Source organism: Perca fluviatilis, chromosome 2 (genome assembly GCF_010015445.1).
Source record: "Perca fluviatilis chromosome 2, GENO_Pfluv_1.0, whole genome shotgun sequence".
NCBI lineage: Eukaryota > Metazoa > Chordata > Actinopteri > Perciformes > Percidae > Perca > Perca fluviatilis.
In genome coordinates this window covers 16690726-16752872 of record NC_053113.1, presented here as the reverse complement: position 1 = coordinate 16752872, position 62147 = coordinate 16690726, and the positions used below count along the sequence as shown (strand labels likewise).

The 62147-nt window shown below is 40.5% G+C and overlaps 1 protein-coding gene and 1 pseudogene across 1 annotated transcript; both read right to left on the bottom strand.

The window, feature by feature from the left end:
- Window positions 1-13561: 13561 nt before the first annotated feature.
- On the bottom strand, window positions 13562-21956 carry LOC120551316 (annotated as a pseudogene).
- A 6119-nt stretch (window positions 21957-28075) lies between these two features.
- LOC120573259 (alpha-2-macroglobulin-like) lies at window positions 28076-56798 on the bottom strand. The gene is given in 37 exon segments (XM_039822876.1): window positions 28076-28263; window positions 29150-29191; window positions 29368-29473; window positions 29557-29625; window positions 29706-29796; window positions 30019-30137; window positions 31064-31276; window positions 31899-32086; window positions 32184-32358; window positions 36593-36667; window positions 39840-39996; window positions 40183-40258; window positions 40669-40845; window positions 41123-41206; window positions 41575-41626; window positions 41720-41841; window positions 41978-42104; window positions 43265-43490; window positions 44029-44203; window positions 44325-44421; window positions 44525-44671; window positions 45066-45215; window positions 45978-46123; window positions 46229-46292; window positions 51089-51316; window positions 51574-51741; window positions 51840-51949; window positions 52078-52195; window positions 52459-52609; window positions 52716-52800; window positions 52882-52926; window positions 52929-53043; window positions 54681-54701; window positions 55200-55252; window positions 55902-56058; window positions 56339-56519; window positions 56664-56798. Coding segments are annotated over 37 exon segments (4401 nt in total). The 5' UTR covers window positions 56750-56798; the 3' UTR covers window positions 28076-28258.
- Window positions 56799-62147: the final 5349 nt, after the last annotated feature.

Here is a 62147-nt window from a genome sequence, read left to right as displayed (position 1 = left end):
ATGAAAAGATACTTTTTTTACTGAATCAGTCTGTTTATATAATTTTAGAATATGCAAATAAAAAAAAAGGTGAAATGTGTAGTTCCTTGCCACATGCTCCAAAAAAAAAAAAAAATCGGGGCAGCATAAAAAGAAGAAATCGGGGCAGTATTTGACCTTGTGCAAAAACTGCATGATTTACTTTTTACTAGTTTGGCACACAACAAACCATGCAACGTCCTCAAAAATGTAACTGAGATTCTGCGTTCCAGTCCCAGGAGAATCTAGCTCCATCCTGGCGAGATTACTCGCTCAGTGGAGCGCGTGGAGACAACAGCCTGGCCAGAGTTTCACCAACTCAAATTTAAGACGTCTTAAGACCTCTAAGACGCTATTTAATACCTTTATCACAACATCAACTATGCCCTGAATTCTGTTTTAGTATCGTTAAACTTGAACTTCCCCATAGTTGAAGAATAAAATCAGTTTTATGTCTGTGATTGACTCGCACCAATAACACGAAAGCTGATTGGCTGCAATACAAGTTGCATGTTGGTAGTACATTTGTAGTCGTAATACAACAAAATATTTGGACTAGTGAAAGAAAAAACGCCACGGAATAAAAAAAGAGAGCATTATAAGTAACATTGCATGGATGTAGTAAAATAAAGACCTGTTTAAAATGATTTAAGACCTAGAACACGATACTTCAGCGAATGTAAGACTTTTAAGTCACAGGCAGCAATGCGAGGGAAGCAGATGTGAGGCAAGCAAGCTGGGATCCAGGCTAGGCTAACGGTACGTGTCCACTGGCCACTTCCACACTGGCCACTTCCACACTTCCCATTCATTGTCTATGTAAGCAGCCAGGCAAAGCATTCTGGTAGCGTCGCAGCGACTTCGAGATGCAGGGCGTCGAGCTAACCGCTCCTCATTTGCATAGTTGTGGTCCAGGCTACTTTATGCAAATCAGGGCAACTCAACGCCTCTCGAAAACTCACAGAAATCTTTTAAACTGACCATTGTCGATCTAAAAATAAGGACAGATTCAGCAACTGCAAAGCCTGTTTGTTTGTTTTTTTGCGTAAAACACATCAGTCAAAAAAATGCCACAGTGGACTCTTAACATAAGAAGTGCCCCACATGCAACTGCTGTACCCAGCGTCTCTCGCCAACGGCCACTCTTGTCAACCAGCTGGATGACATGAGACTGTGGATTACCAACCATCGCACAGATAATTGTGGTGATAAGACCTGGCTGCATGAAAACATCCCCCCGACTTTTAATTTTTTATGATAGAAAAAAAATATGCCATATCTTGCACATTGCACCTTGATGCATTTCGTTCCTTCCATAGGGACGATGCCAGGATGTTATTGCTGTAGCTAACTATTTTAAATCAATTGAACGTGTCAGTGTTACAGTAAGTTAAGTTTTGCAACATTGCCCTTTACCCAGCGTGGTATGTTTGCTTTTGTCATGCAAACAGCTCTTAACGATTACTAGGGTCAAAGTAGACACAATTTTCCAGTAAATAAACATTTGTGAACTGATAAAGTCACATACTGGTCATGAGTTACAACACAGTAGAGAAGATGTGCTGACCGTTGAAAATAGGTCAACAATAAAACTAAACTAAAATATAATCATTCAAACATGCCAAGGCATGACATGATAGTCAATGAGATATTGAAGACATCTTAACAACTTGAGTGCCTCAGATTCCTTCAACCTTTTAAACGATAGGTGTTATGGTCCGGGTAACACTCTGGGTAACATTCAACACACAAACTGGTTGCTATGGGCTCGTCACTAGGCTTCCTCCACTTTGCCGTTCAAACAAAGTGGAATAAATGTATAAAACTCCAAATCTACACAAAACCCACAATCAATTAGTAAGCTGACATCAAATGTGGCATTTAGGAAACCTTTATTGCAACCTTGGCACGGTAAGATGTCCAGCTAGTGCAACAGTCATTTTCGTTTTTTGCGTCCTGCTGCTCGCATCGTCAGCCAGGAAATACTTTTTTTTTACTAAAGCAGTATATGAAATCAGATGAATTACCTACCACAATTTAGTTATTTTGTGTTATTTAAGATATTTATAAAATATCTGATCACACACACACACACACACACAACAACAACACACACACACACACACACACACACACACACACACACACACACAGCCGCTCTGCTGCTGCGCTGGCTGCACGCTTCTCTGTTCACAACACTGCCTGTCGGGACATTCTGCTTAACGTGGTTCAATGTACTTCAACAACGATCAATGATCACCAAATGTATCATGGCCATATCTTGTAATGAACACTTAAGCCTGTCAAAATAACTAAACCGAAATCGAACAATTATAAATTATCTCCCATTAGCGTTTTCTTCTTCATTGTCAAAAAATCTAACCAGAAATGTGGTGATGATTGATCATTGTTTAGGTACATTAAACCACGTTGAGCTTTTTCACGTTAGGACTTATTAAAGCCTATGAGCACCGTTGGGAGTCAACCCACAGTCAAATTTAGACTTTTGGTTTGATTTTTTTGACAGTTTTCAGTGGTTATGAGGAGCAATATGAGAGAGAAATTTTGTAATCATTGATCATTTTTTACGTACATTAAACCACATTTTTATTCATTAGTAAGCTACAGGACAGCATCTTTCAAACAAGACCTGCGCGAAAGAGAAAAAAAAATGAATGAGTCATTGCACCCAGCACTTCTGGAAATGTACTTCCAAATACGTCTCTGTCCCCAGCACATTTCAAACCAAACTGAGCCCATGATTCCACTCATTTTTTAAACAACGCAATTATCAGTTTCAGCCACCAGGGGGGCAGCTCCCCCTGCCTGCCCCACAGCAACTCATGGATCAGACCCATCTGGCAGCGGGGGCCGAGACTAAGAGCTACATGGAAAAATACGCACCAAACAAGCCACTTTGAAATTTTGCTGTTTCGTGAATACAAAATGTTGGATGACCCTCCCCTCAATAAAGAATAAAAAGACATGACCCTCCCCTATTTTCCTCCGGTGGTCCATTCCATAAATACCAAACGGTCCCTAAGGGAATCCAAAAAAAAAGTAAGCAGGAAGAAACAGTAAGCACAGAAACTGACGGGAGCTGATGCAGACACATACAAACTAACCAGACACAAACGGACACAAAACGATCTGACAAGAGACAAAGGGAACACAGAGGTTAAATACATGAGGTAATGAGCAAATGAGGGACAGGTGATACAGCAGGTGAAACACATCAGGGCGGGGAAGGCCAATCAGACAAGGCAGGACAACACAGGAAGCAAAACTAGACACGACAAGACAGAAAATAGACTCACAATAAAACAGGAAACAGAAATATACACAGAGAACAGAAATATGCATACGAAATATACACAGTCCAGAATATACAAAAGAGGATACATTTACACAACGGAACAGAAATATACAGAATAAATATACAAGACAGGAAACGGCAACAAAAATATACAAACTGGCAACACTAGGTGACTGTGGGGGGCGCGGCCATTGACATATATATAAGGGCGCGGCACGGCTGCTGACCCTGTGCTTCTCCGTTTGTTTGTTTGCTGTTGTGAATTTACGACGATTAATTGTGTTGTCAATGTATGTTTTGTTTACGTCTTTGAGTCAAGCAACATGGAAATGGATTACCTGCGGGCAGTGGTGATTTTATTCACTCTATATGCTATATGCTCTATAGAGAAAACTTTGCCCTAGCCGGGAATAATGAGGGAGGTGAACACCAGATGCGAACGACGCCAGTGATTACATAGGCTACTCGAGGGAATTTCTTCTTGCCCTACGGAATAAAGCTGTGCCTGTGGACTTAAATCATGTATCATCAACCCCACATGGAAAAGCCCAAGGTAGCAAAAGCAAGAAAAGAGGCTCGAGGGGGGGCGTTCGTAACAGGCTGAGACGGCGAGGAAACAGACACCCGCTTCCCATTATAACTGTCAAACGTCAGATCTTTAAATAATAAACTGGATGAGATTACAACACGCCTTCGATTTGAGGACTTTAGAAGGAGCAACTTGCTCTGCTTCACAGAAACATGTCTCCACGAGGACAGCACATGCATTGACATGGAGGGATTTACAGTTATAAGAGTGGATCTTGATAAGGTGTCGTCTCCAAAAATCCATCGGGGGAGGACTCTGCATGTTTATTGACAGCGCTTGGGCCTCACAATTTAAAGTGCTCAAGAGAGTAAGCACTAGAGACTATGAGCTGCTGTCTGTATCTATCAGGCCGTTTTACCTTCCACGGGAGTTTGGGCAAATCACCATTATTCTTGTCTATGTCCCAGGACCAAATAATAAAGAAGCTGCGGAAATAATAACTGACAGCTTCAATGCTGCACTCTCCCGATCGGCTGACCAGCCGGTTTTTATTTTGGGGGATTTCAATACATGTCAGCTATCATCTCATCTACCCCCTCTGCAACAGTACGTCACCACGCCCACTCGCTCCACTCGTATACTGGACCAATGCTTCGGTAATATCCCAGACGCATATAAGTCAGCAAGCCGCCCTCCTCTCGGAAGGTCCGATCATAACGCCGTTCATCTCCTTCCAACATATAGACAGAAAGTCGGGAGAGAAAAACCACTCCTGAAAACTGTACGTCAATGGACTGAGAATGGGGTGGAGGAGCTTAGAGATTGTTTTGACTCTACGGATTGGCGCATGTTTTTTGATGCATGCTCTGATTGTCATGAATTGACAGACACAATCACATGTTATATTAAGTTCTGTGAAGAAACTGTTATCACCTCCAGGATAATTCAGTGTTTGAATGAGAAAAGGGCTGCATTTTTGAGAGGAGAAACTGATGTAGTAAAGGAGAAAGAGAAGGAATTTAAGCGTAAAGTTTTCACAGCAAAAATAGATTTTAAGAATAAGGTTGAGCAAAGATTTTGTACAGGTAATGCAAAACAAGCATGGGAGGGATTAAATACAATGGGTAGGGAGGGAAAAAAACAAAGTGTAAATGTGACAGATTGTGGCAAATTTGTTAATGATTTAAACATCTTCTATGGAAGATACGATGTGAGAGACCCAAAAATAGGCTGTAGTATTACCTGTGATCAGATTGGTAGCTATGAACATATACAGCTTTCAGAACAAGAAGTAGCCAGGTGTCTCTCTAAAATTAGACCAAATAAAGCCCCGCGGCCTGATGGCCTTCAAGGAAGGGTGTTAAAGGTATGTTCTCAACAGCTTAAAGGGGTTCTTACTCAGCTGTTTCAAATTTTGCTGAATTGTGGTGTTTTTCCAAATTCATGGAAGAAATCCACAATAATACCTGTGCCTAAGGTCTCGAAGGCTGCAGCCCTTGGAGACTTCAGACCAGTGGCACTCACTCCACTCTTAGCTAAGTGTATGGAGAGGGTGGTCAGCACCCATTTAATGGCTTCTGTTGAAAATCAACTTGACCCCCTTCAATTTGCCTATAGGCCACATAGGGGCACAGAGGATGCAGCTCTTACTCTTGTAAATCAAGTAGCTAAACATTTGCAAAAACCAAAATCACTTTTTATTGATTTTACTTCTGCTTTTAATACTATGCAAATTGACATTCTTTTAGAACAACTTCATAGGATGAATGTGAATGGCGGGCTTATTCACTGGATTAGAAGTTTCTTAACTGACCGCCGTCAGAGAGTGTTAATGAAAGGGGTTTACTCAGATGAGCTTGTTATAAATACTGGAGCACCACAAGGCTGTGTGTTGTCACCTCTGTTGTTTTCTATTTATATAAATGAAATGACTGTGCACAGCACCAATGTTAGTTTACTTAAATATGCTAATGACATGGGCTTGGTGGGACTTCTCACAGAAAATAATGCAGCACATGAGGAAGCTTACTTTAGCCAAGTCACTTTACTGCAGGACTGGAGTCAGACTGTTAAATTGGAAATTAACGTGACTAAAACAAAAGAACTTATAATACAAATGAAACCGAGAGAGGCCAGTAACTTAAACCCTGTTGTACTTAACAGCCGGCCTGTGGAAGTAGTTGAAAATTTCAAGTATTTGGGTACAATCATTGATCGCACTTTAAGTTTTAATGTTAACTCAGAGAGTATTTTTAAGAGAGCTAACCAACAGTTGTTTTTAATTAGAAAATTGAGGAGTTTTGGGGTCAGTCAATACATTCTTGAGTTGGCATATAGGGGCCTAGTAGAAAGTATTTTACAGTTTCATATAACTGCCTGGTATGGTAACCTGAATGTGAAAGACAAAAACAAGCTTTCCAAAATTGTTAATATTGTAGGGAAGGTGATTGGCAAGTCACAAAGGCAGCTTGGGGATGTATTTGATAATGTGGTACTCAGGAAGGCCAGACAGATATCAGCAGATACCCTACACCCACTAAACTTGGAGTTTGAGTTGCTTCCATCTGGCTGTAGATTCAGGGTTCCAAGGGCGAGTCAGAACATTTATAAGAGATCTTTTATTCCCCATGCGATACATGAACTTAACTTAAAATGTTAAATGTATTAATTGTAGATCGACACCTACCTTATCTTAACTGCTTGCACTGTTTTCCATTCCTGTTGTTGCATGTTGATGGTATTAGAGTTGTACTGTTAACTGTGTGTATTTTAATGTAATTTTATATTGGTGTCATTGATGTCGGAGAAGTCAAAGACAAATTTCCACTGAGGTGGACAATAAAGTTTAATCAAATCAAATCAACAGAAACATCCACAACCACAACAGTACCCCCTCCTCAAGGGATGGATCCCAGACGTCCCAACAAACAAAAAGTCAATCCCGGGAGGGCGGAGAGGGACCGAAGGGGGAAATATCAAAAAGATTCAAAAAACAAAAGGTGTCCAGGGAACCAAAAACGACCCAAGGAGGGCGGAGAGAGTGAGGGGGAGGCAGAGAGTCAACGGGAACTGGGGAAAGAGGGAACTTGGGAACTGCTGACAGAGGGCACTAGGGAACGTGAGCTGCAGGGTGCAAACTACGGGGGAGCTAGGGGGAGCTCGGCTCCCCTTAATAAGTCATGGGCTCCCCTGAAAATGTAATTAGTGAAATTTTGGGCAGGGTCTCTAAAAATATTGACAATATGTAATTTTGACGTGCAATTTCAGTTTTGTGTAATGTGATCATCGTGGATTATTATGTGTAAAACTGCAAAAATATCATTCATGCATGATGGCGATTTCACTTCAATAAAGATAACTATACATGCTATTCTTGTTATGATCATCAAGGCATGGCAGCGCTGCGGTGCAAATTCAACTCATGTTTAGCACATGTTAACTCAAAGATTCGTAGGAAAAATATAAACGTTGGAGGCCATTAATCAGCACGCAAGTCCTTGAAATCCATTCTGCAGTAAGCATCATATAGCCATGGCAAAAAGAAAACAAGGCAGTTTAATAAATTTTGTTTTTACTAAGAAATTGTGTAGCGATGACGTTAATAGCACAACCGATTCACTTGCTGCAAGCCCTGTTAGCACACCTGCCACCATGACGCTCGCAAGAAGAAGCTGAAAAAATAACTGAAGATGATCCTAATCCCTCTTGCTCCTCTCTCTCCCGTTAAATTGTAACAGCCAGCAGTGGAGATACTGGAAGAGTCCATATACATGGCTGTTAAGGATGGAAGCTTGGGGTGCGTCGCTATGGTCTAATTGAACGGAGGAATTCTGGTATTCTGCGGTAGCCTGAGTAACTTTAACCGTTGTTCATGTGAAATCTCAAAGACAGCCTGATGCTTTGTTTATAGACTATTTGTGGCTGGCTGTTTGCTATTTGACCTATCTACTCCTGTCGATAAAGTATAATAGGGTAAATCCTGTAGTGCATACACTTGTAGCTGTTGTGTATCTTTGGAAGTCATTGTAAGTCACAAGCGCACGAAAAGTTGACTTCCTGCTGGAGGTTCCAATTTGGCAAGGTTAGCAGACATTATTTGCGAAAAGATGGTTGAAGACTCACAATACCCTTGAGGGATTCTGGTATAGGTGTATCTTTTCATTTTGTAGGTGAACGTGAACCAAAACTGGCTGTCCTTGTCTGCAGGGATGGAGAAGAAAGCATTAGGCCTACTGATATCAACCACAGAGAAATACTTTTTATCAGTTTGTAAATCATTGTATTGAACTCAATTGTTCCTCTTGTTCTTCTGGAAGGACATAATTATCAATATATCAGCTTCTCTTTGTTCTCCCCTGTAATCTTACAGATCTCCGACTCAATCTTATCTTACACTTACATTAACTGCCTCTTTCTTAATATTCCACTTTCATTAACCAAAACCCCCCAGTTTTTTAACATAATTCTTAATGGTTTCACAGCAACATCACCATATTTAGTTTTCATAAAATAACATTTGAACCAGGTCAGTCTGATGTTTCATCAGAATTGAATTAACTCGCTCTGTTTCTTCACAGGGATCGGATTTATTTGTTGTTTCCCATCTTCACAAATGTCACTTATTTCTTTGGCGCAATGACGTGACCAAATGTGATAGTGGGGAACCATAGCAAAATCCAAAACCTTATAAAATTATCAAATTTTTAATTATTTTATTAAAAGTAAAATCATTTTAGATGCCTCACCGCTTAAAACAAGTGGTTCAACTCTTTTAGGATGACGGAGGTGATGCCCCGGAGACCAACAGTCAGTCCTCTCCTCTGTAACTTTCAACGAGGTAGAGGCTGGAGATTTTCTCCTCCAGGATGGTCAGTTACTGATGTCCGGCTCCAGACGCAAATCACGCATGCCAGCTGTTAATCATTTACCTTCTTTTTTTTTCTTCCTTTTTTTCTCAGGACTGAGCCTTGTTTCTCCTACTTTTATCCTCAAATCTTTCTCCCATTCATTTTCTTATGCTCCGGAAGCAAGCATAGTTAAGGCTTCTAAATTGAAGGGAAATTTAAATTCTTATGCCATTTCTCTAGGTGTTTTATGACATTTTTGCCAAGTTTTTATACATGATTATTCTTGCCCTGGAGATTTCTTCCCTGGGCTGCTGTCCCTTCCACATGCAGAGAAGCATTTCTAAAAATAGCCGCACACAGACACACTGCTCTTAACTGCTCTCGGTTACACACAGACTTACGTATGCACACTCTCACATGCGCACACGGCCATCCCACACCACACAGACACACACAGAAAACAGCTGTCCAACACACACATCAATCTAAGGAGACACACAAATAGTCTCACACAAACACTGACACATAATCAATATACACACGGCGTATTCAGTGAACAGCTAACATCATATACTCCAGTCCAGACCTGTCCGTCTTTATATCAGCAGAACTAATAGGCCTTTGTTTTGTAGCTACTTGAATCTGTCATTGTACAGTAGGGAGAGATAAAGCTTTTATGATAGTTTCGCAATGATTATGTTCTTAAGCACAAATAAATAACAAACACTTCCCAGATGATTTGTGCAGACCCTATCCCTATGGAGTTCTTTTTGTTTCTTTATAACCAAGCAAAAAAAAAAAAAAAAGTTTGTAAGCATTTTCTCACTGCACTCAAAAAGCTAGTTTTTCTTTTTTGCATCACACAATGTTTTCCTTTTGAATCAAAAAGTTTAGCTGTTAACCAAAACGTTTTTCTTGTGATTGAAAAAAGTTTGCTTGCACATCAAAAAGTTTGGAGTGAAAAATAGCTTAGATTAGAGTTTCTATTGGTGGGTTTGACTGGGCGTGGCCATAACCACATTCAAGCACTGCAGCCAATATACATGGCTGCAGCTCTGGTAGGCGTCCAGTATCCTCACCTAAAGCTACACTTGACCTCCCCGGCCGTGTTAGAGCTTTTCGGAGAATGTTTTATGAAGATATCCGACACATGATGTGGCCTGCTGCATGTTTAATTGTGCTAACAGACATCAGCGATGCACCCTGTCAGAAGTCTACGCTCCAGTTATTTCGGTGATTGAAATATTATTTGATGTTACGTTATACGTTAGCATTATTAGCATGTTAACTAGCTTATTAGCTTTGGAGCAAGACGCCCAGCTAATGGGAGCCAAGTTAGCCACAGTTAGTAACGTAAACCGGCATGCACCAAAGTCAAAACGTAACTTAGACACACATAGACAAGTGCTTAAATGTAGCATGGTAATACTGCTGAACAAAAGGTGTTTGTGTGAGGTTGGAAAATAAAGGTTAACCACATTATCTTTTTACTGTCACTGGTTACAACCCTGTCAAAATTCTCCAACCAATAGAATGCCAGGTGTAGTGTTGACCAATGAAATGATCCCTACCTCGTTGAGAGTGCGTTTGCTATACTAGAACGTCCGTTGCATGCGGCTACTCTGTAGCCGGGTTTATTTACCCCCGCCGTCCAATGCTTTATTATTAGAATGTCAACAATGTATACAGAATGGTCGACACACTTTCCCTGTACCCACCAGCAAACGGGAGAAAGGTTTTAGTGGGACATATCAAGTTACATCCACAATTACAAGGGGGAGTAACAAGAGCGAATTAAGCATAGCATATGACGCTATGTAGCCTAGCTTGAATGACGCTGAAGTTGGCTTCCGATTTGCAGATTCCGATTCGGCGGTTAAGGAGAAATTTATGGGAAACTTAAAGGTCCTATGACATGCAGCTTTTTGGATGCTTTTATATAGGCCTTAGTGGTCCCCTAAGACTGTATCTGAAGTCTCTTTCCCGAAATTCAGCCTTGATGCAGAATTACAGCCACTAGAGCCAGTCCCACAATGAGCTTTCCTTAGGATGTGCCATTTCTGTGTCTGTAGCTTTAAATGCTATTGAGGAGGAAAGAGGGGGGGGGGGTGCTGTGTCCTTGACCAACTGCCATGCTTTGCTTGTTTGCAAGCCATGATGTCTCTCTCTTTCTCATGGACGGGCAAAATTCTCTGGGTGGGCAAAGCAGAGAAAGGGGAGGTAACCTTTCCCCTTATGACGACATAAAGGGAAGATCCAGATTGGCTCATCTGAGCTTTCATTTTCTCAAAGGATACCCAGGGCTTGGTTTACACCTATCGCCATTTCTAACCACTGGGGGACCATAGGCAGGCTAGGGGAACTCATATCAATGTTAAAAAAAACTCATAAAGTGAAATTTTCATGCCATGGGACCTTTTAAAGCTGAAGATAGCTTCCGATTCACAGCGTCCGATTCAGCAGGGAAACATAACTTACATTGCTGAGTGACTGATCCTCCGTTTTTTGAACCTCTGACTGTATTGAAAGCGTGTTAGTCATTAAGGTAAATTATTAATTATGTCTAAAACACACTTTTAGATTTGTGAAAGCTTTATTGTCTTTATGAGAATGCAATACAGCAAGATTTCAGTTTTCTTTTTCAAATGTAGACCACATTAGACTAAAGATTCTTAAAAACACAGTTTCAAATTTCTGAAAACTTTATTCTATATGTGAAAAAGACTCTCAGATCGGGGGGAGCAGAGAACGAAACCACTGTGTAAGATGTATTTTGCAAATAGCTGAAAGGTAAGATGCAGGTCATAGGATGATTTTGGCTCTCATCACTCCTAGGTCAGCGGAAAAGATAAGACACACAGATGAACATCATTAAACATTTTGTAGATCTAATTTATAGATGTAAGACAGTAATGAACTGTTTGGCCTTGGAGTGGGAAGAATCAAAGTGTTTTATGCATGACGCAACATCGCGGAAGTGGCCCGGAGAAGACCGGACAGCGGGGCCAAGATGACCTGGACCAATATCCAACCGGTAACAACGCCACCGAAGATGGGCAGAGAAAAGGTATAAAATTGTGAGGGTTTGAGATAGCGGGCATCAGATGCTTGGCGGGACTGTCTGTTTGCTTACAGCTGTTAACAGTTTGTGATAATTTCTGTGAGATCAGGTTGGTCTGTGCACTGGACTCTGTGCACTAAGAGCCCTCTAGTGGTTGTGTGTCATCCTGGGTGGAATTCACAGATATTTTGTCATCAGCACGTAAAATACTATTGTCTACAAAGTAAAGTTGATATTAAAATTTCAGGTACTTTGACTCACTTGTTGGCTGCCTGCTGTTTGTGTCTGTTTGTCAATGTGGGCTTTAACCTTGCAGTTTTGATCCTGTGTGGGTTTTAAAGTGAAAACTAAAGTGGATACTCACTAGTAGCGAATGATTGATCCTTAGTTTGTCAGCAGAGTCTATGAGGAGCTGGCAGATGTCCTGTTTGCTAATTTGATCATGAAGGCCACTCTGTCCAGTTAGAGATACTGCAGGGAAGTGCCATCACAGCACTGGTTGCCCTCTTCATTCTCAAACATGGGGATTTTTTAGACATCAATAAGTACATTAATAATGTTAAAATCCATCACAAAAAGTGCAAGCTCAGCTATGAGCACTAATATAATGTAATAAATAGCACCCCTTATTGAACTCTTACAGGCCAGTTGTTTCCTGAATAATACTGCAGCTGGTATTGATAATCTTGTGAATTGTGGTTTAAATGTAAAGTCTAATTACTTGACTTATTGCAAAAACTTAATGTTGGTAACATAAAACACAGTGAAAAACAATATTAATTTGAAACACGTTTCCTTGTTTTCTCAGCTGCGAAACAACTTTTCATTTTGACTTTAACTCAAAGATAATTTTCCTCTTTTTCCTCATAAAGGCAAAATGATTCCTAGTAATAAACATTCCGTGACCTGCTGATCCCAGGTTCCCCTGGTTTTATGCTTAGTTTGGACCGGTCCATGTTCCAGTTTTGAGGGAGCCAATTAATCCAAACAACCTATTTTTTGGAACAGACCAGTGATATACAGCAGCATCAACAATCATTCCATTGAAGTTGTAATTCTGGTCACCCGGATAGCTTTAAGTCTAATTTTAGTCAAAACTGAGCCAAAAGTAGAGTGAATATTGCATTTTTCAGGTGAACCAAATATACACTAATGTTGCCTGCGTCTGCTTGTGTGAATAGGGAATTGTTTGCCAACATGTTCATAAACTAATAGTGTCAGTCTTGTGTTGGCAGCTTATTTGCTACCCCCAAGTGGTCAGAAAAAGATGAATCCATGCAGGTTTAACACAAATATACACAAGCAGACATTGAACTACACAATCCTTAAATGTAATGGTTTATTTAAAATGTGACTGAGAACATGTCTTCAAGCTGCAACGGAAATAAAATAAGTCACTTTAAGATTAACGGTTGTCTCAAAATACTTGAGCTGTATTGTGTCTGTAGGTTAAGATATATGGACTAAGTTTATCATTTTGTAAAATAATCTGTTACCTGCAGCACAGGGGTCATTTGTCTCAGCCTGATCACCTGAGTTGGTGAGGGTTTACATGCATATTATGAAATATATATTTGCTAAACTTTTATTTCCAACTGCTTTAGGAGATGGGATTTGTAGATTCTCCAAGAGTCTGAGAGAGTTTAGATGTTATCTAAAGAACACTTTTTACTTTTGTGACCGCATTTCCACACTGCTGAGCTGCACAACTTCTGGTCTTTGGATAAAACACATACGATAAATACACAGCAGAAAGATTAAACCGTGGAAAAAGTTCAACAAAAGACCAGTTTCAAACGGGACATTAACGTCACATTATTTAATTGTCCATCATGCATGTATTTCACTTCAGACACAGTAGTTACACAGCTGTAAGGGGTTGTAGCAGAATACTAACAAGGAAATACAAACAGACATGGTATTAGTACATAATATGTATCTTCTGGACGACTGGAGGACTGACCACACGCTCTTCAAGCTGCAATAGATATAATGAAAAATAAAAATTCATTGCAAAGACTTAAGCCTGTTCATACCAAAGATTTGACACCTGACAGTTTACACCAGTGCTACTATATGAGACAGTGTATCCTCTTCATAGCAACGACTTTGTAGACCTACTTCCATTTGAACTTCCAGCTCTTTTGTAGCTGTATATAATTTGTAGCATATGAATGAGGATAGTTAATAATTTCCAGTAGTGATGAAATGGCAAAACAAATAAAAAAGCATTTTTTTCTAATTATTTTTGATTTGATAGAGCATCTGGAGAATAGCATGACATGGGGGAAGATAGAAGTGATGACATTCAGCAAATACTGTAGGCCACAGATTGGATTTGAACAACGGCCGCGCTAAGGACTCAGCCTACATGGGGCACCGCTCTACCGGCTGAGCTAGAGGTCGTCCCACATAACATAACAGACAAGAGATCTCCCTCTTTTGTCCATTTCTCCGCCTCTAATCGGCAGTTCCATCGTTTAGGGGAGATGGTGTCACATCTGATCAGCCAAACATTTTCGACCAGCTGACAGTTTGTAACTGACTTGACCAGCTGACTTCGCTACGAGCTAATTGGCTGTTCAAACAGGTGACGTGCCTTACGTTCTAAAACCAGCCAATGTCGACTTGACAAACCGATTCGCAGGCGACACCATCAGACTGCTGCAACGTTCTAAAATGTTTTTTCCTCGTTGCAACTCTTTGGTGTGATCTGGGCTTTACAGTCTACACTAGTTGTATGCTTCATTTGGTTTTAGGTTACAAAATTGGCACTTTTACAATCTTTTAAACAATTCCAATGTACAGTTACATACGCCATAGTGCTGCTCTGTATGTTATTACAGTTTGTTACCTGCAACACAAGGGTGGATGTATTCTGTATCAGACTGGTCACCTTAAAAGGGAAAAAAGTAGAAAATTAGTCAAACTTGCATCATATGTTCAATAGCCTATCATATTAACATACTACCATAAATGACTATTCTGATAACTGTTCAGGTTGTTGTACAGCTACCACGGAGCAGTGTGTGCTGTGACTTCTGTGAATGAGGTTTAGAGAGAACTGATTTACTTGGCTGGTAGTAGTGCAGATCTTGACCACGGCTGGCTTCAGGTTCTGCACTTGGTGCTCCTGTATGAGCTTCAGGCTGTGGTTGATGCCTATGTCCTTCGGTAACTGTTGGAAGAAAAACAGATGACATGATCAGTAACTAATCTGGAGAGAATCATCTCTTGTTTGTCACTTTAAATCCCTCTCACCTCCTGTATGTACACCAGAACATGATCCTCCTTTTGTTCAACACGATCCACCAGCAGGGCACGTTTGAGCTGTGAGGAGACATTAATCAGCTGTTATCATGACAACAACTGACACAAATACTCAGTTTAAAGTTACTGTAATCACTCACCATGTTCAAAGACTCTGGGTCTGGGACAAATCCAGAGAGCATTTTGATATCCAGGATAACCATGTTTGTGCTGGACTCCTTTCCACTATATCTGTAATAAAAGTACCATAAAAATATGATGTCAATCTGGTGCTTTGGAAAGGCTCCATTTACAGTTTGTTTGAGCTTTTTAGAGTTTTAGCTACCAAGTTGTAAACATTCCTCCCCTGTCCATCCACCAACAGTTACATAGTTCAAGCCGGTAGATGCAGAGGATCGTTTGCCAAAATCTTCAGTAATCTACAATGTGTGGATCTTCTTGTTGATTACTTACAGGGATGTTAGGCTCAGACTGAGTTTGGGTCTTTTGCTGGTGCAGTCGGCCTCTGGTTTGACCTCAACACTGAGAGTGGTAACATCAGCAGGAGTTGGGATGTTATAGACAAGAGAAATCTAAACAAGGAAATGTTTAATATTGATCAAACTAAAAACAAAAAAAAAACATTATTTTTTGTGTCTGTGGTTTTGTTTTGTGTATGAGGTGTTTGGTTCTAATTGGAAAATGTATGGGTTGCACTGTTGTGTGCTGTGGTATGTTTTATTTGTTATTTGTTTTGTACAAAGTGGAGAATGTTGTGTGTGGACATTGGACTGGAAGCTGTGGAATTAATTACTGTTGTATTGGTGTCATGTAATTCTGTGTAGGATGGACCACTTAGATAGCCTAGAGCCTGGCTCAATTTTCATTTCCCTTCAGTACTAGTAGTATAGTGTTGGGTTTTTCCAGACAAATTTTTGGCGCGGTCCAATCAGCGAACAGAGGGAGTGGCTGAGAACAATGACGTTGAAGTTGTGCGCTAGAATTGTAGTTCCGTAATGGTGGCAGAGAAAGATGGCGAAGCGCCATTCGGGTCCGTTAGGCTACACTGCCGAATATCCAGAAGTTAAAGCCCGAGCAAGAACAATCTTTGCTGAGTTTTGTTGGTGGCCATGATGTTGTGGCCCTCCTCCCACGGGATTGGGAACAGTTTGATTTTCCAGTTCGCCGTTAGTGGTGAAGGAGTGGATAAGCGCGCGTACGATGCTAAGCTGAAGTCACAACCAAACATTAGCGATTGGTTATGGCAGATCCAGAGTGGTTCTGGGCAGATCCAATAGTTTTAAACTTCCGCCACCAAGGAAGTTAACGCTTTGTCAATGGAGAGTGGCCAGACTCTCTGTACTAATGGAAATGTAACGACAGTCTGGTAGGACCAGGCTATCACTTTAGAGGGATGACACATGAATAAAAAAACAATCAATCATAAAAAGTTGGTTCAAATGTACAGTATGAAGCATCAGGATTGGTGGTTTATGTACATCTGACCACTGACCTGTACTGCAGCACATGCAGTGCCCTTCACCTCCAGGCTGTACTTTCCTGTCACGTCCTGCAGCTGCTTCTCCTGGTAGAGCAGTTTGTTGTTCTGATTCACATCAAACATCAGCTGGCCACTGGGAGACTGGACCGTCACTGTGCTTGAACCCTCTGGACTGAACACCAGAGTGGAGTAGAGAGCCAGAGCCTGAAGAGCCACCACGGTGTCCTACAACACACACAAAAGAAAATACCTTATACTTATGTGCTTAAATTTATACAAATGTAAATGTTCTTTTGTTTACACCTGTATCAGCTTTCATATGTAGGAGTTCACTTTTATCAATTTCAGGTCTCTTCAATTGTTGATTTTCATACAAGAATCAATTAAGAAAATGACCATTTAAGACATAATATAATGCACATTTAGTTTTATTTGTAGTTAATGGGCTAAAACAACGCTGTTCTTGGTATGGTTTAACTGACACTAAACTGTTGAGGTATCGTTCAATGTCGCTGTCCTGTGAGAACTATGCATGTCTAAATAATGTGAGTTTCAGTTTTAAAATAATTTGAAAGATAAACTGAAGGCTTTAGTATTTTTTATAAGTGGATAAAATGATCCTTTACTTCTTAAGCTAAATACAACATCTAAAAAAACATTGAATTGAAGAAGCAGAAAAATGCATTGTCACAAACGTGAAAATAGGGCTGTTTTTCTTGTGCCATGCCATTGTTTGGGCTTAAGGTCAAGGCTAACTCATACAATAACTTTGTTTCATCTTATTTGTCCCAGAAGATATTACTGTATGTTTGACTCAAAGTCCAGCTTAACCCTGTCTGGGCTGTACCTGTGTGGAGGAGAATCCTCCATAATAGTTCTGCTGGCTAGACAGCCATCTAACGATGCGGCTGGCGTAGCCCAGGTCTTCAACAGTCGGAGAGGCACTGAGTTTAGCCAGCAGCACATAGGAGCTGATCTCCACAGAGAGAGCTGACGTTTCTGTTGCTGTCTGAGAAGCCCAGTGGAGGAAACCTCCTAAAAACAGCCATCCACAAAGAGACCAACAGGCACAGGGTAAGCTTTGTCACAGTAATGAAGCCAGAATGATTTCCTGTAGGAGGAGGACTCACCTTCTTGTAATACAACAGTGTCTAGGTGATTCAGTAGGTGAGCACGGGTCTCCATGTCTCCTGCCAGGGTGAAGACGTACGCCAGCAGAGCTGTGGTGTAGGTGTTGCTGAGGTCACTGATGGACTCCTTGAGGCAAGACAAGCTAGCATTCACAGGTCCATGAACCGCAGGGGATTCTAGAACAGATTCAAAAATACATTGTCTCTTTGCCGCTGTGGTTAACAAATCTCTATATTCAGGGAAACAAACAACTTCAGTAAATGGAGGCAATAACACAAAAAATGCGGTGGAAAGTGAGCTTTACAGTCCTTCCAGAGTTTTTGTGATTAAGGCGGGTAAAAATCTCTTTGATTATGCTGCACGCTTCTTAAAAACTGGCTGGAATAAAGGGATACTTTATGCCATTTCCATGTATGAAATTGCGGAACTTGCAAAAATGGAATGAAAAAGAGAAGAAAAAGCCATTTCCCCCAACATAGGCTACTCGAGGGAATTCTTTCTTGCCTATCGGAATAAAGTTGCAAGCCCTGTGGACTTAAATCATGCATCAACCCCACATGGAAAAGCCTAAGGCAGTAGCAAAAAGCAAAGAAAAGAGGCCCTGAGGGGGCTGCCTGTAAATAGCTTCGAGACGGGCGAGAAACAGACACCCGTCACCATTATAACTGTCAAACCAGATCTCAAATACATAAACTCGATGATTACATTTCATTTGAGGATTTTATGAAGGAGTAACTTGCTCTGTTTACAGAAACATGTCTCTCCACGAGGACAGCACATGCATTGACATGGGAGGATTTATAGTTATAAGAGTGTGGGGATCTTGATAAGGTAGTCGTCTCCCAAAAATCCATCGGGACTTCTGTATGTTGATGACAGCTAGGGGTCTTCATTGAATTTAAAGTGCTCAAGATGAGTAAGCACTAGAGACTATGAGCTGCTGTCTGTATCTATCAGGCCGCTTTTACCTTCCACGGAGCTTGGCAACTCGCCTTCATTATTCTTGTCTAGTGTCCTAGTGACAAATGAATAAAGAAGCTGCGGAAATAATAACTGTGGATGTAGCTTCAATGCTGCACTTCCCATCGGGCTGACCAGCCGGGTTTTTATTTCTTGGGGATTTCTACTACATGTCAGCTATCATCCTTCATCTAGCAATCTCTGCAACAGTATCGTCATTCACTAATTTCCTCGGCTTCCACTCTCAGAGCTACTTGACCAATGCTTCGTATTCCCAGACGATATAAGTTAGCAAGTCAGCCTCCTCGTAGGTTTCCACATCATAACTGCTCATCTCCCTTCCAACATATAGACAGAAGTCGGAGAGAAAACCACTCCTGAAAAACTATAAATAATGGACTGAGAATGGGGTGGAGGAGCTTAGAGATTGTTTTGACTCTACGATTGGCGCGATGTTTCTTGATGCATGCTCTGATTGTCATGAATTGACAGACACAATCACTATGTTATATTAAGTTCCGTGAAGAAACTAAGTTATCACCTTTTGCGGATACAATTCAGTGTTTGAATGAGAAAAGGGCTGCATTTTGAGAGAGAGAGAAACTGATGTAGTAAAGGAAAAGAGAAGGAATTCTGAAGGTGAAAGTTTTCACAGCAAAAAAATAGATTTTAAGAATAAGGTTGAGCAAAAGATTTTCGTAAGGTAATGCAAAATCAAGCTAATGGGAGGGATTAAATACAATGTGGGTAGGAGGGAAACAAAGTGTAAATGCTAGACAAATTGTGGCAAATTTGTTAACGATTTAAACATCTTCTATGGAAGATACCATGAGAGTATAACCTAAAAAATAGGCCACGTAGCATTACCTGTGATCAGATTGGTAGCTATGAACATATACAGCTTTCAGAACAAGAAGTAGCCAGGTGTCTCTATAATTAGACCAATATAAAGCCTCATGGGCCCGATGGTATTCTCAAGGATAGGGTGTTAGCTAGTATGTTCTCAACAGCTTAAAGGGGTTCTTACTCTCAGCTGTTTCAAATTTTGCTGAATTGTGGTGTTTCTTTCCAAATCTCATGGAAGAAATCCACACTAATACCTTGTGCCTCTAGGTCTCAAGGCCGCGTTTCTCCCTTGGAGACTCTCCAGACCAGTGGCACTCTCACTCCACTCTTAGCTAAGGGGAGGTATGGAGAGGTGGTCAGCACCCATTTAATGGCTTCTGTTGAAAATCAACTTTGACCCTTGCCTAATTTGCCTATAGGGCCATATAGGGGCACAGAGGATGCAGCTCTTACCTTGTAAATCAAGTGAAGCAACATTTGCAAAAACAAAAAATCACTTTTTACTGATTTTACTGCTGCTTTAATACTATGCAAATTGACATTCTTTAGAACAACTTCATAGGATGAATGTAATGGCGGCTTATTCACTGGATTAGAAGTTTCTTAACTGATTCCAAATACCAGAGAGTAAGTTAATGAAAGGGCTTACTCAGATGAGCTTGTTATAAATAACACTGGAGCACCCTATTACACAGGTGTTGTCAACTCTGGTTGTTTCTATTTATATAAATGAAATGAGACTGTGCACAGCACCATTGTTAGTTTAATAAATATGCTAATGACATGGGCCTTTGTGGGACTTCTCACAGAAAATAATAATGCAGCACATGAGGAAGCTTACTTTTAGCTGAAGTCACTTACTGTAGGACGGAGTCAGACTGTTAAATTGGAAATTAACGCGGACTAAAACAAAAGAACTTTATAATACAAATGAAAACCGGTGAGAGGCCAGTAACTTAAACCCTGTTGTAATTCCTAACAGCGGCCTGCAGGGAAGTAGTTGAAAATTTCAAGTATTTGGGTACAATCATTGATCGCACTTTGGGTTTTAACGTTAACTCAGAGAGATTTTTAAGAGAGCCAACCAACAGTTGTTTTTAATTAGAAAATTGAGGAGTTTTGTGGTCATCCTACCATCTCTTGGAGTTGGCATATAGGTCCTAGTAGAAAGTATTTTACAGCTCTTACATAACTGCCTCTATGGTAACCTGAATGTGAAAGACAAAAACAAGCTTTCCAAAATTGTTAATATTGTAGGAAGGTGATTGGCAAGTCACAAAGCTGCAGCTTGTGGGATGTATTTGATAATGTGGTATTCTTGCAGCCAGGGTTGACAGATATCAGCAGATACCCTTGCACACCCACAATTCAAACTTTGAGTTTGAGTTGCTTCCATCTGGCTGTAGATTCATAGGGTTCCATAGGGCCAGCTCAGAAACATTTATAAGAGATCTTTACTCTATGCGATACGAACTTAACTTAAAATGTTAAATGTATTAATTGTAGATCGACACTCACCTTTATCTTAACTGCTTGCACTGCTTTCATTCCTGTTGTTGCATGTTGGATGGTATTAGGAGCTGTACTTGTTAACTGTGGTGTATTTCTTAATGTAATTTTATATTGGTGTCATTGATGTCGGAGAAGCTCAAAGACAATTTCCACTGAGGTGGACACAATAAAGTTTAACTCAAATCAAATCAACAGAAACATCCACAACCACAACAGTACCCCTCCTAAGGGATGATCCCAGACGCCCCAACAAACAAAAAGTCAATCCCGGAGGGCTGAGAGGACCGAAGGGGAAAATATCAAAAGATTCAAAACAAAAGGTGTCCAGGAACCAAAAACGCACCTGGGCAGGAGGCCTGGAGAGGTGAGGGGAGGCAGAGAGTCAACGGAACTGGGGAAAGAGGGAACTTGGGAACTGCTGACAGAGGGCCTAGGAACGTGAGCTGCAGCGGTAAACCACGGAGCTTTAGGGAGCTCGCCCCTTAATAATAGTCATGGCCCCTGAAATTAATTAGTGAAATTTTATGCGGGTCTCTAAAAAATATTACAGCTGTGTAATTTTGATCGTGTAATTCTCAGTTTTGTGTAATGTGACTAATCGTGGGATTATTATGTGTAAACTGCTAAAAATATCATTCATGCATGATGGCGATTTCACTTTCAATAAAGATAATCTATATACATGCTATTCTTGATATGACCATCAAGGCATGGTACGCTTGGCGTGGGTGTAAATTCAACTCATGTTTAGGCACATAAGGTAACTCAAAGATTCGTGAGGAAAATATAAACGCTGGAGAGCCATTAATCAAAGCACGCTAAGTCCTTGAAATCCATTCTGGCAGTAAGCATCATATAGCCATGGCAAAAGAAACAAGGCAGTTTAATAATTCTTTGTTTTTTACTAAGAAATTGTGTATTGCGCTGACGCATTAGCACAACCGATCTTCACTTGCTGCAGGCCCTGTTAGCACACCTGCCACCATGACGCCGCTGGGAAAGAAGCTGAAAAATAACTGAAGATGATCCTAATCCCTCTTGCCTCTCTTCTCTCAAGTAAATTGTAATAGCACAGCAGTGGAGATGCTTGGAAGAGTCCATATACATGGCTGTTAAGGATGGAAGCTTAAAAGGCCCGCTATGGTCTAATTGGGAACGAGGGGCCTCGGTGCACTCTGCGTAGCCTGGAGTAACTCTTAACCGTTGTTTTCATGTGGAAATCTCAAAGACAGCCTGATGCTTTGTTTATAGACCATTTGGTGGCTGGCTGTTTGCTGTTTGACCTATTCTACTCCTCTGTCGAGAAGTATAATAGGGTAAATCCTTGTAGTGCATACACTTTGTGTAGCTGTTGTGTGTCTTGGAAGTCATTGTAAGTCACAAGCGCATCTAAAGTTGACTCTGGTGGAGGTTCCAATTCTGGCAAGGGTAGCACATTATTTAAACAAGATGGTTGAAGACTCACAATCCCTCCTTGAGGGATTCTGGTATAGGTGTATCTTTTCATTTTTGTAGGTGAAGGAACCAAAACTGGTTGTCCCTTTGCTGCAGGGATGGAGTAGAAGAAAGCATTAGCCTTACTGGATATCAAACCACAGAGAAATACTTCATCAGTTTGTAAATCATTGTATTGAACTCTAATTGTTCCTTTTTGTTCTTCTGGAAGGACATAATTATCAATATATCAGCTTCTTTTTGTCTCTTGTAATCTTACAGATCTCGACTCAATCCTTATCTTTACACTTCTACATTAACTGCCCTCTTCTTTAATATTCCACTTTCATTAACCAAAAACTCCCCAGTTTTTTAACATACTTCTAATGGTTTCACAAAGCAACAATATCACCATATTTAGTTTTCATAAAATAACATTTGAACCAGGTCAGTCCTGATGTTTCATCAGAGAATTGGAATTAACCCGCTTCGTTTCTTCAAGGGATCGATTTATTTGTTGTTTCCCATCTTCACAAATGTCACTTATTTCCTTTGGCGTATGACGCACTAAATGTGATAGTGGGGGGAACCATAGCAAATCCAAACCTTATAAAATTATCAAATTTTTAATTATTTTATAAAGTAGTAAAATCTTTTTAGATGCCTCACCGGCTAAAACAAGTGGTTCAACTCTTTTAGGATGACGGAGGTGATGCCCTGAGACCAACAGTCAGCTCCTCTTGTAACTTTCTAACGAGGTAGAGGCTGGAGATTTTCTCCTCCAGGATGGTCGGTTACTGGATGTCCGGGCTCCAGACGCAAACCAACGTGATGCCAGCTGTTAATCATTTACCTTCTTTTTTTCTTCCTTTTTCTCAGGACTGAGTCCTTGTTTCTCCTACTTTTATCCCTCAAATCTTTCTCTCCTCCCATTTATCTTATGCTCGGAAGCATGCATAAGTTAAGGCTTTCCTAAAATTGAAGGGAAATTCTAAATTCTTGTGCCATTTCTCTAGGTGTTTTTGGCGACATTTTTGCCAAGCTTTTTATATACATGATTATTCTTGCCCTGAGATTTCTTCCCTTGGCTGCTGTCCCTTCCACATGCAGAGAAGCATTTCTAAAAATAGCCGCATCACAGACACACTGCTCTTAACTGCTCTCGGTTACACACAAGACTTATACGTGATGCACACTCTCACAGCGCACACCGCTCCATCCCACACCACACACACACACACCACAGAAAACAGCTGTCCAACACACACACATCAATCTAAGGAGACACACAAATAGTCTCACACAAACACTGACACATAATCAATATACACACGGCGTATTCAGTGAACAGCTAACATCATATACTCCAGTCCAGACCTGTCCGCCTTTATATCAGCAGAACTAATAGGCCCCTTTGTTTTGTAGAAGCCTACTTGAATCTGTCATTGTACAGTAGGGAGAGATAAAGCTTTTATGATAGTTTCAGAATTGATTATGTTCTTTAAGCTACCAAATAAATAACAAACACTTCCCAGATGATTTGTGCAGACCCTTATCCCTATGGAGTTCTTTTTTGTTTCCTTTATAACCAAGCAAAAAAAAAGTTTGTAAGCATTTTCTCACTGCACTCAAAAAGCTAGTTTTTCTTTTTGCATCACACAATGTTTTCCTTTGAATCAAAAGTTTAGTTGTTAACCAAACGTTTTTCCTTGTGATTGAAAAAGTTTGGTTTGCACATCAAAAGGTTTGAGTGAAAAAAATAGCTTAGATTAGGAGTTTCTATTGGTGGGTTTGACTACGTGCACTATAACCATCCAAGCACTGCAGCCAATATACATGGCTGCAGCGCTCTAGGCGCCCAGTATCCTCACTTCAAAAGCTACACTTCTGACCTCCCCGTCGTGGTTAGAGCTGGAGAATTGTTTTATGAAGATATCCGGCCATGATGTGGCTTTGCTGCATGTTTAATTGTGCTAACAGACATCAGCGATGCACCCTGTCAGAAGTCTACGCTCCAGTTATTTCGGTGATTGAAATATTATTTGATGTTACGCTATATCGTTAGCATTATTAGCATGTTAACTAGCTTATTAGCTTGGGAGCAAGACGCTTCCAGCTAATGGGAGCCAAGTTAGCCACAGTTAGTAACGTAAACCGGTATGCACCAAAGTCAAAACGTAATTCAGACACACATAGACAAGTGCTTATAAATGAGCATGGTAATACTGCTGCTGAACAAAAGGTGTTTGTGTGGAGGTTGGAAAATAAAGGTTAACCACATTATCTTTTACTGTCACTGGTTACAACCCTGTCAAAATTCCTCCAACCAATAGAATGCCAGGGTGTAGTGTTGACCAATGAAATGATCCCTACCTCGTTGAGAGTGTGCTTGCTATACTAGAACGCCCGCCAGTACGGGGCTACCTCTGTAGGCGGGTTTATTTACCCCGGCCAATGCTTTATTATTAGAATGTCAACAATGTATACAGAATGGTTCGGCACACTTCTCTCCTGTACCCACCCAGCCAAACGGAGAAAGGTTTTAGTGGGATACACGTTAAGGTACATCCACAATTACAAGGGGAGTAACAAGAGCTAATTAAGATAAAGCATATGACGCTATGTAGCCTAGCTTGAATGACGCTGAAGTTGGCTTCCGATTTGCAGATTCCGATCTCGCGCGTTAAGGAGAAATTTATGGGAAACTTAGGGTCCTATGACATGCAGCTTTTTGATGCTTTTATATAGGCCTTAGTGGTCCCCTAAGACTGTATCTGAAGTCTCTTTCCCGAAATTCCGCCTTGATGCAGAATTACAGCCACTAGAGCCAGTCCCACAATGAGCCTTTTAGGATGTGCCATTTCTGTGTCTTTGTAAGCTTTAAATGCTATTGAGGAGGAAAGAGGGGTGCTGTGTCCTTGACCAACTGCCATGCTTTGCTTGTTTGGTAAAGCCATGATGTCTCTCTTTCTCATGGACGGGCAAAAATTCTCTGGGTGGGCAAAGCAGAGAAAGGGGAGGTAACCTTTCCCATGTACGACCTATAAAAAGGGAAGATCCAGATTGGGGTCTATCTTGAGCTTTCCATTTTCAAAGGATACCCAGGGGCTTGGTTTACACCTATCGCCATTTCTAACCACTGGGGGACCATAGGCAGGCTAGGGGAACTCATATCAATGTTAAAAAAAATACAAAATGGAAATTTTCATGCCATGGGACCTTTTAAAGCTGAAGATAGCTTCCGATTCAGGCTCGTCCAGCAGGGTAACATAACTTACATTGCTGAAGGACTGATCCTCCGTTTTTTGAACCTCTGACTGGTATTGAAAGCGTGTTAAGCATCATTAAGGTAAATTATTAATTGTGTCTAAAACACACTTTTAGATTTGTGAAAGCTTTTGATTGTCTTTATAGAGAATGCAATACAGCAAGATTTCAGTTTTCTTTTTTTCAAATGTAGACCACATTGGACTAAAGATTCTTAAAAACACAGTTTCAAATTTCTGAAAACTTTATTCTATATGTGAAAAAGACTCTCCAGATCGGGGGAGGAGAGAACTAAACCACTGTGTAAGATGTACTTTGCAAATAGCTGAAAAAGGTAAAGATGCAGGTCATAGTCATGATTTTTTGGCTCTCACCCTAGGCACGCTGAGGCAAAAGATAAGACACTACGAGATGAACATCATTAAACATTTTGTAGATCTAATTTATAGATGTAAGACAGTAATGAACTGTTTGGCCTTGGAGTGGGAAGAATCAAAGTGTTTTATGCATGACGCAAACATCGCGGAAGTGGTCCGAGAAGACCGGACAGCGGGCCAAGATGACCTGGACCCAATATCCAACCGGGTAACTAACGCCACCGAAGATGGGCAGAGAAAGGGTATAAAATTGTGAGGGTTTGAGATAGCGCGCAATAAATGCGTGGCGGACTGGCTGTTTGCTTACAGCTGTTAACAGTTTGTGATAATTTCTGTGAGATCAGGTTGGGTTGTGCACTGGACTCTGTGCACTAAGAGCCCTTAGTGGTTGTGTGTCATCCTGGGTGGAATTCACAGATATTTTGGCTCAGCACGGCAAAATACTACATGTCTACAAAGTAAAGTTGATATTAAAATTTCAGGTACTTTGACTCACTTTTTGGCTGCCTGCTGTTTGCGTCTGTTTGTCAATGTGGGCTTTAACCTTGCAGTTTTGATCCTGTGTGGGTTTTAAAAGTGAAAACTAAAGTGGATACTCACTAGTAGCGAATGATTGATCCTTAGTTTGTCAGCAGAGTCTATGAGGAGCTGGCAGATGTCCTGTTTGCTAATTTGATCATGAAGGCCACTCTGTCCAGTTAGAGATACTGCAGGGAAGTGCCATCACAGCACTGGTTGCCCTCTTCATTCTCAAACATGGGGATTTTTTTAGACATCAATACATTACATTAATGTTAAAATCCATCACAAAAGGTCAAGCTCAGCTATGAGCACTAATATAATGTAAATAAATAGCACCCCTTATTGAACTCTTACAGGCCAGTTGTTTCCTGAATAATACTGCAGCTGGTATTGATAATCTTGTGAATTGTGGTTTAAATGTAAAGTCTAATTACTTGACTTATTGCAAAAACTTAATGTTGGTAACATAAAACACAGTGAAAAACAATATTAATAGAAAAAAGCATTTCTTTTTTTTTTCAGCTGCGAAACAACTTTTCATTTTGACTTTAACTCAAAGATAATTTTCCTCTTTTCCTCATAAAGGCAAAATGATTCCTAGTAATAAACATTCCGTGGACTCTGTTGATCCCAGGTTCCCCGGTTTTATGCTTAGTTTGGACCGGTCCATGTTCCAGTTTTGAGGGAAATTAATCCAAACAACCTATTTTTTGGAACAGACCAGTGATATACAGCAGCATCAACAATCATTCCATTGAAGTTGTAATTCTGGTCACCCCGGATAGCTTTAAGTCTAATTTTAGTCAAAACTGAGCCAAAAGTAGAGTGAATATTGCATTTTTCAGGTGAACCAAATATACACTAATGTTGCCTGCGTCTGCTTGTGTGAATAGGGAATTGTTTGCGCCAACATGTTCATAAACTAATAGTGTCAGTCTTGTGTTGGCAGCTTATTTGCTACCCCCAAGTGGTCAGAAAAAGATGAATCCATGCGGGTTTTACACAAATAATACACAAACAGACATTGAACTACACAATCCTTAAATGTAATGGTTTATTTAAAATGTGACTGAGAACATGTCTTCAAGCTGCAACGGAAATAAAATAAGTCACTTTAAGATTAACGGTTGTCTCAAAATACTTGAGCTGTATTGTGTCTGTAGGTTAAGATATATGGACTAAGTTTATCATTTTGTAAAATAATCTGTTACCTGCAGCACAGGGGTCATTTGTCTCAGCCTGATCACCTGAGTTGGTGAGGGTTTACATGCATATTATGAAATATATATTTGCTAAACTTTTATTTCCAACTGCTTTAGGAGATGGGATTTGTAGATTCTCCAAGAGTCTGAGAGAGTTTAGATGTTATCTAAAGAACACTTTTTACTTTTGTGACCGCATTTCCACACTGCTGAGCTGCACAACTTCTGGTCTTTGGATAAAACACATACGATAAATACACAGCAGAAAGATTAAACCGTGGAAAAAGTTCAACAAAAGACCAGTTTCAAACGGGACATTAACGTCACATTATTTAATTGTCCATCATGCATGTATTTCACTTCAGACACAGTAGTTACACAGCTGTAAGGGGTTGTAGCAGAATACTAACAAGGAAATACAAACAGACATGGTATTAGTACATAATATGTATCTTCTGGACGACTGGAGGACTGACCACACGCTCTTCAAGCTGCAATAGATATAATGAAAAATAAAAATTCATTGCAAAGACTTAAGCCTGTTCATACCAAAGATTTGACACCTGACAGTTTACACCAGTGCTACTATATGAGACAGTGTATCCTCTTCATAGCAACGACTTTGTAGACCTACTTCCATTTGAACTTCCAGCTCTTTTTGTAGCTGTATATAATTTGTAGCATATGAATGAGGATAGTTAATAATTTCCAGTAGTGATGAAATGGCAAAAACAAATAAAAAAAAAGCATTTTTTTTTCTAATTATTTTTTATGATTTGATAGAGCATCTGGAGAATAGCATGACATGGGGGAAGATAGAAGTGATGACATTCAGCAAATACTGTAGGCCACAGATTGGATTTGAACAACGGCCGCTGCTAAGGACTCAGCCTACATGGGGCACACGCTCTACCGGCTGAGCTAGAGGTCGTCCCACATAACATAACAGACAAGAGATCTCCCCTCTTTTGTCCATTTCTCCCGTCTAATCGGCAGTTCCATCGTTTAGGGGAGATGGTGTCACATCTGATCAGCCAAACATTTTCGACCAGCTGACAGTTTGTAACTGACTTGACCAGCTGACTTCGCTACGAGCTAATTGGCTGTTCAAACAGGTGACGTGCCTTACGTTCTAAAACCAGCCAATGTCGACTTGACAAACCGATTCGCAGGCGACACCATCAGACTGCTGCAACGTTCTAAAATGTTTTTTCCTCGTTGCAACTCTTTGGTGTGATCTGGGCTTTACAGTCTACACTAGTTGTATGCTTCATTTGGTTTTAGGTTACAAAATTGGCACTTTTACAATCTTTTAAACAATTCCAATGTACAGTTACATACGCCATAGTGCTTCTGTATGTTATTACAGTTTGTTACCTGCAACACAAGGGTGGATGTATTCTGTATCAGACTGGTCACCTTAAAGGGAAAAAAGTAGAAAATTAGTCAAACTTGCATCATATGTTCAATAGCCTATCATATTAACATACTACCATAAATGACTATTCTGATAACTGTTCAGGTTGTTGTACAGCTACCACGGAGCAGTGTGTGCTGTGACTTCTGTGAATGAGGTTTAGAGAGAACTGATTTACTTGGCTGGTAGTAGTCGTAGATCTTGACCACGGCTGGCTTCAGGTTCTGCACTTGGTGCTCCTGTATGAGCTTCAGGCTGTGGTTGATGCCTATGTCCTTCGGTAACTGTTGGAAGAAAAACAGATGACATGATCAGTAACTAATCTGGAGAGAATCATCTCTTGTTTGTCACTTTAAATCCCTCTCACCTCCTGTATGTACACCAGAACATGATCCTCCTTTTGTTCAACACGATCCACCAGCAGGGCACGTTTGAGCTGTGAGGAGACATTAATCAGCTGTTATCATGACAACAACTGACACAAATACTCAGTTTAAAGTTACTGTAATCACTCACCATGTTCAAAGACTCTGGGTCTGGGACAAATCCAGAGAGCATTTTGATATCCAGGATAACCATGTTTGTGCTGGACTCCTTTCCACTATATCTGTAATAAAAGTACCATAAAAATATGATGTCAATCTGGTGCTTTGGAAAGGCTCCATTTACAGTTTGTTTGAGCTTTTTAGAGTTTTAGCTACCAAGTTGTAAACATTCCTCCCCTGTCCATCCACCAACAGTTACATAGTTCAAGCCGGTAGATGCAGAGGATCGTTTGCCAAAATCTTCAGTAATCTACAATGTGTGGATCTTCTTGTTGATTACTTACAGGGATGTTAGGCTCAGACTGAGTTTGGGTCTTTTGCTGGTGCAGTCGGCCTCTGGTTTGACCTCAACACTGAGAGTGGTAACATCAGCAGGAGTTGGGATGTTATAGACAAGAGAAATCTAAACAAGGAAATGTTTAATATTGATCAAACTAAAAACAAAAAAAAAACATTATTTTTTGTGTCTGTGGTTTTGTTTTGTGTATGAGGTGTTTGGTTCTAATTGGAAAATGTATGGGTTGCACTGTTGTGTGCTGTGGTATGTTTTATTTGTTATTTGTTTTGTACAAAGTGGAGAATGTTGTGTGTGGACATTGGACTGGAAGCTGTGGAATTAATTACTGTTGTATTGGTGTCATGTAATTCTGTGTAGGATGGACCACTTAGATAGCCTAGAGCCTGGCTCAATTTTCATTTCCCTTCAGTACTAGTAGTATAGTGTTGGGTTTTCTCCAGACAAATTTTTGGCGGTCCAATCAGCGAACAGAGGGAGTGGCTGAGAACAATGACGTTGAAGTTGTGCGCTAGAATTGTAGTTCCGTAATGGTGGCAGAGAAAGATGCGAGCGAAGCCATTCGGTCCGTTGTGGCTACACTGCCGAATATCCAGAAGTTAAAGCCCGAGCAAGAACAATCTTTGCTGAGTTTTGTTGGTGGCCATGATGTTGTGGCCCTCCTCCCCACGGGGATTGGGAACAGTTTGATTTTCCAGTTCGCTTCGTTAGTGGTGAAGGAGTGGATAAGGCGAACGCTAGCGATGCTAAGCTGAAGTCACAACCAAACATTAGCGATTGGTTATGGCAGATCCAGAGTGGTTCTGGGCAGATCCAATAGTTTTAAACTTACCCGCCTTCAAGGAAGTTAACGCTTGTCAATGGAGAGTGGCCAGACTCTCTGTACTAATGAAATGTACGACAGTCTGGTAGGACCAGGCTATCACTTAGAGGGATGACACATGAATAAAAAAAACAATCAATCATAAAAAGTTGGTTCAAATGTACAGTATGAAGCATCAGGATTGGTGGTTTATGTACATCTGACCACTGACCTGTACTGCAGCACATGCAGTGCCCTTCACCTCCAGGCTGTACTTTCCTGTCACGTCCTGCAGCTGCTTCTCCTGGTAGAGCAGTTTGTTGTTCTGATTCACATCAAACATCAGCTGGCCACTGGGAGACTGGACCGTCACTGTGCTTGAACCCTCTGGACTGAACACCAGAGTGGAGTAGAGAGCCAGAGCCTGAAGAGCCACCACGGTGTCCTACAACACACACAAAAGAAAATACCTTATACTTATGTGCTTAAATTTATACAAATGTAAATGTTCTTTTGTTTACACCTGTATCAGCTTTCATATGTAGGAGTTCACTTTTATCAATTTCAGGTCTCTTCAATTGTTGATTTTCATACAAGAATCAATTAAGAAAATGACCATTTAAGACATAATATAATGCACATTTAGTTTTATTTGTAGTTAATGGGCTAAAACAACGCTGTTCTTGGTATGGTTTAACTGACACTAAACTGTTGAGGTATCGTTCAATGTCGCTGTCCTGTGAGAACTATGCATGTCTAAATAATGTGAGTTTCAGTTTTAAAATAATTTGAAAGATAAACTGAAGGCTTTAGTATTTTTTATAAGTGGATAAAATGATCCTTTACTTCTTAAGCTAAATACAACATCTAAAAAAACATTGAATTGAAGAAGCAGAAAAATGCATTGTCACAAACGTGAAAATAGGGCTGTTTTTCTTGTGCCATGCCATTGTTTGGGCTTAAGGTCAAGGCTAACTCATACAATAACTTTGTTTCATCTTATTTGTCCCAGAAGATATTACTGTATGTTTGACTCAAAGTCCAGCTTAACCCTGTCTGGGCTGTACCTGTGTGGAGGAGAATCCTCCATAATAGTTCTGCTGGCTAGACAGCCATCTAACGATGCGGCTGGCGTAGCCCAGGTCTTCAACAGTCGGAGAGGCACTGAGTTTAGCCAGCAGCACATAGGAGCTGATCTCCACAGAGAGAGAGGCTGACGTTTCTGTTGCTGTCTGAGACCAGTGGAGGAAACCTCCTAAAAAAACAGCCATCCACAAAGAGACCAACAGGCACAGGGTAAGCTTTGTCACAGTAATGAAGCCAGAATGATTTCCTGTAGGAGGAGGACTCACCTTCTTGTAATACAACAGTGTCTAGGTGATTCAGTAGGTGAGCACGGGTCTCCATGTCTCCTGCCAGGGTGAAGACGTACGCCAGCAGAGCTGTGGTGTAGGTGTTGCTGAGGTCACTGATGGACTCCTTGAGGCAAGACAAGCTAGCATTCACAGGTCCATGAACCGCAGGATTCTAGAACAGATTCAAAAAATACATTGTCTTTTGCCGCTGTGTTAACAAATTCCTATATTCAGGGAAACAAACAACTTCAGTAAATGGAGGCAATAACACAAAACAGCAGAAAGTGAGCTTTACAGTCCTTCCAGAGTTTTTTTGTGATTGTTGCGGGCAAAAATCTTTGATTATGCGGCACGTTTTCTTAAAAAATCCGATGGAATATGCGGGATATTTATGCTATTTTATGCGATGAAATTGCGGGAACTTGCAAAAAATGCGGGAATGAAAAAGAGAAGAAAAAGCGATTTCCCCAACACCCTGCTTTATTTCCAAAAATAGTTTACAGATATTCAGTCATTGCAATAACAAATAAGATACAAAAATATATACAAATAATATAATATTAAAGTAAAAATAAAAGTAATAGTCTAAACAGAGGGAAATAAAAGATACAAAAGAGACAGACTTTTAAAAGACAGCAGGAGCACTTAAACAAAGAAATTTGAGTAGACATCAGATATTAAGACAGGTTTCTTATTGGATACCAACTTAAGAGACTCAAAGTACATGCAAAGAATTTCTAATATACAAACCCGATTCCAAAAAACTTGGGACACTGTACAAATTGTGAGTAAAAAAGGAATGGAATAATTTACAAATCTCATAAACTTATATTTAATTCACAATAGAATATAGATAACCTATCGAATGTTGAAAGTGAGAAATTTTGTAAGATCATGCCAAATATTGGCTCATTTTGGATGTCATGAGAGCTACACATTCCAAAAAAGTTGGAACAGGTAGCAATAAGAGGCCGGAAAAGTTAAATGTACAGATAAGGAACAGCTGGAGGACCAATTTGCAACTCATTATGTCAATTGGCAACATGATTGGGTATAAAAAGAGCCTCTCAGAGTGGCAGTGTCTCTCAGAAGTCAAGATGGGCAGAGGATCACCAATTCCCCTAATGCTGCGGTGAAAAAAATACTGGAGCAATATCAGAAAGGAGTTTCTCAGAAAAAAATTGCAAAGAGTTTGAAGTTATCATCATCTACAGTGCATAATATCATCCAAAGATTCAGAGAATCTGGAACAATTTCTGTGCGTAAGGGTCAAGGCCGGAAAACCATACTGGATGCCCGTGATCTTTGGGCCCTCAGACAGCACTGCATCACATACAGGAATGATACTGTAATGGAAATCACAACACGGGCTCAGGAATACTTCCAGCAAACATTGTCGGTTGTACACAATCCACCGTGCCATTCGCCGTTGCTGGCTAAAACTCTATAGGTCAAAAAAGAAGCCGTATCTAAACAGGATCCAGAAGCGCAGGCGTTTACTCTGGGCCAAGGATCATTTAAAATGGACTGTGGCAAAGTGGAAAAGTGTTCTGTGGTCAGACGAATCAAAATTTGAAGTTCATTTTGGAAAACTGGGACGCCATGTCATCCGGACTAAAGAGGACAAGGACAACCCAAGTTGTTATCAGCGCTCAGTTCAGAAGCCTGCATCTCTGATGGTATGGGGTTGCATGAGTGCGTGTGGCATGGGCAGCCTACACATCTGGAAAGGCACCATCAATGCTGACAGTTATATCCAAGTTCTAGAACAACATATGCTCCCATCCAGACGTCGTCTCTTTCAGGGAAGACCTTGCATTTTCCAACATGACAATGCCAGACCACATACTGCATCAACCACAATGTCATGGCTGCATAGAAGAAGGATCCGGGTACTGAAATGGCCAGCCTGCAGTCCAGATCTTTCACCCATAGAAAACATTTGGCGCATCATGAAGAGGAAGGTGCGACAAAGAAGACCTAAGACAGTTGAGCAACTAGAAGCCTGTATTAGACAAGAATGGGACAACATTCCTATTCATAAACTTGAGCAACTTGTCTCCTCAGTCCCCAGACGTTTGCAGTCTGTTATAAAAAGAAGAGGGGATGCCACACAGTGGTAAACATGGCCTTGTCCCAACTTTTTTGAGATGTGTTGATGCCATGAAATTTTAAATCAACTTATTTTTCCCTTAAAGTGATACATTTTATCAGTTTAAACATTTGATATGTCATCTATGTTGTATTCTGAACAAAATATTGAAATTTGACACTTCCACAACATTGCATTCTGTTTTTATTCACAATTGTACAGTGTCCCAACTTTTTGGAATCGGGTTTGTAGGAAGAAGTTCCACTCCCTCGTTACTTCCGGCTTCTGAACTGGTTGCAGTTCCACCAGAAATCCATATAGGGGGCGCTCACAGGCCAGTGCAGAATGAATGTGGCTCTATGGCGCTATACCCCTCAAAATCCACTTTTCTCAGGATATAATTTTTTGTCTAGTAATTTGAATGTTGCATTCGAAAGGGAAGGCTAAGAAAATACACACTACTTGGTGTTAGATTTTTTTAAAGTCACTTTTTTGTTCTAAAAAGCCTTTTAAAACGTCAATGACGTCATACACATATACGGCCGGAGATAATTGCTTTATGCAGTCTGAGTTCCTTCTAACGCGTAGAAAGAGGTTTGCTGATGTTTTAAAGACCACACCGAAATATTCACTCTGATATTCAGGCTCTGCTTCGGATGTCGTCAAGCGAGATCTCCGAGCGTAATCAGTCCTTCACTGACCAATCAGCATTCATTAGCAGAATGCTAGCGTGTTATGGGCAACAACGACTCACCCTGTAAGAAATCAAAAGGACATAAGTACTCATTCATTCAACTTTCGACCTATAACCCATGTTGAACTTGCAAAAACTACAATAAAATCTGAGGTTTCTCAACGACAATCAGGCATAAGAGCCACATTTAGCCGTCTAGCTCCATAGAGTCCCATTCATTTTGCACTGGACCGCGATCACCCCCAGTGGAACTGCAAACAAATTCGGTACAATGGGGCATAATAGGGAGTGGAACGGCTTTCTGTAGACCGGCTTTGGTACATGTCAAATTCAACCTCCAACACCCTGCTTTTCGCATTGACATATATAAAAGGCTTTTCGATGATGTTCACGTCGCGTAATTACGTCACTTCATAACGTTCCCATGGCAACAGGGGAAAATGGCTGCTCTTGTGTGAAGTAAGAGTAAACGCAACATTTTTTTCAACTTTCTGCTAAGATATATGTGACTTTTTTGCAACGAAAATGCAAGCACCGCATATTTTGCGCGGAAATCTGCAATTTATGTGGCGAAAGTGTGGCATATTTTAAAAATGCGGCCCCCGCATGAATATGCGGACTTTGGCTGATTATGCATTGAATTATGCGATCGCATAATCGCGTTTTTCTGGAGGGACTGGCTTTAGAGACAAAGTGAGGGCACAGCGGAAAAAGAAACAGGCCAGGAATCAAGTATTAACCAGTGCTCCTAATCTGAATGATAAAGGAGGTAACAAAAAACTATTTTCATTGACCAAAATAAACCAATACCCACAAATGTCATTGTCAAATGAGGCATACAATACTAACCAACAAACTGAAATATGTTTAAAAAAGACTAACATTACATTTGAAATATTAAGTCATCAGATGGCTTGTTACTCAAGTGAGACAGTGGAAGCACCGCAAAAAATAACAGGGTAAGACTAGGCTACATGGGTTGCATTCAAATTAATTCTAACTAATTAAATGATCCTTTGCTCGGCTTTTTGAAAGAGGCTTTTTTATGATAGACAGTTTCATTCATGTCTACAACCTAATACTGGGGTTTCCTGCATGTACTCAAAACTAAATGGGTATTTCTACTACTTAAGTGGCATCAAGTGGTGAGGTTGCAGCAACCAACTGAATACACCTCCGCTTACCCCCATCTGTCCAAGTGTGTAGGAGAACCTACAGTGGCCTTCACTTCAATGTAAAACATGAAAGGCCCTCTCTTTAAAGCCAGTGTTTGGTTTGTCCATTCTGGGCTACTGTAGAAACATGGCAGTGCAACATGGCAGGCTCTTTGAAAGTGGACCCACTCCTAATGTAGATATGAAGGCTACATTCTAATCTAACGAAAACACAATTCTTTGTTTCAGGTGATTATACACTACTGAAAACATTTCTGCCAATAGACCCCCCTACATCCTAAACACTGGTCCTTCTAAAACAGTAAAAAATAAATAAAAAATGTGTTAGGGTTTACAACTACAGTTCACAGGATCTTTAGTGCTATGCCATAAATATTTAAATTCAAATTAATGCTACAATGCATCTTACGTACATATACATTCATATTACAAATAATCAACTCACATCTATGGAAGAATTCATCTCCAAGAAGGCAGCAGTGATGTAGGCACTGAGAGTAACTTCATCAGACACACCACCCTGTAAAGAGGAAGCATAAGTAATTAGTGATCTAGTCTGACTCACTGGATGCAGAATGTAGGCCTGTCATTGGCCGTGTATTTCAAACAGTATTCTTCTCCCCTTTCGCTATCTCTACTATCAGTTATAACCAATGCCAGTCTTTTTTCCTTATAGCCAGGGGCATTGCACAAAATTCTGGGCCGGTACAAAGGCATTCTCAATGGGCCCCTTCCCACATCCACAGCTGTTCATTCTAGCATCTTTTTGAGACCTCCTCATATGAGGGCCCTGTGTACTCAAGGGTCATTTATGGTCCTGCGGAGGTTCAACGCAGAAATTTCGCTGTAGCCTACGTAAGTGGCCTGAAATTTATCCTTGGGCATTAGTGTGTACGTTGATCTTTTTAAGAGAATAGCAGGGCCGGCATGTGTGTGAGTGTGGGGAGTGTGTGGAAGAGCGAGTGAGAGAGTGACGGCAATTAGCTTTGGAGCGAGTACTGACTGGGGATGCAACGATTACAGGTTTTGTTGGTACGATTATAGTCTAAAAAATAATCACGGTCTCATGCAGAGCTGTATAGTAACGACGTAGAACTACTTCACTACTCTACTCTGTACTCTACTGGAGTATTTTTTTCTTCTCCTACTTCCACTTTTACTTGAGTACATATTTTCGATGAATGAAATACTTTTACTCCGATAGATTTTTTTATGTGCAGCATAGTTACTCATTACTGTAGTGAATTCCTCACGCTACGGAAACTGTGTAGGTTACAGTGTGTGTACCTTAGTTATGTACGCTAATTACGTAATTTACGTAAGAAATCCCAGAGATTGCGTCGTGTTTCTTTTCATCACGGTTGCCCGTTCAGAAGTCAGAGACGATGTAAGTTTGTACTTGTAGTAATCTATTCCTGAGTTGTTTCAGTCTGCAATGAGTACTGAATGTTAACCGTTTGACCCTGTGATGTGACACTGATGGTTTATCTGTGTGTTGCTTGCTTGCCAACTTTCCTGTACATCACACATGTTACTAGCTAGTGTGTGATAAATGTTTTGGGGCTTTAATTGTTACTGAGCTGGAGAGGATGTTCATTTTATTTCAGTATTTGTTAATATTTGTTATTTTTAATATATTTAATATTTGTTAATTCCTTTGGCTACAGCCTTAGGCTAAACATTTCACATAATATAAATTTGATATTCAAACTTTTGACTGCTTTTTTTAATAACTAAATGAAACAATACTTGTACTTTTACTTTCAGTGAGTAGTAGATTTTAAAATAAACTACTTGCAATACTTAAGTACAACATTTTTTGAATACTTTAGTACTTCTACTTAAGTGTTGTGCTTAAAGAGCATTTCTACTTCTACTCAAGTTACTTTTTTGATAGAGCACTTGTACTTTTACTCAAGTATGGGTCTCTAGTACTTTATACACATCTGGTCTCATGATTATCATGCATTAATTAATTTCACTGCTAATGTATGAAGTTACATGAACACTCTAGATTTTAATGTGTTATTTATTGCTGCCTTTTGAAGCAAAAATAACACCGTAACAGTTTTGAATGTTTTGAAAATGATTATATGAACAATCATCACCCTTTTTATTTAAATTCATAGAGACTATAATCAGTCACACCACAAATTAAGGCCAAGTTGGCAACAACAGTGCTGTCCTTCTTAAGAAGAAGTTGGCCCTTTTGGGGTCTTGCTAGCTGGTCTGTCTAAAAGTTGGAGGAGCTGCTAGACAAGATCAGTGTTGCCAACTTAGCGACTTTGTCGCTAGATTTAGCAACTTTTCAGACTCCCTTAGCGACCTTTTTTCAAAACAGCGACTAGCGACAAATCTAGCGACTTTTTGTGGTGTTAGTAGAGACTTTTGGAGACTTGTTCTTACTATTCTCAACAAGCAGCGGGTGCTGCCGTAGGCCCCTCCCCCATCTGAAAGCACTCACAGGCGGCCCAGTAGTGTTGACGAACTGACCGAAGAGCCGGTTAATTAACCCGACTCGTGGCACTGAACCGGGAGAATCGAGTGCCATACGTCAATGAACCGACTCACTCCGGTTTTTTACCTCATTAGCGCCTCCACTGGAGTGGTGGTAGATTCAATCAGGAAATGGGCTACCTCGAGCAGCACGATTGGATCGAAAGAGTTGTTGAAGAGTTGTAGATTGGAGACCGCGCACCAGGCTACTGAACAAGACCGAATGTAACCGTGCAACCGCTCGAGTCTAATGTAATCAAGCGGTGTCTTGATTTTCGGCAAGTTTGAGTTATTAACCGATCCTTGTTTCTAGTGCATCTTAGATGATTGTGTTCATGGCAATTCACACATTGTCGATGGGTAAGTACATCACATAGGCTACATATACACGTCATGTTATCTTGGTAGTTATGTTAAGTTAAATGTTAGAGAAGTGAATGTTGCAGGCTGCATGGTAGGTAGGCTGTCACGAGGAGACCGCGCACCAAGCTACTGAACGAGACCGAATGTAACCGTGCAACCACTCTAGTCTAATGTAATCAAGTCTTGGTTCTTGGCAAGTTTGAGTTATCAACCGATCCCAGAAGCCTTCATTTCTCGTGCATCTTAGATTGTGTACATAGGTCATAGGCTATATTACCGATGGTTATCACATACAAATCGTCATGTTATCTTGATAGTTATGTTAAGTTAAATGTTTGTTACGTGGTAGGTAGGCTGTCTCGAGGAGACTGCGCAGTAGGCTACTGAACGAGACCACAACCGTGCAACTGCTCGAGTCTAATGTGATCAAACGGTGTCTTGGTTCTCAGCAAGTTTGAGTTATTAACTGATCCTTGTTTCTAGTGCATCTTAGATGATTGTGTTCATGGCAATTCATACATGGTAGTTATACTCTTATTCTCTTAAATGTTAGAGAAGTGAATGTTGCAGGCTGCATGGAAGGTAGTTTGTCACGAGGAGACCGCGCACCAGTCTTCCCCCTCTGTGTCCCCTTTCTCACCTAGCTGTCCTGCGAAATTAAAGCCCCAGGGTGGCATTTCTTACTACTGAGACATGAATGAAAGTCCTGATGGTGCATTTCCATTTAACTACTGCTACGGCGAAAGTGTCATTTAGTAAAATTAACATACTGACCTTCTTTAGTTTCAGTTATCATTGTTATACAAACTCTAGTAAAGAGGGACTTTCATTACCTTCATTCTGTTGTTGAAGAGCTTTCCTGACTGTTCAAAACAGCCATTTCTTCGTTGTTTACTTTTCAGCCAGGTCACGGACGCTTCAATGTTCGCTGGGTCAATGTAGATGAAAGACTGAGCTTTGGCAAACGATCTCAACACAAATGCAGTCAGCCTGAGGATATTAAAACAAAGTTAGACAGAAAAAAGACAAGAGGAAGCACTTATGATCCGTTTAATGTCTCACGATACTCATCTACTCTAGAAGTATAAACTGTATGTCATGGTAAATGTTGTAATGTTGTAAATACAGTATATAATTAATTATTCTTTGTGGATGATTGACCAGCATTGGTCTCACCAAGTGTTCCCTGTTCCTGCTCCAAATGTGCTGTAAGCACCGTCCTCATGTTTGTAGTTCAGCTGTCTCTGGTAGCCTGTATAGCAATAGAAACACACTAATTAGGGCATTTACAGATTTGATAGGATTTATGATAAGTTCATGATTGTGTGTACATTTGTTTATAACATATATAAGTGTGAATGTACAGATGTAAAGAAAAACTACATTTTATGACTTTACTGGACAGCTGACAGTAAAAAGATGACAGGAAATTAAGGGAGAGAAAGAAAGAATGACATGCAACAAGGGGGGGCCCTATTGTCAGCACCATAGCCCAGAGGGCAGCAGGGTGCCCCTGATCTGTAGTCTCTAATTGGAATGATGAGCACTGTCAAGCGATTATGCACGCTGCTTATTATATTTTGTGCAACCAGCACCAGAATGTAGCAGACGGTAGATTTGGCATACGTGTTCTTTTAGCTACCAAAGTAAACGGAGACTCACCACTGGTCAGGAAGTTGGTAGCCTTTTCCCTGATGGCTGGGGTCAGCTGCTGTGTGTTTCTCAGGTACTCGAGGATGTAGATATTTGGGGCAAGGAGCGCCATGTTCTGCTCACCACATCCATATGGCATCTGCAGCAGCCCATCCAGGTTCTTCAGAGCCCGGCCCAGAATGTCACCTGCCCAAAAACACGGAACCACTGAGACCGAACACGTAACTAACCTGACCTTTACTTTCTACTGGGGCTTGAAAGACAAACTGTTCTCATGTTGTTATTCCATTTAATTTAATATGTTGAAGGTATAAATGCACTTTGTATGTTGACTTTTCATTGTTCAATTGAGTCATTTTCATTCTAACCACAGATTTTCTATTTTTGATGCAAGCCCTTTCCCTTCCTAGAATGTTCTTGGTTAAAGCAACTCTCAATTAAAATGAATTTTCCATTAATTTACCAAGGACTGATACTGAAGCACGGGCAGATCCATCAATCATGTTCTCAGGGAGTTGTATGTCCATTTCCTCTGTCAAAGCTTCACCTGTGAACAGAGAGAGAGAGAGAGAGAGATCAAACACTCAGAACCAAACCAAAGATGTCTTTTAGATTAAACAGACATTTAGTGGATCATGTATTGAAACAGGTCAGACTGGATTAAGAAAATGGAGGGTTCTTTCACTTCAGTTGATAAAATGTATTTTTGATCAAATGTATTATAATGACAGTAAATCAATCTGATGCACCTGCACTAAACTTGGCACAACTGCCATAATCACAATGAAACTAAGTGCTATCTGCAAACCAAGTAGTGAATGTCTCCATTACATTTTTAACATGCAATCTACTCGACTTCCAGTATTTGTCTTTTCACATGTTTGATGGGCAAGGCCTGGTGTAAATCGTACTGACCTTTTGGGCAGAGCAGCCAGTTGTAGGTCTTTGTCATCTCAGTTCCCTCAGCCTGAGAGGGAAAGAAATAATGTGAGTTACAGAGTTTCCATTTGGTTAATGGATAAAAATTCTCCCTTTATTATCTTGTTTTTAAGGTACCAACCTTTACTATGAGAGGTCGTGTGACCACATCAATTCGTCCCCTTTCAGGCACGCTCACAACCTCATTGTCACATGAAACTTGGGATGTCACGGCCTCAGCTCTCACTGACACATTTACAACTCCTAAAAAGAACAAACAGTGTGAAACTTGATTCAGAACAACAACATTTTGTCACTAATGGGGGTCTCACTGATTTCATAGAGATCAAAAAGGGCTCCTCCACCTCAGCAGCCTGGTGGATAAAAGCTTGACTCTCACCTAAGGCTGAGGGGGCCATGGTCCAGCTGAGGGTCTTGCGCTCACTGCCACACAGACAGGATGTGTACTGGTCACCAGAGAGGGGGGTGAGGGTGTAATCTAAGGAGGGGGTTGGAGTCACAGTGACCTGTTCAAGAGAGATAATATATTTTAAAACTGGAGATTTAATGCAAATGCAAAAAACTGTTCAAACTGCAGCACAATGCTGCAGCATTTAAAGTTTCCCCCGTACAACTTGCAAATGTTTTTGTTCCAAATAAAAGGAGACATCTAATTATCAAGCAGTTTGAAGACTGACTTAATTAAGAAAATTATGATTATTCCCTAAATATTATAATATTTCCTAATATAAGAACCTTGGTAAGTCTCAAGACTTACCAAGGTTCTTTTATATATTAGGAGTTGACAGGACCGGCTAGAGAGGTGGGTAGAGATAAACAGCAATCAATTACAGGTTTCAACAATGTTTTAAAAGTGCCTTTGATTCCACATTGTAAAGGGAGTGGGTAAAGACATTATCTATTACAATCTGTTTAATGAGATGTTTTTTTAGTTTCAACTCATAACCCAACCAAATATTGTAAGGTTGTTGTGCATCCAAAAGTTTGGATTCATTGGGGTCACACACACACACACACACACACACACACACACACACACACACACACACACACACACACATACACATATAATATATATATATATATATATATATATATAATCTCTCTCAGCAGGCCTACTGCTGAGATCAGTTGCATTGTTTTTTTAACCAGGGTTAAGATTCCATTATGTGTTTACATAATTGCAAAAGGGTTCTCCAATGTTTTCTCAGTTAGCCTTTTAAAATAATATCAGATTAGTAAACATAATGTGCCTTTGGAACATTGGATGAATGAACAACCAGTTTTGATTCATCACAAATGATCACAGGTATTACAAAACCATAAACTGCTTTAATATTGGATGAATTTCCATCTAATTCAGTACATTTCCACCACAGGAAGATTTTTGGTGATCCCTTAACTTTACATCTAGAGCCATCATCAGGTAAATTGTAAAAATAATCACTTTGCCAAGTATTTTGGTTTACGACCAAAATACCTGCAGACCAATTACCATCTTACTGTACTTTGTGTTTTGTGCTAATTAGCTAATTTTAAATCTTTACACCAGAAAGGTGGGGAAAATGGTAAACATGTCACAACACCTGCTAGACATCAGCATGTTAGCATAGCAGGAATGTTAGCATGTTAACATTAGCATTTAGGTCATGGAAAAATAAATTACCATGATGCAGCTGGTCAGGTAGTTGAAGGTGGTGGCCTTCAGTTCAAAGTGCTCCCCCCGGATGATGGAGTAGGGCAGGCTGAGCTCCAGGAAGAAAGGCTGGAAGACGGTGATGTTTTTACGTGGAGCCAAGCCGAAACCCTGAGGGGACAGACAGAAAGCCTCCGTCTCCCAGGTGGTGATGGTGTCTGGGACAGTGAGGGACACATCCTTCGTTCCAGACTCTCTGGATCAGCAGATACACAGACGCATACGGTGAACTTGAAAAACATACTCGCTTGATTAAGATTAGTAAAAAAACAAAAAACAATGTGAGTAGATTACTAACGTGTAGACTTAAACTGCAGTAACACCACATTGTAGTTACTGTTACTTAAAAAGAATGTGGAAATGTGAAACTGTTTCATATGCTGCGTCCTTGAGATCTCAGAAACTCAGAAAATGCAGTTATACTGGGTTTCATGTGTACTCCAAAAGGACTATTCCCCATACACAATCCTTCTAAAAGAATCGTCGGTAAAATGAGTAATACATTCTGCATAGAATAACTAACTAAAATAACACTCACACTAACACTAACACAATGACTGAGCTATCAGTTTAAAAAAAAAAAAGCTTAGGAGCAGTGTCAGCTAATTAGTTTCATGCCATTCATGTGTGGAGGGAGACAGCGGGAAGGTGAACATACTCTTTAGGCAAAAACATGCACTCATACACTCAAACACGTTTAATTACCATCAAAACCCTCTGTGGCAAAAACTCACCCAACTTCCACCAGGTCCCATATCCAGGTCTCAGGGAAGAAAGTGCGGACTGTCTCTATTGGTGATTTATCAGGAGACGACATATCAGGGGCCGCAGCAGCTCCAACAGAGCCTCTGGCTGTCAAATCTTCCATTCTGGCTGTGGTAGGAACCGAATTATACCTCAAACCAACACCTGAGAAGAAAGTAGAAAATATTCCATTAGGTAAAAATCAAAGCAATGACACAGTCACTGGTTTTAATGAGGTAGTAAATATTCAGCATGTATCACTTGATGGAGCAAAAAGGAAAGTCACCAAAGCTACTATAGCCCTTGTAGTATTCTCTTCCTTTGTATTTGAGGCATGAAGGCTCTCGGATAACCATGTTTGTTGCCATCTTCATCCCTACATTCTAGATAATACAACAAACAGGCATCACTGAAAAGTTGATAAATGTGCAACAATAACTCATTAGTATATTTTTTATTTTGTACACTCATTTGTGCAGGAAGTACCTGGAAAGCTATAAAAGCTTCAGCTGTCCCACCACCATGGGGGTATGGCAAAACATATCTTCTTGGTCTCACATGCAAACATTCTACATCATCTCGAACGTCATATGGAGTATAGGATATTTTTTTGACCGGCAACAATTGAAATATCTGAAAAGAAAGGTTTGGTTCAAAGTTATAAACTGACAATGTTTGATGTTCTATCAAGATCTGACAATTGGGAAACTCCTGGGCTACTATATATATATATATATACCATAAGGCAGACTCTTACAGAGGGCTACACCTCACATGTGATCATAATCTTATACTATAGCATTTTCATAACATGCTTACAACTGGGTGAAAAGAAAAAAATCAGCATTGAGCTGCATTGCACAATTGATAGCAATGTACAACTGGTAGAGGGAGAAAAGGAAGAAAGATTAACCATGGCACAAGTAGATAACAGCAGAGTAAAAATGGATGATGATAAATTTGCAAAAGACTATGCAGAGGTAACAAGTTATGTATGCATATAGTTTTGGTTGATTCCAGTAGTTACCTTGTCTGCATCCAGAGTCTTCCCTGGCTCCTTGATGAGGACGCTCTGGTCAACAGCGCTCACACCACACAGAGATTCTGGCTGGGCGGTAACCTGCATGATGGTCTCCTCTCCTGGGACAGCCGAGGACGGAGAAAACTCCAGAGACACCTGACACAATCGGAAAAGACACATCATACCATCTGGACTTTAGTGGTAGATGAGATCCTGGATCTTTTCAAACTTTAAAAAAGTCGGATTTGAACCTGGGTTGCTACCAAGGACTCAGACAACATGGGGCACATACTCTACCGGGTGAGCTGGAGGCCACCCCATCAGAATAGCTTTTTAATGAAACCTCTGATCTTTCTGCGATTTCACTATACAGCATTTTCCTGCCAGTGGAATGGCCACATGGCAATTGGTCCTGCCCGAAGCTTAATACATTCCTCATAATGGAGCTCTGTATCTAAAGTGATTTTGGGGGTTATGATATTATTGTCACTCCCCATTCCCTGCTCTGCTAAGGTTGGTGCTTCCTTTTGAGATGTGATGAGGTCAGAGCCTAGATGCCAAAAAGCAACGCTGCAGTTATTCTACATTTACATAATAATCTGTTCAATGTGAATTGGCTGACTGAACTAACTGATTTGCATGCCATGGCTTCAGACAAGGAAAGTATCTCGTGTTAGTAAGTATAAGTAGCAAGGACTGCCCATGGATTAGACCACCCTATGCAATGTAAGGTTGAAGTAAAAAAGTGTGATGTTTATAATTGCTCCAAATAATATATCTTACATAGATAATTGATTATTTAAATAAAATGCTACATACTGATGTTCACTATACTCAAATAGCATATACTTTGATTCTGCACCTAGAATCTCCCAAGAACAGCCTTTGCCACATCGTCTCAGTTCTTCTCAGGCTGACCTTGTGACTGAAGCATTGCTCAGTAGAGAAGTCAGCGCTGTTGGCGATCACAGTCTCACTGGGGAGGATGGCGTAAGCCACAACTTGGACGACTGGTGCCATGTCTGGAGACACTGTCAGCTTAAAGGACACCTCGCCCTCATTCACTGAAACAACATGAACAACAATCATCACTCACATGCCTCTGTAGATCAATAGATTGGCCATGCTAACTCAAAGGATAATTTTAAGACAAGTCATTCTTTGCTCACCCGATTTATCTTTAACTTCAACCTGTTTAACTCCTTGTATAACAATGGCTCCTCTTGATAAGACCTGGGAAATTTAAAAGAAAATCACACAAAGAATGAGTAATGCAACAATAAAACCATATTTCCTTTAACAGCAGACTACAACACTGTCTGCTGTTCTCATGTGTGGTTGTGTTTCATGTTATTTAGGCTACTTAGTAGAATATGTTCATATGGTTTATTTAAAAAGTTTGCCATAAAAGTTTAGTGTGTATTACATCAATAAACACTTGCCTGCCTAAAACACAGTTGCTAAAAGAACAGACTTGGGGCCTGTCTCATGATGCAAGTTGAACTTACTCTGGCTCTCTTTGAGGTATCTGACTTTACTAAACTGGCCCTGTTAACTCTGAGTTTAGCAAACCAACTATGTGCTTACGCACGTGAAAAAGGAGGGGTTTGTACCAAACAGCCAATCAAATGCAACATCAGCATATCCAGAGCGGCTTAATAAGATACTGATATAATTATTGATTCCTGCAGTGAAATGTATTAAAAGGGGAAGTCTGACAATTTTACCCATCTAAACACAAGTCTGTTTATGTGTTTGGAAGTACTAATGCATATGTGGAAAAAATGTATCCTTTTGTGACTCCACAAATTGCATGAATTAGCATTAGTTGGGGCTAAGACTACAGTACAAGTTTGAACATGTAAAAAATCTGGGCGTCCTCTGTAGCCCACTGCCCCGTATTGGCTACATTTGTCACGTCTTGTCCCTATGTCAAGTTTCTGTTTTATGTTGGTTTCATGTTTTCTGTTGGTTTTCCATTTCCTGTTTTATTTTGTAGTCTCTCTGTTCTCTTATGTGTTGTCTTGTTTTACTTCCTGTATTTTGGTTTTCCCGCCTTTGTGAATGTTTGCTCCGCCCTGATGTCTTTCACCTGTTCATCAGCCCTTGTGTCACCTGCCCCTTGTTAAAGGAATACGCCACCGTTTGTTGAAATAGGGTTATTCACCGTCTCCTCTATATTTATATAGGTGGGCAAATGCATTTTTGTCTCAGTGCATGCATTGTCTTAGTCCGGCGCCGCCGCCGCTAGCTTAGCTTAGCGTAATGAATGGAATTCTTTGTTGCCGTTAGCATGTCGTGAGTAAAAGTGACCCAACAACGAGTAAAAATAGCAATGCAGATTAAGACTAGACGATTTCCTAGGCAGATATTGACTTGGGACTATATTGGTTGGAAGTAGGCTACAGCTGAAGCACTGTTACTCGGGCACAGAGATATCGGCAGCCCGCAGAGCTCCACGGCCGGCGCAAAGTCACCCTTTCTGGGTTACTGGACTACCAAATGCTGCTGCCCTGACTGAGCTCTGCAGGGCTCGGCGGGGCTCCGTGGCAGGCAGCCGCAGGGCTCTGCGGCCGGCAAAAAGTCAACGTTTTTGGTTTACTGGACTACCAAATGCCGCTTCCCTGACTGAGCTCGGCAGGGCTCCATGGCAGCCATCCCACAGGGCTCTGCAGCCGGCGCAAAGTCACCGTTTCTGGGTTACTGGACGGGCAGCGGCCCACCGAGCCCCACGGAGCTCAGTCAGGGCAGCAGTAGTCCAGTAACCCAGAAAGGGTGACTTTGCGCCGGCCGTGGAGCTCTGCGGGCTGCCGATATCTCTGTGCCCGAGTAGCAGTGCTTTGGCTGTAGCCTACTTCCACCCAATATAGTCCCAAGTCAATATCTGCCTAGGAAATCGTATAGTCTTAATCTGCATTGCTATTGTTACTCGTTGTGAATACGCAGGCTACAAGAAGTAATTAGGTTTTGTTTTTGTTGTTGTTGGGTCACTTCAGAGATGTTCACAAGTCATTTTTTGCAAGTCCAAGTTAAGTCTCAAGTCTTTGAGGGGCAAGTTCAAGTCAAGTCTCAAGTCTTTTGCCACAAGTCCAAGTCAAGTCTCTGGCCATCCTATCTGTCCCTAACACCGTATTGTTCAATCTTATGAATTCAAAGCATGTGCTGTAGCTACCATCCATACAGTACAGTATCAGAATCAGAATCAGTGGAAGGATAACTTTATGGGATCTACTTAACACATCCATCTAGCCCTCGGACCTGGTGAAATATTAAACTAAGTCTGTCACATCATATGGATACAACTGTAAAGATACAATTTGCATGTTCCCAGCATTAGCACAACACTTTGCAATGGTTAGCTTGTTACCTGTAATGATATATGCTAAATGTAACGTCTCTTTCACTCAAAAAAATGTCTAATGTCGAAGTGGAAATCAAGAGAAAAGTGGCGGCGCCACACCAGTTACAGAACAACATGCATCTCAGTGTCAGTCCAAATTACGCACAATAAGCAGTTTCAATTCACTGATGTAATGCCATTAATTTTCTACGTGTTAATAGGCTTAGTGAAACTGAGTTCAGCGCGAGGGAGATCTGACTCAGAGGAGGAGAGGTTAGTGAGGTCAGCGTCTCCACGGCAGGTGACAGTGCGCACGGATCCGCTGCGCCAAGCATGGATGAAATAATGAAGAAGTAAATAGGACTACAGTAATAGAAATATGTACAGAATTAAGACAGCCAAGACAGTGGTGGACCAGGTACACCTTGTTCACTTAATAGCCTACAAATCATCCACGGGATCAATTACGCATCACATGAGTATTCCCACCCGGCACAGCGTTTATTCCTGGGGAGATGGATCCGTGCGTCCCGCCTCCTGTGCGCCATGGATTTCTTAGCCTCAGCAACTACTAACTATAAGATACTATTTGCCTGTTCCCAGCATTAGCACAAAACTTTGCGATGGTTAGCTTGTTACCTGTGACGATATATGCTAAATGTAACGTTTCACTTTCTTAGCGTGTGAGTGACTGACCTATCTGGGTGCGTTTTTAGATGCCTGATGAAGTCCGACGTTGTTGATCCGGCATCATTTATCTTGGTGCCACACACTTTGCATGCAGCTTTTCGCTTACTGCCACTGTTTACAAAGTTATTGAAAGCAAAACTAATGACAAAAGGCACAACTCGGGGAGGACTTGGTGTCGCCATCGGCAATGCATTTTTTGATATGTGAGTGCACACACATAGGCAGATGCGTTACGTTGCACATTATGGCAAAGGGCAGGGGACATACAGCTCGTCATACGTTTCCCCATATATGCGCCAATAAAAGAAAATAGAAATACATGAATACATTTAGATTTAAAAAGCAATAATTGTATGAAAACAGGTTGCTGACAAGTCTCGAAGCTTGAGTTGCAAGTCAAGTCTGAAGTCTTTTGGGTCGAGTCACAAGTCAAGTCTGAAGTCTTTTGGGTCGAGTCCAAGTCAAGTCTGAAGTCAGCTGTTTGTGCGACTTAAGTGCGACTCGAGTCCGAGTCTCAGACTCGAGTCCCCATCTGTGGGTCACTTTTACTCATGACATGCTAACGGCAACAAAGAATTCCATTCATTACGCTAAGCTAAGCTAGCGGCGGCGCCCCTGGACTAAGACAATGCATGCACTGAGACAAAAATGCGTTTGCCCACCTATATAAATATAGAGACGGTGAATAACCCTATTTCAACAAACAGTGACGTATTCCTTTAACCCTTGATTACTTGTGTGTTTAGTTTCTGTGCTTTCTGTGTCTGTTGTTGGTTGATTGTCATTCACCATCTGTCTTTTGTGAAGAGTTCCGTCCTGTGTGTTACTGTGTTTTTGTGCTCCTGGATTTTTACCCATTCCTTCTGTGTTCCTGTTTTTCTGGATTTACTCACCTGCTCAGCTTACTTGTTTGTAATAAAGTGCAGATCGGGGTGCATTTCTCTGTCTGAGCCCGGCCCCTGTCCAATAGAGCAGTAACCGAACCCGGCCCAAGCCCGACAGGCATTAAGATATTTATGTCCGAGCCCGACACAGTTAAAATATCGTTTTTTACTCATACTAATGACACTTACGTTTGTTTGTGTGGAATGCCCGCTTTTATTAAGCAACTGTAGGAAGGCTTTCGGAAATGTCAAGAGATGAGCGCATCAGCGCACACGGGGCAACAAGTGCACGTTAACACAGGCACGCACCTACATAATAAGCTTTTTTAAATTTAAAATGTTCAATGCTTTATCGCGCTGATGTGACCCAGCCCTACCCGAACCCAACATAATTTCGAAATATCTGTCCAAACCCGGCCCGGCCCGTCGGGCTCGGTTCGGTTATCCATCCTCTAGTTTGTAAGTCTCTTTTTGTTCTCATTAAATTATTATTATTTCAAACTGCTGCACACTCCTCACCTTCTTGCACTTGGGTCCAAGCCTGCACTGTGACAACATTAGCCACTACTAGCATAACACACAAGAATGTCTGAACCCACTGTCAGTGGTTGAGTTGCATTATGGGTAATGTAGCTGCTGGGTTTTGACAAGAAAGTATGGAATAAAAGATCTCTGGTTCTGCTGCATTAATTGTGATCTTTTTTCCTAAATAGGCATTTGTGATTCTCCAGTGTTGTAATTGCACCAGACTGGATATTTAGCTTGATGCACTCAACTCTTAATATTTGGATCAAATTAGTGGATGGAAACCCACATTAATCTGAATTTTCTTTAGCAGATTTGTTGAACAGTTTTGTTCAATATAGTGCTTTCAACTGTAAACGGGGTCAGCCCTAATGTTAGGTGGCAAACTTTGCCTATTATTACTCAACATGGTCTATACTTAAATGTAGCACAAAACACAAACTCTGCTGGGTATTTGGTGTCTCCAGTCTTACCAGGTAAACTGTGGATATCAGTTATGGGATGTAAAGGTAATTTTAAAAATCATCTTCCCCATGGCCATGTCTCTGGAAGAGAACTGGTGATGGGATAATAGTTCACCAACCACTCACCAGATACATCACATCCACAAAGCCCTGGGCTTCTCCAACTACGGTGTATTGGATGAAGATGTCTTCTTCTTTGTCACAGGAAAGTGGTTCATCCTTCTTCTTTATGTCCAGGAAGCTGCCTGTTTTAGTATCAGGAGAAGAAAGTGTGGCCAAAGACACTGTGTGATCGTTAGACTCATAGTATGGTGTTCTGTATGGAGGGTAGCCCAGTGTCGGTGTGTTGCTAACCTAGAGTGCAGAAAGAAAAAAATATATATATAAATGTGATCATGGTGGTTAAAGTAGAAGAAAGCTTCAGTTTTTTTTCAGCCAATACAAATGTTTAGGTATATACATAGTAAACAGTTCCTATGGCACATTGGTCAGTTGCAGCATATTGAGAAACCATTTTAGGTTTTAGAGTTTGGACTTTTTATCATCTTCATGAAAGTGTTATACTGTGGCTGGCAAATGTTGGGTTACAGATAATAGTTTCTACTTCTTACTTGTAAGTGGATGTCCCTTTCAAAGTCAGCTGTGCTTAATGAGAAAGTGGCGACACCATCACTGTCGGTTGTGAGATTCTGTAACCATCGCGATGACCACCTATTCCCGTCAAACAGGAACACGGGCATGTCAGGAATGGGTGTATTATTGTAATAAACTGCTTTAACCTGTTGGAAGCACAACGTTGTATCACCGAGAATGCACACTGCTTCAGTTGCACTGTGTATAGAATCACATTGAAGAAGTGAAGACCAAATGCACTTACTTTTCCTTCCACATTTGATCCTTTGTTATAAATCTTGGGAGTGTCAGTGAAAGACAGCTTTCCAACAACATATGAAATCACCGTAGTCTTCTCTTGTGGGCGTGAAATACCTGTACAAGAAGCCTTCATGTTACATCAATGTGGACGCCATATTGTTTCATACATGGCATAGTCATTTTGTTATTATAGGCCTAATAACTCTTTTTAAAACATAAGTACAATATATTTTATGACTTGCCTGTCCCCTCCTCTTCCATATTTGCACTGAGTTGCAGTACATCTCGCAGCGCCTTTTGTGCAATTTTTGTGAAAGTTGACATTGTGAAGATAAAAGTGGCACAGCCTTTCTTGTCCGTCTAGAAAGCACAATAAAATAAAATAAAATAAAATGAAAAAGTGAAGGACATTTCAAACTTTCCACATATCATGCCCTTATTACTTATATCTAACTACTATCTCCATTTTATAAAAATTAACTTTTACGCTCCTCAAATTGTACATTAGGCTGGCAAGACAGATGACAATATGTAGTGTTAAATGTGCACAGTGTACATTCTGTAGGAGGATATGTAAGGTCTATGCACCTTGCTTCATGAGACTGTCACCATAGCTACTGTACCTGCTTTGTCTCCTCGTAGCAAGGCATCGGGATTTCAGGGATTCCCTCTGGATGTTCAGGGGTGTATACAAGCAGTATACCATAATAGGCATATAAAGGTCGGCACACCTTAAAGTCAACACTGCCTGGCACAGGCTGTCCGTATGTATACCTAATTAGATGAAATGGAAAAAAAAACACATTGAAAAGAAAGTAATCCCTAAACTGGACCTATTTTAGAATATTTCAGAGTAATGAGCGAAATAGCTTTTACTTACGTTGCACACACTTCAGCCTTGATTTCTTCCTGATTAATATTTACTTCATCAAATGCATTTAATTTTACATCAAATTTAGGCAAAACTGGGAACAAAATATGATTATTAGAACTTTTGCTTCATTACACATGGATTGAAATGGATGGTAAAAAAAAATCTAACTTACCGTATTTTTCCACCTTGAAGCTGTGTTGTATTTTATCTGACCCAATCGACACACCAGTCTTGGAGCTCCTCGGGCCTCAGAGTTCAAGGCGTAAGAAAGCTGCAATATCTTACTATTGGATGTTTCATTCAGCCACTGTCCAATCCTGTTGCTGTTAGAATCCTGTTAAGTGAAGTAAATGGGAAGAACATGTGACAATAGGAAACTCGTGAATACAGGAAGAGCATGTTTCTTCTTCTCCTTCCACAGGATGGCAGATAATGGTTGATGGTTTGGTGTAAGAAATTGGACTTCTTACTCTCAGTGGGAAAAAACATCATGAAAACTTGAAGCATACACTTTAACAACATATCATTTGAAACTACTCTCAATTAGATCCTGATGAATGTACTGGCAAGCTAATATCAGTGCCCAGTTACAGATATTGGTCTGATTAGTGTATAATCTATAGATTATACACTATTATATATATATTATATGTAGATTAATTTACCATATAATCAATGATATAATCAAAGTAGAGGGAGGCAGGGCAGTACAGCCCGATCCGGCAGGGGAGAGTTCTAGCCCGACCAAGCTCCTCTCCTTACCCTGTCTCTCTTCATTATGCTGTTATAGTTTAAGACTGCCGGGTGACTTCCTTTGACACACTGAGTTTCTCTCTCCTCTCTCTTTCCATCTGTGTGCATCCTTGTCCCAGAAATGCTTGTTATTAATTTAGCTCTGGGGAGCTTATTCCCCGGAATCCTTATGTTTTTCTTAGATTAGGGTGGCACCTAAATCATGGTTGCAGCAGTCCCAGTGGTCCTGCTCCGCGCCCTGCTATGCCCTGTTAGACCCTGCTACACTCTGCAGTGCCCTGCTACATCCTGCTGCGTCCTGCTACGCCCTGCTGCGTCCTGCTACGCCTTGCTATGCCCTGCTACATCCTGCTACGCCCTGCTACGTCATGCTATGCCCTGCTATGCTCTGCTGTGCCCTGCTACATCCTGTAACGCCCTGCAGTGCCCTGCTATGCCATGAACTACTACACCTACTATTTCTAGTCATTGTTCCATTATGTTCATTGTGACTGTTATTGCCACTGTTCATCACACCCCTAACCGGCACCATCAGACACCGCCTACCAAGAGCCTGGGTCTGTCTGAGGTTTCTCCCTAAAAGAAAGTTTTTCTCACCACTGAGGATTCTTCCTAAGAGGGAATCTTTCCTCGCCACTGCGCACCAAATGCTTGCTCTTGGGGGAATTACTGGAATTGTTGGGTCTTTGTAAATTATAGTGTGGTCTAGATTGTATCTGTAAAGTGTCTTGAGGTAACTCTTATGTTATGTTATGATTTGACACCATAAATAAAATTTAATTGAATTGAATTAATGGGCAAATGTACATAAAGAAGTTGCTGCAAAAAGTATATATACACATATTCGTCTTCTATCCTTTTTAAATCAAGTTTTATGTAGTTTGACAAATACATCTTATATTTTGGTCCACTTACTAGCTTTTATTAGCTAGTCTTGGAGGAGTTCATGCAGAGCAAAAAAAAATAATTTCTACTGAACTCCATCCATCTTCTGATGATGAACATTAAAGGCTGTTAATATCACCAGAAAATGCTCTTAAATGTAGCTTGAGTTATGATTTTTGTCATATGTTTTTAGGAGATTAACATGCTGAACTTTTAATAGACATTATAAAGCATTTTGTTTTATAGTATTTGTATTGAACCAAACTTAAAAAAATATATAACGTTCAGTTTATTATACCCAGTAGTGTGTTTAAGTGTGGATATTAGTCTTACCTCAATTTCGATTGTCTTGTACTGTAAAGAAAGAAAGAAAGATTTGTTAGGACAAGCTGCGCTCATCACACATGAGTTAAAGATGATAAACTCAGACTTCAGCTCTTATATTTATGATTTTAAATATATGAACGTGTGACACACAAAACATGAAAAAAAAAACATTTAAAAGAGGGTTGTCCTCAAGAGTATGTAATTTTTGGAGAAAATAAATACAGTTCTATTGTAATCTTTAGTATAGATTCCACTGTTATTTCTAATTAAATGGGATAATGTGTGACACAATGTTGCAAAATAAGAAAACACATGTTGGAATGGATCCATCACTGGGTCAGCAACCTTCAAAGCAGCTTGGTAGGTTTACCTAAAGGGGCTGTGGTTGTACTACTGACCCAGAGCTTCACCAGGAGCTCATATTCTGGTTCAATCAAAACTAAAACCTGCACCATTATCAAACCGTATCACCGATACTGTTTATGAATGAGACCTAAAGAAAGGAAAGACTGTTCAAACACTCACCAGCTGATTGACCGGTCTTAACTTGGAATCCAGTGTGATGACTCTGAAATGCACTGAGAGACATGCAGAGAGATTACATAAAGCCTTTACAGCTCTTCTACAGCAGTGTTAAACATCCTAACAGGCCAGTGATTGGTCTTCTGTTAACAGAGAAATTACATCAAATTTGAAGGAAAGAAGAAAAGGTGAGAAAAATTGATAGTTTACAATCAGCATCCCCTATTGTTGTCTGTCATAGAACTGCATACATTAATAAATAAAAAAGTAATCAGTGGAAAATGTCCCAGTATCCCAAGAAGGAAACTTCACTTTCAGCTCAGTGTGCATAATTAGTATTAACATTTAGGAATCTGGACACAGCCTTGGATTTCAATAAAGTGGTGGATAGTTTTGCACGGAAACTGCTTATAAGGAAAAGCATTAACTTTGAGATAAGATAGCTCACACAGTTACTCTCTTTAATATTATAAATAAATATTATAAATATTGTAAAATGTGGGACATTTGTACAGAATGTGGGGACATTAACTGGTGCAGCAAATAAAACCTAGAGGCTTATGGAAGGAATCTCATCTCAATTAGTATTTAAAGCAAATACAAAAGTCAAGTAATCTACATAAGTAACCAAGCAAACATAGCTTAAAAAAGCAAATATAAAGTAACCAACATAAATCAAGTAAAAACCCTTCAGCTCAAAATTACCTGTTTGTCCTGGGAGGTAGATTGGTTTATCTGTTTGGATGAATGTCATTGGTCGATAGACTTTGATCTTAACTTTTCGGACTTCTTTAGAGTAGAATGTGTCGCCTCGTACCTCCACCACAAAATTCTGCACCACTTCATCCTGCACTAAAGGAACCTGTGACAGAAAGAGATTTTATAGACACCAAGGGAGCCATTACATCCCATTAAAACATGATTTATGAATATTTAACTTGATCTGTTGTAACTTAAATTGTTAAAATCCTAAAATCACACATGTATTACAACAGCAGTTGTCAATTTACACAACTTATTTATTTATATTGTGTACTTTCTGTTACAAATCTATGTGTGGTTCTGTATATGTTATGAAATCCCATTAAGCTAACACATTTTATGGAAATGGACACATGAATCAAATCAGGAAAGCTGCTGACCTTAAATTCAGTGCAGGTATGAAATTCTTGACTGGACGTCTCCTTCAGAAGGGTTGTATTCGCCTCTTGGGACATCAGAGTGACGCTCATTTCCAGAGTCTCGTTGGGCTGCAGGAGACTCGCACAGAATTTGGTCTCAGTTCCAGATTCAAGAATTGCAGGAATGGCTACCATGTACTGCCTACAGCCACAGACACACATACAGTAGATATCTCACTGGATCAGACATGGAAATAACCCCAACCCAGAAGCATAAAATCCTTACCCATGATCAATTCATTCAACCACAGGCTATTATTATTTTTTAACTGTAGAGGTAACTTACGGTCCTGCCACCGCTTGGCCCACGCACATCCAGCTCAAGAAGAAACACAGTTTCCATGTCCACATCTGAATCCCAGGACGACCCATGACTGAATGAGATGATCCTGAGTCAGCATCTGTTTAATATCCTCTGATAGAGAATCCTACGCCCACAAACCCACCCTCACATCCCCTCTGTTTGATTTTAAGGTAACCCATTCAATCATTTATAGACTTCATGTTGTGGTGTGTAATGCTGACTGCAATTTTTTAATTGGGCAATGTTTGAAGTCCAGGAAGTTTAATTCCAACTATAACAATGTAAATATGAAAAGATATTTTTTTACTGAATCAGTCTGTTGTACTTTATATAATTTTAGAATATGTAAATTTAAAAAAGGTGCAATGTGTAGTTCCTTGCCACATGCTCCAAAAAAATAAATAGGGGCAGCATTTTACTTTGTGCAAGAACTGCATGATTTACTTTTTGCACTTTTTGATATTGTTCAAGTTTCAAAACAGTTTGGCACACAAAAAACCATGCAACGTCCTCAAAAATGTAACTGAGATTCTGCTTTCCAGTCCCAGGAGAATCTAGCTCCATCCTGGCGAGATTACTCGCTCAGTGGAGCGCACGGAGACAACAGCCTGGCCAGAGTTTCACCAACTCAAATTTAAGACTTTTTAAGACTATTATGAACGATATTTGAGACCTTCATCACAACATCAACTATGCCGTAAATTCAGATTTTTCAAGCCAAGTATTGTTAAACTTGAATTTCCCCATAGCTGAAAAGTAAAATCTGTTTTATGTCTGTAGTACAATCTGAAAGAGACTCGCGCCAATAACACAAAATCTGATTGGCTGCAATACAAGTTGCATGTTGGTCTCACAGCAAAATATTTGGACTAGACACCACGGAATAAAAAAAGAGAGCATGAGAGGTAGCGTTGCATGGATGTAGTAAAATTAAGACCTGTTTAAAATTATTTAAAGGGGTGATAGAATGCAAAACCGATTTTACCCTGTCATAGTTGAATAACGGTAAATAGGACATACATAGAAGCTCAAAATCCCACTGACACCCCTTTACTATGAAAATCTCATATTTTGAAACTGCCTCTGAAAACGGGCGAATCCCAACAAAGCTGAGATGCTTGCGCAAGCATCTCAAAATCCGGAACCTTAAGAGAACAGTCACGCCCCAACATTTACATAGGCTACACAACTGACCTGAGATCAGGTAGTTTTCTGAATCTAGCTAGGTCACGCAGATCTCTGCTATTCCATTACAAAATTCACTTCTGAAACTTTTTTATGCGAGAAATCAACCATATAAAGCTCGAATATGGGCCGCTTTACGAAAATGGATGGCTAATTGCAAATTTTCTCCGACTGTGTGTCGGAGTTTAGTGCCGGTGTTGGTGCTGCCTGGGTTGCTACATCGCCGAGCTTGTTACGCCCGCAATCTTTTACCGCAGCCCGCAGGTTCCAGTTAATCTTATAATGGGTATGTGTGTTGAGTTATTTAAACAAACAATCGGGGAAATAAACGCCTCTTGTCCGCGAGTCTCATTGATAGATCCGCGGTGAGATGGAGTCCATCAATGAGAGCTAGCTAGCCTCCTCCTAACTCTGACATTCACAAAAATACATTCAATTGAAATCCGAAATCGGACAAGTGTTACCTAAGCTTTGTAAGACCTTGAGGAACCTGTAATATTCATGCCGTGACGAAATTCAAACTGTAAATATAATTTAGTTATGACGAAAGTGTAGCTAGCTAGCTGCGGTATTTCCCCATTGTAATGAATGGGACATATAGCAAGTAGCTGCTCGTCCTACAAAGACGCCTCGCGTTCATAAAAATGCCTTAAAATCAAATCGGACACAACGGTTAGCTTTATAAGACATTGGGGAATGATGTTGTATAAGTGGCGTGACGAAATTCAAACTGTAAATATAATTTAGTTATGGCGACAATGTAGCTAGCTAGCTGCGGTATTTCCCCATTGTAATTATTTATAGATATAGTTATGCGGGCAGCTGGCCGCGGAGCCCCGTATGCAGTATCCACAAAGGGTGACTTTGCCCTGGGTATGGAGCCCAGCAGGCTGTCGCTTTCTCGTCAGACTGTGTCGAGCTCCTAAAGTCCGACACGTCTTACCAAATTTGCAATTAGCCATCAATATTTGTAAAACGGTCCATATTTGAGCTTTATATAGTTGATTTCTCGCTTAAAAAAGTCTCAGAAGTGAATTTGGTAATGAAACATTGCAGTGTCTGGAATATGAGATTCTGTCGCTTCTCTAATGTATGTGTATTGGGGATTCGCTCAACCAATCAGCGCGCGTCTCTAATGTCTGCGTATGGCAAGTCGCTCAACCAATCACCGTGCAGCTCATCTAAATATTCATGACCATACCATATTTGGAAGAAAAGCTCTTGTTACAAATAGGGCCAAAACACAGGGATGCATAAGGGCCAATAAAATATCAACCAGGCCATTTTCAGCCCAACCAATGTTACATACCCCATTAGGAGACGATAAGGAACAGTGTGAAATACCCTATATAATCATTCTATCACCCCTTTAAGACCTAGAACACAGTACTTAAGCTACAGAGAATTTAAGACTTTTAAGGCCAAAAATATAGATTTTTTTGAGAGGAGGCACAGACAGCAATGCGAGGGAAGCAGATGTGAGGCAAGCAAGCCGTGATCCTGGCTAGGCTAACGGTATGTGACCACTGGCAATAGTCAAAAAGCTGGGCAAAGCATTCTGGTAGCGTTGCAGCGACTTCCAGAAGCAGGGCATCGAGCTAACCGCTCCTCATTTGCATAGTTGTGGTCCAAGCTACTTCATGCAAATCAGGGCAACTCAACGCCTCTGGAAAACTCACGAATTTTTTTTAAACTGACCATTGTCGATCTAAAATAAGGACAGATTCAGAAACTGCATAGCCTATTTTTTGCATAAAACACATCGGTGAACTATTTTCGTAAAAAATAAGCCTGTTGATCTGTTTTGAAATGTATTTATTTGATTAGGACAATGCACATTTCTTTAAATGCGCCAGTGTTAGCCAGTCAGCAAATTTTCAACTGTAGTCCTAGTTGCCGAGCATGCATGTCTTTATCGTGGGAAGAAACCAGAGCACCCGGGGGAAACCCACGCAAACACGGGGAGAACGTACAAACTCCAAACGAAAGGCCTGAGACGACCTGGGCTCGAACCCAGAAGCTTCTTGCTGTGACGTAGAAGTGCTAACCACTGAGCCACCGTGTTGCCTGCGAGAAGACAGCCCCACATGAAGCGTTCGTCCAATCAGGTGCAGCCATTGTGGTTGTCTGAGTGTGTAGCCATTATCTTTGCTTGTCAGTGGTCATTGAAGATACATTGATAACTGTTAGTGGCAGGCGCAACAAGCATCCAATGCTCCATCACACCAACCATCACACAGATTATTGTGGTGATTACAGAGACCTGGCTGCATGAAAACATCCCCCCCCCTGATTTTTTATGTTTTAAAATAGAAAAATATGGCCATATCTTGCACATTGCACCTTTAAGCATTTCGTTCCTTCCATAGTGATGATGCCGGGATTTTATTGCTGTAGCTAACTATTTTAAATCAATTGAACGTGTCAATGTTACAGTAAGTTAAGTTTTGCAACATTGCCCTTTACCCAGCGTGGTATGTTTGCTTTTGTCATGCAAACAGCTCTTAACGATTACTAGGGCCAAAGTAGACACATTTTCCAGTAAATAAACATTTGTGAACTGATAAAGTCACATACTGGTCATGAGTTACAACACAGTAGAGAAGCAATGTGCTGACCGTTGAAAATAGGTCAAGATTAAAACTAAACTAAAATATAATCATTCAAACATGCCAAGGCATAAGATATTGAAGACATCTTAACCACTTGAGTGCTTCAGATTCCTTCAACCATTTAAACTAGGATCACCAAACTGAAGAGCACCAGAGGGACAACTTCTACACCACAGAGCAGCATTCCATGCGGACTGTATTATAGCTGAATAAAACTAAACTATTTCTTCTTATGAAAATATATATGTATATGCAAATAATGCTTCTTTCCATGATTCTTCATGCTTTTCAAGCAGAAAAGGTGGGTGCAGAGAATAAAAGCAGCTGGAGCTGTACAGGATAGCAAGGTAATTAATCTGTCATTAGCTGTCATTTTAAATGTCACTTCAGTTATAATATCTGTCATCTGTACATAAACATGGGAGTGATAACCATATGTAATATTGGTGTAACGGGTTGTATATAGGTTTTGTTAAATTCCTGCATAAATGTGGACACTGCCATCTGCTGGCGTCACTCTCCCATTGCGCCGCAGTGCTAAAAGTACTGTCTATGGGTAAATCGCATGTTAAACGCTGCAGAGATAATATTAGCCAAAATGCTTTAAAGCCCACCACACAATGTTTTATGTTACCATATGTTTGTTGTGATGTAATTTAGAAATGAATGCCGTTTGTTTGGCGTCGAGTGAGTCATTCATCTTCTTAGGCTTAGTGCTGAATGCTAAATGTAGCTTCTAATGCTATTCCTCCGTCTGACTTAGCCTACTGTGCGTTGTGTGTAGGGCTGTTTATGTCTCTGTCCGCGATGTTGACGTGCCGATTCAGTCTGGTTTCCCCATGTGCAGGTAACTGTTATTGAATTTGATGCTGACTTTTATTATGTGAAAAATGTATAATGTTAGGAGCTATATTCCGGTGCCGAAGACACTATTTCATCTACTGTATTTGTATACAGCAGAAATGCCTTAGAAGCTGAGGATTTTATTTTATTTATTTTATTTTACATTTTACTGTGAAATAGATAGTGTATTGTAAAACATGTATTGCTATACTTTTGTTAAACATAACCATTTCCACTATAGGCTACGTTTAAGAGCATTCCAGGGACGGATTGGCCATCTGGCAATTCTGGCAAATGCCAGAGGGGCAGGACCATTTTTTTTATGTGGGCCGGTCAGATTTGGTTTTTAAATATACAAATAAATAAATATAAATAAAATCGACCGACCCAATCAGAGGTTACTCAAATTGGGACGTTCACAAAATCAAAGCACGTGACCTGAGGTGATCATGCTGCTCTGGGGGACTGACTGCGCTGTGAGAAGCCACTGCTGACGGGCGCAGAGCTTCTCCGGAGCTCCGACTGCTGTCTGTCCGCGTGGCAGTTTCATTACCGGTTAAAAACGTCTCGTTGTAACATCAAATAGTAGTCTAATTAGTTCGTACAGTTGGTTTTAACGCATGATGCGAAGTGTAGGCCTATAGGAGTAGCCTACACATGAAAACCCTGAACAAGCAGTGTCGTTCTGCTCCATCTTTCTGCTGTGCCCCATTCACGTAGTGTTTAGTTTTACACTATGTTGGTTAAACTCTGCAATTAGCCTCTGTAAGTCAATCCTACATTTTTCAACTTAGGAGCAAAATGTGCTCCTTGGGGAAAAAAGTTA